At 38.4% G+C, this 70,675-nt stretch overlaps 8 protein-coding genes and 1 long non-coding RNA gene across 10 annotated transcripts in view; 3 read left to right on the top strand and 6 right to left on the bottom strand.

The window, feature by feature from the left end:
• Positions 1-4,720: 4,720 nt before the first annotated feature.
• On the bottom strand, positions 4,721-9,251 carry hagh (hydroxyacylglutathione hydrolase). Its single transcript, XM_062984795.1, has 9 exons — positions 9,170-9,251; positions 7,644-7,819; positions 7,498-7,562; positions 7,262-7,379; positions 6,974-7,082; positions 6,771-6,874; positions 6,530-6,631; positions 6,357-6,436; positions 4,721-5,725 (listed from the first exon to the last, which is right to left on the bottom strand). Exons 1-9 carry the CDS (start codon positions 9,237-9,239, stop codon positions 5,626-5,628), a joined length of 924 nt encoding a protein of 307 aa, XP_062840865.1. The 5' UTR covers positions 9,240-9,251; the 3' UTR covers positions 4,721-5,625.
• Positions 9,252-10,708: 1,457 nt separating this feature from the next.
• On the top strand, positions 10,709-11,761 carry fahd1 (fumarylacetoacetate hydrolase domain containing 1). Its single transcript, XM_062984797.1, has one exon. The coding sequence runs from the start codon at positions 10,957-10,959 to the stop codon at positions 11,626-11,628; it is 672 nt and encodes a 223-aa protein (XP_062840867.1). The 5' UTR covers positions 10,709-10,956; the 3' UTR covers positions 11,629-11,761.
• Positions 11,762-17,916: 6,155 nt separating this feature from the next.
• LOC134300130 (heparan sulfate glucosamine 3-O-sulfotransferase 6-like) lies at positions 17,917-32,476 on the bottom strand. Its single transcript, XM_062984794.1, has 2 exons — positions 31,989-32,476; positions 17,917-18,535 (listed from the first exon to the last, which is right to left on the bottom strand). The coding sequence occupies exons 1-2, from the start codon at positions 32,474-32,476 to the stop codon at positions 17,917-17,919; spliced, it is 1,107 nt and encodes a 368-aa protein (XP_062840864.1).
• A 12,818-nt stretch (positions 32,477-45,294) lies between these two features.
• Positions 45,295-48,134, bottom strand: msrb1a (methionine sulfoxide reductase B1a). 2 transcript variants are annotated; one of them, XM_062984799.1, is made up of 5 exons: positions 47,980-48,134; positions 46,834-46,976; positions 46,409-46,523; positions 45,839-45,898; positions 45,295-45,753 (listed from the first exon to the last, which is right to left on the bottom strand). In XM_062984799.1, the coding sequence occupies exons 1-4, from the start codon at positions 48,032-48,034 to the stop codon at positions 45,876-45,878; spliced, it is 336 nt and encodes a 111-aa protein (XP_062840869.1). In that variant the 5' UTR covers positions 48,035-48,134; the 3' UTR covers positions 45,295-45,753; positions 45,839-45,875. The 2 variants fall into 2 exon arrangements, with proteins under 2 accessions (XP_062840869.1, XP_062840870.1); XM_062984800.1 differs by having other exon boundaries at positions 45,833-45,898.
• Positions 48,135-51,009: 2,875 nt separating this feature from the next.
• Positions 51,010-57,923, top strand: LOC134300137 (testis-expressed protein 2-like). Its single transcript, XM_062984801.1, has 11 exons — positions 51,010-52,173; positions 52,752-52,952; positions 53,362-53,659; positions 54,009-54,214; positions 54,608-54,751; positions 54,908-55,007; positions 55,235-55,370; positions 55,542-55,679; positions 56,245-56,454; positions 56,836-56,956; positions 57,773-57,923. The coding sequence occupies exons 1-11, from the start codon at positions 51,010-51,012 to the stop codon at positions 57,902-57,904; spliced, it is 2,850 nt and encodes a 949-aa protein (XP_062840871.1). The 3' UTR covers positions 57,905-57,923.
• A 79-nt stretch (positions 57,924-58,002) lies between these two features.
• LOC134300129 (large ribosomal subunit protein uL3-like) lies at positions 58,003-62,755 on the bottom strand. The gene is made up of 10 exons (XM_062984793.1): positions 62,701-62,755; positions 62,031-62,223; positions 61,714-61,882; positions 61,443-61,578; positions 60,499-60,685; positions 59,910-60,070; positions 59,668-59,769; positions 59,434-59,529; positions 58,855-58,974; positions 58,003-58,124 (listed from the first exon to the last, which is right to left on the bottom strand). Exons 1-10 carry the CDS (start codon positions 62,701-62,703, stop codon positions 58,068-58,070), a joined length of 1,224 nt encoding a protein of 407 aa, XP_062840863.1. The 5' UTR covers positions 62,704-62,755; the 3' UTR covers positions 58,003-58,067.
• A 923-nt stretch (positions 62,756-63,678) lies between these two features.
• ndufb10 (NADH:ubiquinone oxidoreductase subunit B10) lies at positions 63,679-66,586 on the top strand. The gene is made up of 4 exons (XM_062984798.1): positions 63,679-63,900; positions 65,213-65,351; positions 65,789-65,928; positions 66,433-66,586. Exons 1-4 carry the CDS (start codon positions 63,753-63,755, stop codon positions 66,516-66,518), a joined length of 513 nt encoding a protein of 170 aa, XP_062840868.1. The 5' UTR covers positions 63,679-63,752; the 3' UTR covers positions 66,519-66,586.
• Positions 66,587-67,437: 851 nt separating this feature from the next.
• On the bottom strand, positions 67,438-69,512 carry rps2 (ribosomal protein S2). Its single transcript, XM_062984796.1, has 7 exons — positions 69,353-69,512; positions 68,679-68,768; positions 68,494-68,601; positions 68,220-68,393; positions 67,973-68,132; positions 67,642-67,733; positions 67,438-67,553 (listed from the first exon to the last, which is right to left on the bottom strand). The coding sequence occupies exons 1-7, from the start codon at positions 69,485-69,487 to the stop codon at positions 67,476-67,478; spliced, it is 837 nt and encodes a 278-aa protein (XP_062840866.1). The 5' UTR covers positions 69,488-69,512; the 3' UTR covers positions 67,438-67,475.
• Positions 69,513-69,954: 442 nt separating this feature from the next.
• Positions 69,955-70,675, bottom strand: part of LOC134336113 (uncharacterized) — a 1,428-nt gene continuing 707 nt past the window's right edge. Inside the window, exon 3 of the long non-coding RNA XR_010015685.1 lies at positions 69,955-70,058. This is a non-coding gene — a long non-coding RNA (uncharacterized LOC134336113). The remainder of the gene's footprint in view (positions 70,059-70,675) is intronic.

Here is a 70,675-nt window from a genome sequence, read left to right on the forward strand (position 1 = left end):
AATTGGCCGCATGTTTCCACCCTCTCATCACTGAAAAGAAAAGAAACTGCGCCCCCTACTGTCAATTCTTCTTTTCTGGGGAACAGAACTGCAGTTGCCATTCCTGTGGACAGACTCACAATTAATATACCTACAGGGGTTGGACAAAATAACTGAAACACCTGTCATTTTAGTGTGGGAGGTTTCATGGCTAAATTGGACCAGTCTGGTGGCCAATCTTCATTAATTGCACATTGCACCAGTAAGAGCAGAGTGTGAAGGTTCAATTAGCAGGGTAAGAGCACAGTTTTGCTCAAAATATTGCAATGCACACAACATTATGGGTGACATACCAGAGTTCAAAAGAGGATAAATTGTTGGTGCACGTCTTGCTGGCGCATCTGTGACCAAGACAGCAAGTCTTTGTGATGTATCAAGAGCCACGGTATCCAGGGTAATGTCAGCATACCACCAAGAAGGACAAACCACATCCAACAGGATTAACTGTGGACGCAAGAGGAAGCTGTCTGAAAGGGATGTTCGGGTGCTAACCCGGATTGTATCCAAAAAACATAAAACCACGGCTGCCCAAATCACGGCAGAATTAAATGTGCACCTCAACTCTCCTGTTTCCACCAGAACTGTCCGTCGGGAGCTCCACAGGGTCAATATACACGGCCGGGCTGCTATAGCCAAACCTTTGGTCACTCGTGCCAATGCCAAACGTCGGTTTCAATGGTGCAAGGAGCGCAAATCTTGGGCTGTGGACAATGTGAAACATGTATTGTTCTCTGATGAGTCCACCTTTACTGTTTTCCCCACAACCGGGAGAGTTACGGTGTGGAGAAGCCCCAAAGAAGCGTACCACCCAGACTGTTGCATGCCCAGAGTGAAGCATGGGGGTGCATCAGTGATGGTTTGGGCTGCCATATCATGGCATTCCCTTGGCCCAATACTTGTGCTAGATGGGCGCGTCACTGCCAAGGACTGCCGAACCATTCTGGAGGACCATGTGCATCCAATGGCGGTGCCGTGTATCAGGATGACAATGCACCAATACACACAGCAAGACTGGTGAAAGATTGGTTTGATGAACATGAAAGTGAAGTTGAACATCTCCCATGGCCTGCACAGTCACCAGATCTAAATATTATTGAGCCACTTTGGGGTGTTTTGGAGAAGCGAGTCAAAAAACGTTTTCCTCCACCAGCATCACGTAGTGACCTGGCCACTATCCTGCAAGAAGAATGGCTTAAAATCCCTCTGACCACTGTGCAGGACTTGTATATGTCATTTCCAAGACGAATTGACGCTGTATTGGCCGCAAAAGGAGGCCCTACACCATACTAATAAATTATTGTGGTCTAAAACCAGGTGTTTCAGTTATTTTGTCCAACCCCTGTACATGAATAATTCATTCATTTTCATGTTTTACCACCATTTAATCTTAGTCAGGGTCACAGTGGGAGCAGTAAAAAGGAATCTCTTTGACCATCTCTCCCAATAGACATGACCAATAGTCTGTGTAGGTGCCTGGCCTGTTAGCACTGCTGAGTATCGAACTTGGATCTCAGCGACGGCCAGCCTCTACATCAGACCAAAAAGAAATAATGCAAACCACATTTAATGTTAGTCCATGGTTTTGTGTCCTTGATGCCACTTAAAGCTAGCAAAAGCGTATATCAATCTCCCTGCTTAAACTTTCTCTTAGATCTAATTAATATTTCTTTTATTTTTCTTTCATTTCTGACAGAAGAGTGTAAGTTTTTGAAGACTTTGCATTGCAAATACATAAATGATAGTGTAAATTATACATAGGTAAAGTACAAACGCACCTTACGTACTTTGCGCACTTTACGCAAATTCACGAAACTTCCCCAGGACGCAGGTCAGTTTCGTGAATCGGAGCATGCGTAGTGAGGCTCTCATTCCGTGTTTTGGTGAATAAGAGCTCTTTGACTTTGTGCTTATAAATGTGAACAGAACAGCATCTATTTTGTATTTTAAATGAACAAGGACACATATATTCGGTCACTAATGTACATATTTATTCACCCGACAAGCACAACTACGTGGTATGAGTTAGCCGCTTGGTGGTAACGTTTTACCTCAGAAGTGACGAGAAAGTAAAGCACCAGAAACAAGAAATCAGGCCTCTTTAAACATCTGAATTTATCTACACCCCTTCTGAGAGCAGCTACTTACACAAATGTATGAAGTACAATATTACTTTGATAGAGAGTTATAAATACAGAGTGCTTATAGAAACAGAAATCAGTGCAGTTAGCATAACAGCTAAAACTAGCGACTAAGCTAACAAGTACCAGCGTTTACCTCGGATATTAACTCGTAGCTGTAATGTCTTCGTATAGTTAGTGTACTGCACAAGTCTTCATTGTATATTTATTTAATAATAAGAATGGTGTTTAAGTTATTTGGAGTTTAGTCAGTATCTCAGGTATGAACTAGTTCGCTAGGTTAGGTATTAACACTTTCACACGGCTGTTCTAACTTTTAAGGTGGGCTGGTGGTACAATCTTATATAAAGGAAGAAGTGGCTTATGCGCCCTATATAGTGCACTATAGTTTACTTATACCACCCAATTGGGATGTAACCGCCGAATGACGCCACACTGTGCTAGAATAGTGGTATCGCTAAACATATTTATTATTGTTACATATGTTATTGTTGTTGGGATAAATAAAGTATAATTAAAAAGTATTATTATTTACAAATACCAGTATATACGGTGTATATATATATATATATATATATATATATACACACATACATACATATATACATACATACAGACGTTATTAATGCTGCACAATCAATTCAACATAAACATTTTGAATCATTAATCTTTTAACATTGTTGATTCAAAAAGCCATATATTAAATTATTGTTAAGTGTTTGTGTGTTTCTATTTTGTACTGAGTTGTAAAAATTCTAATTTCTTAAACCTGTGTGATTTGGCCTAAAATTGCATAAACAAATATGGTGTCAGTTTAAAATAGTGATTTGTATTTATTTCAAGGATCAAGGAGGGTTTATTGTCATTCACATCACATGTGGTACATGAGGTGGAATGAAATTATGACCCAAGGTCCCAGTTACACCCAATAAAATATCTAATATATACAATACAAAAGAATAATCATAGTATGAAAAATATTTAAAGAACAATAATACATTTTATTTATATAGCGCTTTTCAAGATACTCAAAGACGCTTTACATAAGACAAATAATCAAAACAAATACGTACATACACCATACAAATCATAGTACAAAATCAAAATAGTACATCAACATCAAGAATAATTAAGATAAAAACAAAGAGAGCAGCATAAGACAGTTCATTAAAAATTAGCTAAATTATGAGAGAGAACAACAAATATAGAACAATTTCTTAAAATTAGACAGAAACAGGACAGATTTACATGCAATCAGGAAACTGAAAACTTTACAAGTTTTAGGATCTAGGACTTCACATTTCTGTCGTGATCTAAGTATAAAAACTATTAAAAAGAATAGCAAAAATAAAAGCATTTATTTTGTGTTGTTACAAGTTAAATGCCACTCTGAATAGATGAGTTTTGAGAAGTGACTTGAATTTGGACAGGTCAGGACAATCTCGTAGGTGTTTGGGGAGAGCATTCCATAAAGATGGAGCAGCTATGGAAAAGGCCCTGTCACCCCAGGTCCGGTGCTTGGTCCTAGAGGGTATGGACAGTAGGTTAGCCTCAGAAGAGCGAAGGCTACGGGAGGGAATGTGCTGATGGAGCAGGTCGGTGAGGTAGGATGGGGCCTGATTATGGAGAGCTTTGTGAGTGAATAGAAGAATTTTGAATTGAATGCGTTGAGCAACGGGAAGCCAATGAAGTTTTTGTAGAACAGGTGTAATATGATCACGGGAGCGAGTATGAGTAAGGAGGCGAGCAGCTGAATTCTGGATATACTGAAGTTTTTTTAGGATTTTGTTAGATGTACCATAAAGGATGCTATTGCAATAATCAATTCTGGATGTAATAAAAGCATGAATCAAGGTTTCGGCGGCAGAAAAGGAGAGTGATGGACGTAGACGTGCTATGTTTTTTAGATGAAAGAAAGCAGTTTTGGTGATGTGATTTACATGGCGGTCAAAAGAGAGGTTGCTATCAAAAATTACACCAAGATTTCAGATGTTAGAAGACGGAGACAAAGTGTCATTATCAATGGTAATTTGAAAATTTTTTGTGGTTTTTGCCAGGGTTGTAGGACCTACGATGATCATATCTGATTTTTCACAGTTTAATTTGAGGAAATTAGCTTTCATCCACAATTTCATTTCAGTGATGCAATTTGTCAGAGTGGAGTGAAGTTCAGTATTAATGGATTTGGAGGAGATGTAAAGCTGAATATCATCAGCATAGCAGTGGAAATGTAAACCATGCCGACGTATGATGTCACCAAGGGGGAGCATATAAAGAATAAACAAAAGGGGACCTAACACTGAGCCTTGGGGAACGCCTTGGGACAGTGGAGCAATGGCAGAACTACAATTGTTGATATTAACAAACTGTTGTCTGTTTATGAGATATGACCTTAACCACAAAAGGGCAGTACCAGTGATGTTGACAGAGGATTCAAGGCGGGACAGAAGAATGGAGTGATTAATGGTGTCACTTAATAACAATAGGGCACTTAATGCACACAAACAGCACAACGTATAGACTTAAACAAGTCTTAAGGCCTCTGATGTTCCCATGTGCTTTATTGAACACACAATGGAATACAATCCTTACATTGTTGTTTCAGATAACAGAAAGTGCAATGCTAGCTTAAATAACGATTAAAGCATGACAAAGGTTACATATAAACACCTCAGCATATAAGCACTGCTGAACCATCTTAAAACCTAATCATCACTAAATTACAAATAAAATGCACTTTTATAGAATCTGTGGGGTAATGGCTCATATATACATTTTCATATAAACACAAAGATTGTGACAATTTTATTCTAAAATACATCTCTTCAATTATAAAAATAAAACACTGCACAATGACTTGTGTTTAGGATATGCTCTCAAAATCACAACAGAAATGACAGAAGTGAGTGATTTCAGCAAACATATTTTCAATACCATCAGCAGATTATATGCTGTTAAAATAAACATCAGGCCAAAAAAATCATAGATTTTTAATCACACTGTTACTATACATACTGTATATTCTACAGGTGTCAGTACCTTCAACTATAACCTTAACTAGAAATGTAAGGGGTTTTTCTTTTTGCCAGATTTGCTGATTTGTATAAGTACAAATCCAAATTTAACTTCAGACTAACCCCCCAGCTGCAACACAAACAAATAAGCAAGCATAATTATTTTAAATAATTTATGTTAGATAGCAGATAAGTGGAGTCAGAACACTAGTCAGAGTGCAGTGCTAAAGCCACAGTTTGAATGTAGTTGTTTTTGCTAACTAAATCAGACATAAAAAACCCACAAACAAGCATAACCAACATACCATACCAACAAGCATACATTCATTTCTAACCCAATGCATGTTCAACACTTATGTCTGAAGTATGAAGTGCAGTAAGACACAATGGAGTAGTGGAAGATATTTTAAACACAGTGTAAACTGTACACATGCTCAATTCTTGGGTACTTTGAAGCCGTCCTTCTCTTTCCGAATGCTCCTCATGGTGTCTATGGGGTTGCTTGTCCCAGCATGCTTCTGTACCGATTTCTCTCTGCAGCAAAATCAAACGACAACATTATAATAAAACTACTAAACATAATGCCGAGGTGATCAACCACATTGGCACTTGCAAAAGGGGGACACTGGATACCAGAGTTTAAATAAAATTAATAAATAAATATAACATATATAAACATAAAACATAATAAATATAATTGTCGTTTTAGATCAGGAGTGCCTCCTTTCCCTTATTGGGCACATAACTAAATTTACAATCAAATGAAGACCAAGGCAAGAATTATCCCCTCCTCTTGTGTTTATTACAGCCTCCCCTGTTCTTGAATTGTCTTTAGGAATTCATGAACATTCAGTCAAAGGAACATTTGTGAAAAAAATTAACCCATCATGTCAGTGCAGTTGAGATCTCAGCAGTGCCGGGTTAGTGGTCTCATCATAGCCCTGACTATAACTTGAGGCTGGATGATGTTTCAGTGGATGCCTGGATTGGGATGGTGTTTCAATGGACACATTTGCCTCCAAGTCCAGACTGTCAACACTCATTGTTAACAAAAAACAAATGAATACAACTGTAGTATATTTAAGAGTAGATGTACTGATGTAACCTCAATAAATGATATAAAAGGCAGTCATCATTAAGAACTGTTGGTGTAAGATTTATTTACCTTACTCTCATGAATGGGTTGAATGTAAACTCATCTGCTATGGTGGAAGGAATCGTGGGTACTCCACTGTCATATTTCTCCTAATAAACAACATAAAATGTTTTTTTTTTTCATTACATATGACCATACTTGTTAAACATGACTCTAATAAAATGATCAACATAATGAAGTACCTTAGCCCATGCCAGTTTGGTCCTGATGGCCTGGTTGTCTGGTTCAACGTGACGTGCAAATTTTAAGTTGTTGATGGTGTACTCATGACCACAGTACACACGCTGGAGCACAACCAGAGCATGTCACTCAACCGCTTACAAAGAGTCCTCTATTATGTTTGATTCAAATATTTCAAGTTGTAAGGAGAAATACATGAACGCATTAAGAACTTTCCTAAAGTGCATTTAAAGAGATGGTTACCGTTTCTGGAGGAAGTCGCCCTAGAACGTCTATTAAAGCTTTGTACATCTCGTCAGCTGTTCCTTCAAAGAACTTTCCACAGCCTGCCACAAACAGGGTGTCACCTGCACACACACGGCAAGATATAACACATCAATGGTCACTAAAATCTAGTTATTATTATCAACATTAAAGGATGCCTGATTCTCGCAACTGTATCATACCTGTGAATAATGCTGGAGGTTCAGAGCTATCTTCTGTGGTCACAAAGTAGCAGATGTGTCCACTTGTGTGGCATGGTGTAAACAAGCACTTTACATTGAGTGAGCCAACCTGAACAGACAGCAAGAAAACACTCAAACTGATGGATATAGTTTGTATACAAACTTGTTTCAGTACAATCATCTATAACTGATGGAAAGGACAGTATGTGAAATGCAAATCAAAACAGAAAGCATTGATTTGTAAATCAGATTTGACCTGTTTTACCGGTTCAACTTCAGAGGGCTTACTTTAAAGGTATTGTAGTGTGTCACTTTTTGTGTCAAGGCTCCTATTCGGTCATCACCTCCATACACAGTCAGCCCTGGCACCAACTTCACCATCTTCTCATTGCCACCAGCATGGTCCCTGTCAACAAAGCCCAAAACATTCCACACAAGTGTAATAAAGACCTGGGAAAGTACAGCAGAGATTAAAGATTAACTGTAAACGTTGCAAGTCATGAGCGATTTATGAACAGTCTTACCAATGATGATGTGTAGTCAGGACAGACTTGAGCTTCACACCATGCTTCTTAACAGCTTCAACTACCTAACCCAAATGAATTATTAATTATTAAACACATTTAGGATGCATTACATATTAATACAGGAGGAAATGTCAAACTCTTACTTTTGCTGGTTCTACCGGGTCCACAATTGCTGCTTCTTTCGTGTCTTCATCAATGAGGAGGTACATGTAGTTGTCGGTCAGGGCGGGCAGCAGTTCTATCTTCATGTTGGACTGCTCCACGAGAGAGGACTTCCTAACCACTGAATGAAACAAGGCTGCCTGAATCTGACTGGGGGCTTGAAAGGAAACACAAAAGATTATTAAGTAAAGTTAACAAGCACGTTAACACGTTTGGCATTCAGCTGACGCATTTATCCAAAGCGACTTACATTACAGTTACAGTTTACAGTCTGAGCAATTGAGGGTTAAGGGCCTTGCTCAGGGGCCCAACAGCAGCAACCTGACCACGGTGGGGCTTGAACCAGCGACCTTCTGATTACTAGTCCAGTAGCTTAACCACTAGGCTGCGGCTTGCCCTAACGTAAAGTAAGCATAAAGTTCTGCAATCAGGTGTCATTAAGCCCTACTTCACTTACTTTTACAGGTACATTCCATACAAGCATCATGCAATCTGGGATCACATTGTGTAAACCAGCAAGCAAAATGGTACATATTGCGAAATGTTTACATTTATAAGCACCCAGCTGGTGAAATATTCAAAGGTAAAGGTACTTAGAGAGCTTTAATGTTTTGTAAGTAGGGCAACCTGACAACACATAAAAGTGGTTTTCATAAAGGGGTCATTACAAGGTTTAGTACATTTGTTCTTTAAAGAAATATAATAAAGCAATATAGGATAAATGGGACAGTTGTAGCTTAGTGGTTAAGGTACTGGACTAGTAATCAGAAGGTTGCCGGTTCAAGCCTCACCACTGCCAGGTTGCCACTGTTGGACCCTTGAGCAAGACCCTTAACCCTCAATTGCTCAGACTATATACGGTCACAGTACTGTAAGTCGCTTTGGATAAAAGCATCTGCTAAATGCCGTAAATGTAAATGATAAATGATAAATGACATGTCAGGAGAAAATACTCAGACGTCATCCTGATTGTGAGGTTTCATTTTCACCACACAAAGTAATATAAACTAATGTAATGTATGCCTAATAGGCCACCCAAGAAGGATGGGCCCTGCTGAGTCTGGTTCCTCTCAAGGTTTCTTCCTGTAATTTTCAGGGAGTTTTTCCTTGCCACAGTCGCCCTCGGCTTGCTCAACAGGGGTTTTTGTATCTGTTGGTCCTGGATTTTGTAAAGTTGCTTTGAGACAATGTCTATTGTAAAAAGCGCTATATAAATAAAGTTGACTTGACTATGTATGTCATGTAGTCCCTGTCAGTCTGACTACAACCAACAGCGCATACTTCGACTTCAGTACTAGACAGTGTATATAAGGAAGCGTATCGCACTATTTTGGCGTACTACGTAGTACATTAGTACGCATTTCTGACCAAACCTTGTTTCGGACAGTCCGAGTCCTATCAGACCAAAACACGCATGTCATGCTTATGAAAGACCACGCTGACTTTGTTAAGAGTATTCCGAGCGTGTTTAGGTAACAAATTAACCAGTAACGTAGTTAATACGTACCGAATTTATACGCCGCAGCTCCGAGTGCTCCGAGTGTGCAGGCACCCGCTAGCACAGACTTTAATAACATGGCAACACCTGATTAAACTGCAATTACGACACAACACGGAGGAAGTAGTAAAATAGACTCGCGGTTCAGTCCCGCCCACTTTTATACTCTGACCCCGGTTCAGCCAATTAGATGCACAGAAGTATCAAACGTGACCGCAAGTGTCATTTTCTACGTAAAGGCCGAATAACAAATGGTCTCTTTTTTGAATACATAGTGCACTTAGGTAGTGCAGAAGACACGTTTTATAATCATCATGTTTATCATGTTTAACAGCAGTTTGGATTTTACCCATGGGTTGAATTTTGAAGAGATGTCAATGTTGCCAGGTCCGCGCGTTTTACTCCTATTCTTTGGCCGAAATTTCTCGGCAATTTTTTTTTTCAAATGTAATGTTTTCGAATCAGGCAGTAGGGTGATATGTTTGTTTACTAGGATTTCAAGTCATGTTTTACACTTTTGGTTACATTCATGACAGGTACTTTACACAAGTTTATATCAAACACAGTCTTGGACAATTGAGTGTCTCCAAATCACCTCACTTGCATGTCTTTGGACTGTGGGAGGAAACCGGAGCACCCGGAGGAAACCCACGCAGACACGGGGAGAACATGCAAACTCCACACAGAAAGGACCCAGACCACCCCATCTGGGGATCGAACCCAGGACCTTCTTGCTGTGAGGCGACAGTGCTACCCACTTAGCCACTGTGCCGCCCGGGTGAGATGTCATAATATTTGGGGTTAGAAGTGCGTCCGTCTAAGATTGGGATTTCTAAACTGCCTAAATGTCATTTGACTTTATTTCAAAACAACATACTGGGTTAAGGGCCTTGCTCAGGGGCCCAACAGTCCCTGTTAACCCGGCGGTTGCCAAGCTTGAATCAGTGACCTGTTGATTATGAGCACTAGTTCAGAACCCACTGACCTGCCACTGCCTATATACTATGTGTTTACGTTTCTTGCGACTGCAAAATTTTATAACAAAGTTCATATGATGTTAAGCAATTATTGGGAATCCTACTGGGTCATTCGTTATTTTATTTATCTTAAGTTACTGCTTCGTACTGAATGTGGCGGTAGCGAAGAACTTCTGGCCCTCACGAAATCCTCCTACATGGCAACCCTGAATATGCATGGAAGAAGGTCGCTTGATTGGGCGTTGGGTTGCGTTTGTCACTCACACGGTGGTGGAGTTGGTGCAGATCTGGCAACCCTGTTGTAAACTTATGTCCTTTAAGAAATCCCCCTACATGGCAACCCTAACTACGTGGGGAGGAAAAGTCGGTGTCCCGCATTGTTGATTTTGATTGGGCTTTGGGTTGTGTGTGTCACTCACATGGTAGTGGACTTGGTGCAGATCTGGCAACCCTGTTGTAAACTTATACAAGTATGTCCCACAAGAAATCCCCCTACATGGCAACCCAAACTACGTGGGGAGGAAAGGTCCCTGTACCGCATTGTTGATTTTGATTGGGCTTTGGGTTGCTTTTGTCACTCACATGACAGTGGACTTCGTGCAGATTTGGCAACCCTGTTGTAAACTAACAATCTTCATTCATTAAAATGTCTTGTGTCAGCTGAAGAACAAGATAGTAAAAGTATCGCGGTACGATATATTTAGCTACCTATTCTTTTTTTAAATAATCTCTTTTAAGCGATCGATTACATTTCGTAGTTTGGCCGAACGATCCTCGATCAAAGGTCATCAGAATTTTACCAGCTCAGAAAGGTTCAACATGTCCACGCGAAACGTGGCTCGGTTTTGGGAGTGGGGTAAAAAAATAATCTGCGTGGGTAGAAATTACGCCGAGCATGCGAAAGAGCTGAATAACGCCCTGCCCACGGAACCTGTGCTGTTCCTGAAACCCCCGAGCGCGTATGTGAAGGAAGGCTCTCCGATCGTGGTTCCCCACTACAGCAGCAACCTGCACCATGAAGTGGAGCTCGGGGTGGTGGTGGGCAAGGCGGGCAGGGCGATCCACGAGTCCTCTGCCATGGAGCATGTGGCAGGATACGCGCTGTGCTTGGACATGACCGCCCGCGACGTGCAGGATCGATGCAAAGCTAAAGGACTGCCCTGGACCCTCGCTAAAGCCTTCGACACCTCCTGTCCCGTCAGCGACTTCATCCCGAAGGAGCGCATTCCGGACCCGTCAGGTGTGGAGCTCTGGCTCCGGGTGAACAGCGAGACCCGGCAGAGGGGCAGCACAGCGCACATGATCTTTTCCGTACCATATTTAATCAGCTACATCAGCAGGGTCATAACTTTGGAGGAGGGTGACCTGATACTCACCGGGACGCCGAAAGGAGTTGCGGCTGTTAGGGAGGACGACGAGCTTCAGGCTGGTATTGAGGGGATCATCACCATGAGCTTCAAAGTTGGAAGATCTGACTCCATGCAGAACTGAATCAATAAACCAATCATGTGATCTTTTATCATGTTGCTGTCTCAGGGCTACAAATCAGAATGCAAATGTGTGGATCTGGCAACAATGAGGGCCAGATAACTGTTATACCACAATAAATGGATTGTAAATCTAACAGTATTTGTCATCTATTCACTTCTGATTAATTATCTCATTTTACTGATTAGGGACGCAGTGGGTCTTTAACCACCCAGAAACTTTGGGCACAGAATAAACCCTGAACAGGGTAATAATCTATTCCAGGAGACCATAATTGATAATATGCAATGTGTGCCAGTGATAGCTCAGTGGTTAAGGTTCTGGACTAGGTTCTGGACTAGTAAACTAGTAGACTAGTAAACAGAAGGTTGCCGGTTCAAGCCCCGCCACCACCAAATTGCCACTGTTGGGTCCCTGAACAAGGCCCTAACCCTCAATTGCTCATCGTGTTCAGCTCATTGTGTAAGTCGCTTTGGATAAAAGCGTCTGCTAAATGCTGAAAATGTAAATGTATTGTACTGTAGTTAATTTTGGACAAACATTTTTTATTGTTGCATTTTCCTCCCAATCTAGTCATATCCAATTACCTGACTGCATTACGCTTCCTCTCTACTGATGCTGATCTCCACTCCTGAATGAGGAGACCCATGACCTGCATGAGGCGAGTTCATACGTGGATCAGCTTTGTGTACGGAGAGCCACACCCTGATCGATGCATTATTCATCGACTAATGCAGGCCCCATCAACCAGCCAGCAGAGGTCGTAATTGCATCAGTTAGGAGGAGTCCCTGCTCCGGCTCCCACCCTGTATGAACAACAAGCCAATCGTTGTTCATGTAGCCGCCCCGCCCAGCTGGATGGCAGAGCTGAGTTTTGAACGGACGAGTTCTGGTGTGCTAGTGTGTTTTACCACTGCGCCACCTGAGCGGCCAACAAACATTTTTTGTTGCCAAAATTCTGTATGATATATACTAGATGACTATAATATAGTCCATTAAACGCTTATAATTGAGTCTGTGTGGTAAAATATGCAATTGTGTATATAATATCTTACTGGGTGCTGCACAGCTTTTGGGTCCAAGTACCTGAATTTGATCTTTACTCCAGGCCATAATCTGTGGTGTTCTTCTTCTAAAAGTATGCAGAAGATGGATTGGCTATTGTGATTCGTGCCCAAGTGTGAGTTAGTAAACTGGTGCGTGTGTGCTTCCTTTAAAGGAATGCCACCCCAAAAGGGTGTTTGGGTATGCTCCGGACTCACTGTTACACTGTGACTGGATTTTCAGTTCCAGTATTATGTTTTGTTAAATACTGTAGTTTAAAAGCAGCACTGAGGTCTCTAAGAAAGCCACATGAGGGCAGTGCACAACAGTGTAAAACTTGCAAGTCTTTTTTTAAACCAAGACCTGCCAAAGAGGATCAATAGGCCAGGGCTTTATTTATTCAGTCTGTATTTATAACGCACTATTTATAAGTTGCTTTAATAACATTGTGTCTGGTGTGTATTTAGTTAATACCATTCTGTGTTCTCTGCTTTCCTCCCACAAGCCCAAAGACATGCAGTCATTGCCCTAAGTGGGAGTCAGTGTGTGTATGCCCTGTGATGGACTGGTGACCTGTCCAGGGTGTTTCCTGCCTTTCACCTAGTGAATCAGATCCTCAGTGACTCCTGAAAAGGATAAATCAGTGGTAAAAGGGTGCACTTTCTTTTTCCCATGACTGTAAACAGTTCTGTGAATCTCATTTCTTAAATACAAAAGCATGTAGAATGGCTGCACACATTAAAGACAAATGTTTGGCTTGTTAACAACCACAGTCAGAATTGGAACTGTCAATACAAATCAACTAATATAAAATAGCAAATTCAGCCAGATATACTTTTTGTCTGCTGTACTGATTCTCTCAAAGATTTTAAGTGGTTTGTGGTGGAAATGAAAACTGATCCGGAGTGTAATATTATAATATGACCTTCACCAGGATCTGTTTACAGAAGCACTATTGTATGAACATTCTTTTGGTTAGATTTTCCTTTTTGTGTGCTGCAAATATTTTTAAGAGTTTGGACTGCAGAGCTCTGTTTTTCTTTACAAATAAAGAAGTCTATTAAAGTTAACGAGTTTGGGCTCTTATACAAAAGTTATTTTCTTATTTATTTAAATTTAATCTGAGAGGTCACAAGTTGATCCATTCATGGTAAACTGTATGTTCTACAATGCTCACACTGTAACTAACGTCAGACTAAAATATACCATTAACCTTTAGTCAATTAATCTTTATATCCTTATCCTATATATCCTTATCCTATAACAGTACTCACAGGCTGTTTATAAACATTTAATAAAAATAAAATGCTTTTGTATTTGCTGGAGGTTCACACAGACACATTGCTACTGCAGTTTCTGCTCAAGAGGGGGTTGATTCACAGATATTACTTCATGCTTCTTTGTGAGACACCATTCCTGGCAGGTGAAAAGATGCAGTCAGTGACTGTTTGTGTGTTAGAGGTGGCTCTCCATGGTCAGTGTGAGGGTTTGCAATGGCAGAGGAAACAGTAATAATAATAATACACTGTAGAAAAATAAGATACGAGAAAAGTGGACCTGTGATGTTGTTGTGCCTGCAAAAAGCCGCTCCACAAACACACTCCATAAAGTGGGAAGACTTCCCAGTAGAGTGGAGGCTGTTGTAGCGGTAACGGATGGGGGATTGAAATTGGGATGTCTAATTGGCAAATTGCTATAATTGGTGTGATGCTGGTTGTCTTTTTAAGGAAGTTTTTAAGGAAGCACATGCTAGTCGTTACCCCCTGAGTTGGCAACTTTTTGATGATAGAAAAGAAATTGGTGGTAATTTGCAATGAAAAAATAGAGAACATTGGTAAAAATCCAAGACCTAAGGGGTTGAGTAATGCAACCAATAATAATGCATTCAAAGTAATCTATTAAGGCTGTTTAGACTGTAATTTGGGCTCACATTGTGCTAAAGTATTAGCAGATTTTGAGTGTTTATAAGGATCAATAATTTACTTTTGATATGTTCTAAACCAGTGTTACCTGAAGCCATGGAATTTTAGCAAACACGATGAGCTCTTTCTTTTGTCATCTAGTTTTGGCTGTATGTAAAAATAAACTCTTTAATATAGTAATCCCACAAATCAAGTCATCACTCCAGCAGATCTCTCAGTGCTCCTTCTACCTCCCTGTCTGTTTATGATTAGGACTTTATAAGACCGACTGATTCCAATCTCAGTCCATCAGTAGGTGTATTCCATATGAAACTGAGCACATCTCGGGACCATTTTAGAAGGGGAAAAATCCCACAATGAAAGAAAGTAGCAGCATACTTTAAATCCCACTTGCTGAAAGGAAAATTCTGATTGTTTTGTCTAATCAAGTCCTAAGTGCACCTACTATGATGATTGGTGTAGCGGTTTAATAGTGGACAGCACATATAAACAGTAAAATGTCCAGTGCTAAATCAATTAGCTGTGTTCGCTTGTCTGACTCATAGCATGTTAATTCCATTTAAATTACAATAAATGAGTTCAGCTACAATGAAATCATCCATGTACACTGCTGCTGCTGCTGTTAAAAAATTAATAATATTCAATTTATATTTAATTTTAATTTAATATGTTACATTTTGCAAAGTATTTGTATTATAAATATTAATAATTTGTATGAATTATTGTTAATATTAGTAATAATTATATTAAATAATAATAATTATATTATTAAATATTTATTAATAATATCATAAGGTATACACAATTTTAATATTCTGTGTAATAATATTATTATTAATATTATCATACTGTATTGATATTATTGTAAATGCTGTATGTTAGCAACATGCACACATTGTTTTAGTTTATTCATTGTTATCAGGAGTCTTTTATCCAGCAGTAACGTCATAAATGAATAACACTCATGATTAAAAGATGTTTCTAAAAACAGAACCCAGAGGGCTGTAATTTAAAGCATAATCACCCGCCCTCTTCCTCTTCCTTCCCATGTTGTCACCAGCCAGAGTCCTATTTTGCCTTCCCATTATTGATTGCATCATCTGTCACTGACTAATATATTGATAACAGGACTCACAACCAGACGTCCTTAATAATATGTGGTTAAATAACAACATGTATTCTGTCATTACGGCCCCATGCAGGAGAGAGGGAGGTATAACTGGCAATGCTGTGACTTCAAAGCATTCTTAATTAATGAGAAACAAACTGAAATGACTGGGGATGGTAAAAAGATCAAGTGTAGGATGCTGGATTCGAGTCTGCTGTATCGCCTCATCTGTTAAATTATCTTCAGTCCTGAAATGACTGTCCTACAGATGAAGATTTTCAGATAAAAGCTTTAGTATGAGTAAGTCTGTGGTTACATGTGAGGTACAGCGGTCCCGGTCGGGATGTGTTTCCACCCTGAGGTCAGATTAAGCAGATGAAAGATGAATGAATGAACGAATAAATTATTTTAGCTTGTCAGTGTCTTTCCACAGTCTGTGCACATTCCCCTTCAGTAAGTAAATATAAATTAATTAAGGGAAAGAAAGAGCTTAATTCATTGGCTTTAACTATTCAGTCTAAGGCTCTTTCTGGGATCCCCCTATCATCCATCATTCCACATGCCTTGCTTTGAAATGAGCTCAGATATATTATGAGGAATTATGTAGAATGATGTATACAGCTGTGTAAAGCCAAAGGTTTTTATATATGTGTATGTCTTGGCAGTCTTGAGATTTCTGAGGATTTATGGAACTGTTTTTTTTCATGACACAAACTTGTCTGTATAAGTTTATTGTGGGTACTGTGACTAATTCTGCTGAAGTGAAAATATACATTGTACATATACTGTATATCCATTTTACATTACATTTACATTTTCGGCAATCAGCAGACGTTTTTATCCAAAGCGACTTACAGTACTGTGACAGTATACTGTCTAAGCAATTGAAGGTTAAAAGCCTTGCTCAAGGGCCCAACAGTGACAACCTGGCAGTGGTGGGGCTTGAACCAGCAACCTTTTGATTACTAATCCAGTACTTTAACCATTAGGATATACAACTGCCCTATTCAGACATGCCTAAAGCGTCTTAATATAATAACAGAAACAGGGGTGTGAAACTTTCTGACATGGCCTCATAATTCCCTGTTCATGATTATGAATGTGAATCCAATGGCTTCTTGCTCTGATATGATTAGGGCTAGTTTACCTGAAGTAAAGGGTTTATTTAAAAATCACAACACTCCTGTACCTAATACACTCATGCCAGAACAACACACACTACCATGTCAGTACTATATTAGTGTCAATGCAGAGCTGAGAACAGTCCACCACCCAAACTTCATCTGGTCAATGGTACATGGGGTGACAAAGTGTACAGAGCAACAGATGGGCTACAGTCAGTAATTGTAAGCCCACAGCGTTTATTGTTATGGTGAGTGAAAATTATAAAATTATCAATAAATAATAAGAATGAATAAAAGGAGTTTACTATGAGTGTATGTAATAAAAGTGTATTTTTTTACATGACATTGTATAACTAAAGTATATACAATGTAATATTAGTATCTCTTAACAAAGGCTAACCATATTAACATATAAAAAATTAAATACATAATAAAAAGACCTTTCAGTTCCAAAATCCAAAATGCTTATAAAATCTTGCTTTTATTATTAATTCTTTACACAATATGCTGTGCATTGCATAGCATCATGATGAAATAGCTGGTATGTGCCACAAGTCTTACCATGTTGAGTACTTCAGTGCTCGCTTATACTGTTTATCGTTCATAAAATTAGACATCTTTTGTTAAATTCACCTATTTCACAAACATCTTGCATTATACTCTTTCTTTAAACAGTTCAGTGTTGGAGAGCCTCTGTATTCAGTTTATCATTCTAGCATTGTAATTCTTAAAGTGGAGGCTAGAAGATGCCATGGTCATACATGGCTGGGAGTCAAAGCATTCCCGTCATGTCTATTAATTTGTAGACACTTGCCCATTTCTGGTGTCTATAAGCTCAAATATATAAACAAGGGCAAAAGCAGCAACCTTCTAGCATATTAATGTGCTACAGATTGTGCCTGGCTTTACAAGTCTCACAAGAAGCACGTGCTAGCCCTCATTCACAGGTTGATAGCAAATGTGTGAAAAATTAACCTTATCTAGTGGATAAAAACTGCATTAGAAGAAAATTCATTACAAAATGCCCAACTTTCTCCATCAAAAGAAATGTTTTGCCATATTTAGATTCTAACACCACTGAACATGCATAACTTCAGTCCCAACCAAAGTCCTGGCCAGTCATTTGGTAGAACCTAAGGTTGAAGGGACGATAAAATTCCCTGAGTTTCTGGAGCACCTCTTTGGGAATGTTAGGATGAGTCCTGCCTTTAGATTTTCCCAAACAGCGTGGTCTACTGCTGCCCTCTGGCTTCTTCAGACACGGGAATCCTTTAGTCTGGTTGAAGTAGAAATGTTTGTCGCTGACGATGCGCTTGAGACCGAGGAAGTCCTGCACGCGTCCTACCTCACCAGCCGGGTCACTCACCAATCTTTCGCCGCTCACAAACAGGAAGTTGGAGAGTGGGAAATACTTCAGCCAGTTCTCCAGGTGCTGAGCGTACATACCGATGCGCACTGCACTCCACGAGGAGTCAATGTCTCCCAGGCTGAAGTTTTTAAACACCAAGGTTTGGAAGGAGTGTAGTCCAGGGCTCTTGGTGAGAGTCTGAGTGTAGTCAGACACGGCTCTGGTTACCGGGTCACGGACCACTATGATGAGCTTGGTGTCACAGTTCATAGCACACAAGCGGGAAGGCGTCTCTTTGGTGACGAAGTAGCTGGGTGTTTTCTCCATTGTGATCTGCCCATCGAGGGTCCTCGGCATCAGGTTTCTGCAAAATTAAGAGTTTCAAAGTATGAATCAGCAGCAAAATATGAAATCTAACATTCAAGGTGTGACTTGTGTAGCATAGGGATACACATTAACATGTTTAAAACAGTATTTATAGATTTCTAAGTGCTTAAACAGGTCAACTAAGTTCCATATATTTCATAGATCATATTTTTCCGACTATTAAACTATTGTTGAATATTACATTAATTATTAGGTGAATCACACAAAGGAATAGATGTATGAAGATAAGAAGATGCAGCACCCTGGTGTGCTATGATGGGGCAATATTCTGCATTCAAAATGCACCTGAAATGAAGCTCTGATTTACCAGGATGGTAACTAATCACACAAACTGTACCAGTCACCGCCTACTAATGGACTGTTGGGTTTGGTTTGGAGAAACTAAACTCAACCCCAGTACACATCCTTGCAATGAATTGGAATGACTGCAAGTCAGCAATAGTACCAAAATCTTGTGGATAGCTTAGAAGAGTATGGAGTAAGGTCATAAAGGGTATGGAGAGAGACCACAAAGGGTGTGAAGTGAGATGATGAGGGGTATGGAATGAATCATAAATGATATAGTGTGAAGTTTTAAAGGGTATGAAGTGAGGTCATAAAGGGTATGGAGTGAGATCACACAGGGTATGGAGTGAGATCATAAGTGGTATAGAGTGAGGTCATAAAGGGTACAAAGTGAGATCATGAGGATGGAGTGATAAACTGAAGCGTATGGAGTGAGGTCATAAACAGTACACTGCCGGTACCTTACGCACTCCAAACCACAATGACTTAAAGCTTTTGTTTGCAAACGTGAAGCAGATCACTCACTGATGGATGCTTTTGTGAGATCCAGCGCTCTGTGAGATCTAAAGCGGGGTGATTAAAGGGGCTTTATGGAGATCATGTGAAACCGAACTGTACTCAATAATGATCTGATCAGCAAAAACCACAGAGCCACAAGAACCACTTAACAGTAATTTCCTTAGACTTCCTCTGCCATGTTCCTGCTCTATCAAGCCCGTTCTGTGTGTGTGTGTAAGAGATGGGTTGCCTCAAGGTCAAGTCAGAAATCAAGCAGATTAAGCAGGTCTGTAGGACCTCTTTTAAACATCATAGAGCCCTGTTTCCCAAAGTGTACCCTAAATGTTTATGTAGGGTATCAAAAAAGTTATATCAAATTAAATAAAAACGTGTTAATATGCAATAAAGATATTTATATGTTAAATCTTTTAAAGAATTCTTTGTTTTCAAATTCTATAAAAAAAATTTACCAGAGGTGTCCAACATTTTGCAAAAGACTGTAAACCCAGAAACATTTGTGATGTGGGTAGTAAAAAAATTAAATGGCTACTAAATAAAAAAAAAACAATAAGCCACAGTAGCTACAAAGGTCTATATATAAAACATCAATCAGTGAAACCGTTCCATTTTTGTGGGTTCAGTAGTTTTAATGACCTTTTAAAATCTTGGGCTCTGTATCTTGTGCCTGGCGGTCAAGGAGCAGTAAGATTATGTGCAAATAACATACAGCATCTTGCTGCTTTGAGAATGCAAGTCTGCCCCCTACAAACAGCAATTCGCTCATGATTATAGTTTCTTTCCATAATGAGCATAGAAGTTGCCCAGCATGTATTTCATAGCATTGAGCCATTATCACATTTAAATTATCTCCTTCACCAAAGCCAGCAGTCTGTACCAGTACTTCCTAGTCAAATAAAATTTTTGTCCCTTTAAAGCATCAAACAAATAAAAAGCAATTGAAAGCAAGCTTGTAAAATGAACATAATACATAAAATTGGTATTATTTATGATGCTACCACATCCTCTGACATGGTGTTTGTGGATGTGTTTGCCCCCAAATGTGGTATGATGTCATTTACATTGTACTGCTTATTAGTGGATTATTGGCTGGCTGTGTGTAGGGACATATTGTAGCATTTACCAGCATTGTGTGTGGGTATGCAATGTCTGTTTTTAAACCAAAGTGTGGTAGAGTAGTCAAATATGTTACTTAAATATAAGTATTGTACTTAAAAAAATGTAAACTCAGAGGTAAACTCAAACTTATCTAGATTATAATAATACAGACATTGTAAAAAATGAATTCAACTCTTAATTACACATTATATAGAATCATATACTATTAAAGAGAAATTCAAGTAAATAAATAAATTATGTAATTTTTAATTTATGTAAGGGCAGAAATGATAAAGAACCTGCTCTTATGGCATATGTCGCACCTCACTAGCACCACCCTTTGTCACAGGGTTAGTAAATGGGGTTTGTTTGAGTCCATCCATCAGTTTATAAAACCATGGCTTTCTTTGACAAGGTCAGAAGAAAACTCAATCCATCACGTGCCGTGCTACGAGGAAATTTGTCAAGCTGATTTGACGTATTTAAAAACCACCAAAATTTTGGTGGCAGACACCAGGTCAATCAATATGTGTTGAAACACAGGTGACACTGTCCACAGTCTGGCAACCTTTATATTGCTGAAAAAAGTCACTGCCCCAAATTGGAAACTTAAAGTTCAAATGGGATTCATTTCTGACCACATAGATGATAAAACACTAATAACAGGAGCTTGTTTTATGCAAAGCAACCTTTCAGACTTGCTTAATTTATTTACCATCATAGTGCTCAGGACTGTTTTTAACAAACTGAATCACAAATGACTTATTATGCATGGACCATAGGTGTAAAATTATTCAATAAAGCATGTTACTACCCATCTCTGGCCAAAATCAATATAGACATAAACTATTGAAAAGTCAGAAATATTGTTTTAAAGTAGCATGAAATGAATCACTGTAAATGCATTTAAGTACATTTCAGCTGGCAGGGATTCAGTTTTAATGTAAGCATGATAACAACCTCATTAACAAATGTAAAAAATCTGGCATTATTTCACATCCCACTTTTACAGTCACATGACACTGCTCTTTAGGCCATAATGTCCTTCATGTATGAAGATACGAATCAAACTTGATTACATTTAGCCACTTTATTTCTTTTTTTCTCACAGACACAGAAACAACTAATCTTTAAACACATGCATTACAGTACATCCACACACAACCTAACTTTATGCAAACGAATGCATCTGCACCTCATTTAGCCATTCATGTACCTCCCTTTGGTGTCTGACATAAAAGCACTCGTTTACTTTTTGACATCTTGCCATTGTGATTCAAAATCAAGGTCAACTAGGCCTGATCAGCATTTTTATACTTGCCACAGAGCATAGTAGGATGTTAATTTATGCTAATATGAGCTGTCAGATACTTTCTTCAATGTTACCCATCTGTATGTCTAAAAATAGGTGGTTTTTACATTTTGGAAGGATGTTTCATGAATTTTATCTTCAAAACAAAAACTGATGTTTTGGACAGTTAAACCTAATGTGGTGCCAGTTTTCCACGGGCAGACATGTATGTACAGTGATCAACAAAGACAAGCATGGCTTTAGGATGGAGGCCTGTAACAAGAAGTAAATGCGATTAAACTGATCAACAGCATTCCAGACTTTCTTAAAAATGTTTCAGATTTCCTATGTCAAAAAAGAAGTCTCATAATCATAAGGGGAACAGTCAGTTTGGCTGTGTTTATACGCAGATAATTGTGCATAATAGAAGACAATTTTATTAAAAAATAAATCACATTAGAAAAATGATGCAATGATGATGATGGCATTTTGGAAGAACTCAAATGTAAAAATAGCAGCACAAACTAGGACATGCATTGTTTTCCAGCACAAAGACAGTTTGGTAAATGTAGTAAGTAATACCATGTAACATCAATAACTGAACAAAGCTTTCACTACATGATATTCCTGGCATGTCCAAAGTTGGGCCTGTGAGCCAAATGCGGCCTGCAGAGAAATTGTAACTGCTTGTAAGAATTGCAACTTTATGAGGGAACATCTACAAACCTGCTTATTTGTGTAATTATCCAATCAGCCAGTCATGTGGCAGCAGTAAAATCATGAAGATATGGGTCAGGGGCTTCAGTTCACAGCTAACATCGGGAAGAGTAAAAAATTTTATCTGAACGATGCATTTCTGCTCAGCATTAAATGACAGTTCAAGTTTTCTTCTGATCTTGTACCTTGCACTAGTAGCAAACAATGTCCTATACATTTGCACAAAAAAGTTACAATCTTTTATTAGGAAACCAGAAAGTTAAAGGCAGCATATCCATATTCTTTGGAAATCCTCCAATAACTTAACTTAATAGGCCCTAAGTAAAACGAATAAATAAATGAAATAATGAATAATAGGAGCTTTTTGCGTGATTGATTTACGTCATAATCAGCACAGAACCATGTCAACTCCTCAATTTGTTCCCAGAATAAATGTTCCATATTTAATTAAAGGAGCAGTACAGACCACACACAGCAATACACACTGGGGGCACAAATATAATGTATAGTACAGTTATTTATAAGTTTTCCAGATTTGACCATCATAAGATGATTCGATAGTATGAATGTCCCTTTCTAAACTCTATAGTTTGATAAAAACAAATCCTATAGCCACCATACCCCAACTGAATGTAGATGCATTCCATCTGGGTGCTTACGTTTTTGTGAGTATTATGCCAATTCAAAAAAAGGCTTGTGACTTTATCCCTAATCCTGGGAGGATCAGCTGCCAACGCCCATCTGGATCATTCAGAGACGTTAAGAGGAAATTCATGGTCGTGTTTTTGTGGTCAGAACCATCAGAGGTTTAGAGATGGGTGGCCACACCATAAAGTTCCTAGTACTGACGTCTTAAAATACCAAGAGGTTACTCCTTCAGCTTTTTCTTACACTTAGATTTAAGGGAAATAAAAACTATCAAGATGTGTCCTGTACTGATATTTAAACATCACTTTAAAATAATATCTTATGACATACTGTGTGGTACCTAAAATGTGGAACATACATTTTAAATTGCTTATTTTTTTGATATGACAAAGCAATTTTCCTACGCTATGTTGGTTTTACTGAACACTTTCCACAGCCTAGCACTATTCTTTGTGGGTAGTGCAGAGCAACCAAGCATGACATCTGACCATCATAGAGGTTTCATATTGGCAGGGCCTTCAGTGCTATTTCCCCTCATCAATGAGCTTCTGTTCCTGTGGGACGTATTACCACTGAACTGTTGCAGATCTTCATAACTGAGAACTTTTCAAAAATTTTACAGACTTTTAAAATATTTGAGGAACCGCAAAGCACCATGTGTGATGTTAATTCTGACCATATGTGTATGTGAATATGGGCTTTTGTGATGTCTTCCTTTGTATAGCCAACAGAAGCAAATCTTATAAAACATTTCCCTTTTTTGGCACATCCTATCTATTATCAGTATTTATTAAGTACAGATGATGCCAAAAGTCTGTATGTGAACAGTCAAAAAGAACATTTGTGTACTCTGGATTTATTAGGAAATTAGGTCATTAAAGATTACAGTTATGTAATGTAGATATAAAAAAGATGATATTTGTGTTATATAGATTTGTTTGTTATTTTTCTATATACTATATATATATATATATAAATATACTATATATATATATATTTTTTTTTTTTTCCTTCAATCAAAACAGTGTGGATTTATTTAATTTGAATGACTAGTTCAGCATTTAAGCTTAGTGCCTGCTGAGCTATTGTGAGATGAACAAGAACGCTACACTTCTATCACCAAAATGCTGAAAATCTTATGACAATATGCAACAGATACTGAACTGAATGAGCTGAAATAAAAAGTGTTTTTCAGTCATCAATTATTCAAACTACCAGGAAATAAATCATTACTGTTTTTCTTTTTTATCTGAATAATACTAAATGAAAAATGTAAATATAAACAGAAAGGCTTGATCATTGTCAAGAAAGGATGGGTCAAAGGCTTGGAGTATTTTACCTATAATCTAAATTTCTAGTTTTATAATTAAAATTACATCAATAGAGATGTAGATTAGTGTTTATTGGAATATGTGTATCCATACATGTTTATGTAAACATATTTTAAGGTTACTATTGTGTAAAGTTAAATATATCTATGCTAAATACTGCTACAACTATACGACTGTATTATTAAATTCCAGGGGCTTAACTGCAATAATTCAAAACATCAAGATTGGAATTCATCATCAATCTCACGTATACATTACGATCAAAGAGAGAAATTAATCTCGTCTGATCAATACTACAGCCATACATAATCAATGCAGGGGAAAAACATTCATGCTGTAGACTAGTCCCTGTGGACTTCCACTGAAAAATGTCTGGAGAGAAGAGAAATGGTTTGTTCTCATTTTCAGTGTGAGAATTGATTATATTGTATTGTGTTCTATATGAGTTATTAACCAATAATAAATAACGTTTTTAATTAATATTAAAACAGGTACACAATGTATTTTGTATCAGACAGAAAATATTGTATGTATTAATATTTATTTATTTGCTTTAAAAGTGATATAAATGCATTTACAAACAGAACAATCAGTTTTACCACTTACAAAGATTTACAGCTGCTAAAACATAGTAAAACTAATATTTGTAAATTTGTAATATTTGTAACTACACTGCATGCAAGGTTGTGAAATTATTTCATAAAATTTACACGCTCAAGAACTGGTTTTTACAATTTAAACACTGATTTTGAAAATTTGAAGCTATTTTGTTTTTAGCAATACAGAATTTAGTGATTTGTTTCAGAACAGGTTTAAATTCAAACTCATGATTAAAAACACAAGCTACACAACAAGCTAAATGAAGCCGGCTCCAAATGTAGTGAGTTTTATTGTGTCATCAGCTGCGACACCATGCCCTGAAAAGCAGTGGTTTTCCTGTTTGAGTGTGTTTTCCATGGTCTATAGAAAGGCTTTGTTCAAAAACCCTCCGAAACCAAATGAATCAACACTGAAAAACCATTAAGCTCTTTGTTTGGGTTTTGTTGGCGGAGTTGTTTTGGGGGGCGAGCTTAATGGGCACATGGTCTTCCAGCAAAGAACGTCACCAGAAAACGAATAAACAGAAATTGTTGGCAGCAGCATAAATGGCAAATGTTAGGATGTGCATTATGAGTTTTCAGAAAATATAATATTTTATATAAAATGTACTGCTTGGTAATATATACAATCAAATTACATTATATATTTAGTGTAAGAGGTTTTATAATGTAATTTAACATTGTAGAATGGCCTTTTAAAGCCTTGTTAGCGGTTATGATTTAATACAGCTGGTGACTTTTCTGTGACCGTGTTAACAGAGCTAGTTTTTGACCCATTACCAAATAAATATAAAAGTCATTTTTCTGCCAGGGTTGAACAGAAACCCCAAACTTCATCCTTGACACTGTATGCTGAGAGGAAAATTGTCCAGATAGACAGTTATTATCCAAATCCACAAAATCAGGTCTGCCGTAAATTTAAAGCTGGTGGAACATGGGTGAAGCTGTCCACAGTCAGTAAAGCCTTTTATCGCTATGAGCTCAGAGGCTGCTGTGCAAGAAAGAAGCTCCTGTTCTTAATCAGCAACTTAAAGCTGGACTGAACTTTACATCTGATCACATCATATGGAAAAAAGAATATAAGGAGCATGAGCTTTAAAATTCATTTAAATCTTAGCATCGGGTGACGGTTTTGGTTTTTATTCTCATCTTTGCAAAGGACCACTGTTCTTTTTAATGGATCCAGTCAAACTAGCCCTGTTCATACAGGCTACAAAGAAAATTGACAACTCATACTGAATATTTAATGACATTACAGAACTTTCTACACCAATATATGCTGGTATATATTTTGGACTCTTTAAAACTTCATTCATTTCTCCAGGAAACACTGGGCTCAAGGAAGGAATAACCTGGACACGTAGCCAATCCATTGTGAGGCTCCAACATAAATGTATTTTTAAAAGTATGTAAGCGAATGAATCTCTAAAATCTTAAGGCTTACACTACATGTCCCTTACATGGGTATGTAAACCTTTTACCTCCGCTTTTATGGTAGTGTGGTGGGTGTATCTTATAAAATAATCAATGAATGTAAAACCACACAGGTGTACCTAATAAAGTGCTAAAGTGCCTTAGATATTTGCTTTAGATATTTTACTATCACAAAGGTCTCCTGTTACACTATGACAGACTTTCTCTGAGAAGGTGTTTATGGCCTCAAAAGGAAAAGTGTAAAATGTCATGAAATGTATAGTGGTTTAAACTTATTGGGAGTGACGGCGCAAGATCAGAGAAGCAACTGAGACTAATGATCTGAAGGATCAGAGAGAAAGTATTGTAAGCTTAGAACATTGTGTCAAAATCCAAGCTGGTATTGAGTCAGAGGTTTTTAACCTGGGGGTTAAAAGGGGCATGATAATAATCACTGGAAGGTCATGACTAGTGCTGTGAGTTTATTTTCATACAACACAGGCACGTACTTACAATTTCATGATGATGATGATGTGTGTGTGTTTGTGTGTGTGTACATAGCTGCTTCATTCAAGAAAAAAATGGCAGTGGGTTACCAATGCAGTCAACAGTGTTGCTTTTCAGAAATGTAAAGAAAGAAAACATAAAAGACAGCAAAAGAACATAAAAAAGGTGTTTTGATCTTAACAAGGGAGGCCAAAAGTAAATCCCAGAGCCAATGATTAATCGCCAGCGGTTCAAGTCATCTAACAGTGCCAGTACAAACTCCTATGCAGACAAAACATGAAAAGTCTTTTTTATTTAACTGATTTGTTCACTGAACAATATTGTGATTTATCTCGATTTACTCTGCTTGTAATGATTTAAAAGTCATGTTTATGTTTAACACGCCCTAATGTCTGATTTACACCCACCAAGATGAATCCTGTTGTTGTTCAATATCATGACTACGTATAATGAATACACTTTACCCTATTACCCTAAGTCAGAAATCAACTTGATACCTTTTTATTTAAAGCATCTTCTTGTTTGAAACATAAGTTTCAGTTTTTAAGAGGAAGTAAGTTACCCCTTAAAACTTTTCAGTCCGATAACAAAAGGTGCCTCTAACAAACATCACTCACTGTGCTTTATTCAAACCGTTTGAATGCAACACTCACGCACACTAAACCTTGTCTAGCATTTAGCTGGCCTGGGTTCATTTCTTATGCCATCCTGAGTTATGTCTGGCTAGCAGGGGTGCTTTCATCAAAGCTGTGAGTGGGACTATTTCACTTCATCTCCATGCTCACACCTGCCACTTTGCACTAGTGTGAAGTACACATTCTTCGTCATTTTGATGGCTGCGAGTAAAGAAAAGAGGTTCAAAATGAAGTTTTAGAAAGACGGTCTTGTCAGACACCACCGTGAAATGAACGGTTGGTATGGTTGCCTTGGTCACATCTGTATGCAATAAGCTTGCATGTTAGGAGGGTGGCTTTTAAGGCCACGGCTCTCTGGCATTCCCAGTACTGTAGCTTGGCTTCCTCCAAACAATTAAAACTCATAAAGTGATGTGCTCTTGCTTCTGGATGCAAGGTCTACCACAGGAATTTGCACAAAACACTTCCTCTCCTTCTACAGTGCATGACTATGAGCAGGCCTGGTGTGTGGGGAAGAAAATGAATGGGGCACCAAAATTATTAGAAACAAAATGTTACCATGTGTACTGATGTTTTTTAATCTGCTAAAAGTATGAGGATGCATCGTGAGAACATATTGCTGATTTTGATTGTTGACTTTGTCAGTCTTCCTCTTCTTGCTTGTCTTTTCTAGCCCTCTCACCACTGCTCCTCTTTGACTAGACAGATACGCCTTTAGAGAAATGAGAATCCTCTTTTGAGCTGAAGGATTCTCAGATCCTACTGACATCTGGAGACGATCAAGAGCGGTTCTATTCACTGCTCTTGGCAGACGGGAAGAACTATGATAAAATTATAGCTCTGGTCATTCCGGTCATCTTTTCCATTAGGATTTATCACTTACACAGTAGTTATGACTCTTTAGAGTGGGATTTTAAGTTACATGTTTTCCCAATACTCAGTTATATAATACTCCTGGCAGCAAACACAGCATGAAATCAAACCGATTTGGTTCGTCTGCCTTATCCAGCGCTCATCCATGTAACAGCAAGCCTGAATAACATCAAACTGTCAGTAAGATGATACTTCAAATGTAGCTATTCCACAATTACCTCCATTTTTTATTAATTCTCAGTGTTTTTCTCACCCACCATGCTGGGTGGTCGAGGGCTAGCATGTGTTTTCTTTGAGACACATAGCCAGCCACCGCAGTTGGCGGAGGCTGATTCCTGCCCTCATACAAGCTCACAGACATTTGGACTTGGATAGGGTACAAGTGAAAAAAATGAGGAAAAAACAACCCACCATAAATTATCATATGTTAAAAGTATCTCTGCAAATATACAGATCTCAAAAATCTCAAATAATAATCAAAGATCTCAGATAACAGATCTTACTTGTTAAATGTACTTAAGATAATCTGTAGAATCAGTTGTCAATTACAACAAACAATAAAAATCCAAGACATCTGAAGGAGTCTTGGGTTATCTGGTACCAGGACATACCAACAGATACTACAACTTCTGTACATTATAAGGTGGATCGTCCTACAATTCCTGGTGCCATATCCTTTGCAGTATACTATTCACACATGCCCAGCCACACACATGATCTTGAAGAAAACAGAATTCATTGGACCAGTTGATCTTTTTCTATTGCTCAGATGTCTAGTTCCAATGCCTGCATGCCTGTTTTAGGCACTTTGACTGATCTGTGACTACACGGGCCCAAACAGAAGTATTCAGTGATCTATGCGTTGTCAGTCAACAGGACAACATGATTGACTACAGGCACCTACCATCATCTCTACATTAATATATCCTGACATATATTTTAATATGTACACACTTTGTGGGAAAGGGGGTGTTGGGGTGTGGATGTTTTGGCTCATCATTGTATGGTTCAATCTTTTAGTCATAGAATAAACAACTGCAGAAATAACTGAAATCTCCACACTACCATGACGTGCATGTCTCTTACAACTTTTAACTTTACTGATTTAAAGGGTTGTTAAAAATACACAAAATGAAAGGACTTATGGAGGCAAAGGATTACAGTTTATGTAATGCAAATACAGTCAGAAAGCAGTGATTAGTAAACTATCTTTCACAGAGATTTAATTGATAACAGCTCAAAGAAAATATACCTAACGCTTTATTAATTAAAAATTTTTGATTTTTGCAAATATACTGTATATCAGTTCCTGATTTAATGCCTGCAACAGGTGCAATGGAAGGTTTGTGGAATGATTAAAAAACACCAGTCCTGGAACCTTCCACAAGTGATTCTTTTATAAAAAGAAATATGAACAAAAAGCTCAGTCATTTACAAACAGGTTTGCAAGGTTCGCCACTTAAAAATGCTGTGTGAAGTAACAGTCCAACAGTTTAAGAACAACAGTTTTAACTGTCTACATAGAATTATTATAAGATTTAGAGAATCCAGTAAAATCTCTGAGCATAAAGGTCAAGGGCTAATATTAAATGCCAGTGACATTTTATTTCTCTGAGGACACCTTATTAAAGCTGGACATTTCCAGTCCAAACCACACCTCAAACCCCTATTTTTTATGAGTTCGACATGTTCTCCCCACAGCTGCACAGGTTTCCTTTGCCTATCTACAGGGGTTGGACAAAATAACTGAAACACCTGTCATTGTAGTGTGGAAGGCTGCTATAGCCAAACCTTTGGTCACTCGTGCCAATGCCAAACGTCGGTTTCAATGGTGCAAGGAGCGCAAATCTTGGGCTGTGGACAATGTGAAACATGTATTGTTCTCTGATGAGTCCACCTTTACTGTTTTCCCCACATCCGGGAGAGTTACGGTGTGGAGAAGCCCCAAAGAAGCGTACCACCCAGACTGTTGCATGCCCAGAGTGAAGCATGGGGGTGGATCAGTGATGGTTTGGGCTGCCATATCATGGCATTCCCTTGGCCCAATACTTGTGCTAGATGGGCGCGTCACTGCCAAGGACTACCGAACCATTCTGGAGGACCATGTGCATCCAATGGCGGTGCCGTGTATCAGGATGACAATGCACCAATACACACAGCAAGACTGGTGAAAGATTGGTTTGATGAACATGAAAGTGAAGTTGAACATCTCCCATGGCCTGCACAGTCACCAGATCTAAATATTATTGAGCCACTTTGGGGTGTTTTGGAGAAGCGAGTCAGGAAACGTTTTCCTCCACCAGCATCACGTAGTGACCTGGCCACTATCCTGCAAGAAGAATGGCTTAAAATCCCTCTGACCACTGTGCAGGACTTGTATATGTCATTTCCAAGACGAATTGACGCTGTATTGGCTGCAAAAGGAGGCCCTACACCATACTAATAAATTATTGTGGTCTAAAACCAGGTGTTTCAGTTATTTTGTCCAACCCCTGTACTTTGTTTGCTTACCACTTCTCAAACACATGCTGTAGGAGGTGGATTGGCTGGACTAAATTTCCCCCATGTGTAAATAAGTGACTAAGTGAAATGGGTGAGTTTGTGCTGCTGGGAGGTCACTTTCAAATGTTCGAACCTATTTAATTTCATTTTAATCAAAACTTGTCTACAGTACAACTGTATTGTATTCATGTTGCTTATAATTGAGGGCAGCACAGTGGCACAACTTGTATGGATGCCATGCAACAATGTGAGTCCTGGGGACATGATTTTAATCTTTGCTTCGATTACTGTATTTGAGAAGTTTTACACACTTTTTCCCACCTCCCAAAAACATGCAGTTGGTATGTCGGGTGCTGTAAATTGCCCTTAAATGTGAGTAAACAGGTGGTTGTGTGGTGCCTTTAATTAATATTGAATATTGCAAAAAACATAAGTAAATGTGTGTTGGGGTTGCTCATATCTAAATGTATAGTTAATAGTATGATTAAATAATAATTTTAAGTATAAAATTGTTAGAATCACAGTAACATTTTGGTTTTAATTACAAATTTGGTCCTTTCTGTCTGCATGGGTTTCCTCCCACAGTCCAAAAACATGCAAGTGAGGTGAATTGGAGATACAAAATTGTCCATGACTGTGTTTGACATTAAACTTGTGAACTGATGAATCTTGTGTAACGAGTAACTACCTGTCCTGTCATGAATGTAACCAAAGTGAGTAAAACATGACGTTAAAATCCTAATAAATAAATAAATAATTACACATTTAAATTGGTATGTATTCTATTTTTGGAAAAAGTGCATTAACATTTTTACTGTAATGCCCAACATTTGCATTTTGAAATAAACTCTTCAAATGTACATCACACTAAGATTTCCAACAAGCCAAAAAGTGTCCACATATTTTTTGACCATAGTAATGCTGTTGCTGTAAATTCCACTGGCATTTTAAATTAGTACTAAAGGTATGCAAACCTTTGCACCTTACTGTACAGTGATGGAACATGGCATCTTACCTGTACCATTCGAGTCCTTTATGGTAAAACCTGTCGAAGAAGTGCGGCTCGGATCCCACAGCGCGCACATCAGGATGGACGCGCAAAAACTCCAGAAGTGCCCGGGTTCCCCCTTTCTTGACTCCAATAATAATGGCTTGTGGAAATTTCTTAGTTCCGTACGAGTTGGACAGTGGGATTGTGTTTTCTCCGGGGCTGTACTGGGAAAGTGCGGGTTGTGAGTGCGCACTGAGCGCACGGGTGGATCCAGTCCTGTTCCCCGGCTGTTCTGTGCGCTCTGGCTGTGTAAACGAGCCGCTAAAGAGCGCTTTTCCTGCGGTATGATGCTCTGACAGAGGTTGTTGATCAGTCATTTTCGGTGCCGAGTCACAAAATCCGTTCAGGCAGTGAAAAAGGTAAAGAAAAAGTAAAAGCATTGTAACAGGCAACGGCACTCTGGACAGCGCTCTGCCCGAGTTCAGCCGAGTCCTGCATACACCGCATCCCATGGGTCAGCACCTGGCAACATAATGCTTCACTTTCTATCCTGACAGAAGCTTCTAGAATATCATTTTATATGCATGAACTATTTATGCCCTGATATTTTTTATTCCTCGGCATGGTAAGTGTCAGCGTTGCTTGCTTGGAGTTCAGGACTAACTTCAGATTCATCTCACAGGTTGTGTCTCGTTTTCCACGCCCTGTGGATAATGATGATGATGATGTCATGTCACCACACACTACACTTTACAATGAAATATAATGATTAAAATCTTGTGCCCAGTTAGTTGGAAGAAACAAAAGTCCTGTTCCCTGTTATAATAATGATTCTTAAAGTGGTTGAGGTCTGGGGTCTTTCCAAGGCCACTACATTTTACATTACATTTACATTTTCGGCATTTGGCAGACGCTTTTATCCACAGCGACTTACAGTACAGTGACAGTATGCTGTCTAAGCAATTGAGGGTTAAGGGCCTTGCTTAAGGGCCCAACAGTGGCAACCAGGTAGTGGTAGGGCTTGAACCAGCGACCTTTCGATTACTAGTCCAGTATCTTATCCAGTAGGCTACAACTGCCCTAGAGTCAAAATCAGTCATGATGGAACAGGAGAAGGCCTTCCCCAGTCTGTTGCCATAAAGTTTGAAGCATATCACTAATTTTATGGAATATATTTTATACAACTGATGTCCACATACTTTTGGCCATAGACTGTATTTTCACAAAACATGACATATCACATTACACACACACCTTTTCATCTGAGGTTGAGCTTCTTTGAACTTCACAGTCTCCAGTATGAATATAAGAATGGCCGAGCTAGGCATGACATAAAGCTGTGCCTGAGGCGAGCGTAGTCAGAGCACCTGGACTGAATATCCAGCACCAGCACCTGGCATTAAAGCAGAAAAATAAGCTAGCCATTACAGATACTAACGGTCGTGGTTTTGTTGTTTAAGGGTCTGACATGGTCATCAGAAAATTCAGCCACAGGTCCACAGTAATTTCCATGAGCAAAGCCATTAAATGTGTGTTTGGATTGTTTCCTGGTTCAATTATACATCCACATTCTTATTTAGTAATTTCCGTAACAGACAAGATCCTGCTCATTACAATGGCTGGAAGATTCCCAACAGATACAATCTATTACAAGGGACTCATGACCACCACCCATGAGGACACAAAAATGCTCTGTGAATCCCCAAAGCTGTATTCAACCACTGTAACCAAACCAAAATGCATCACATTTGCTAGCCTAGCGTGCCCGGACGCTCAGTGTTGGGCTGATCTGCTTACGTTAACCCCTGTAACAGAAACCAACCAAAGCTGTGTGATTCAGGACATGTGATAGAATCTTGTAGTACCTGTGGCCTAATTGTCAGAGAGGATCAAACAGGGGAACGAATCAGACAGAAAGCAGATCAGTGAAGCTTTTGTTCACCACATATGCCCTGTTACCTTTTTATTTTGAAACCACATGAAAAGTCCAGGTCAATGGGAACAATATATTGAAAGATGTTGGGAACATTTGGTGGATGTGCATGCATTGTTTGTCTTTTTGAATGAATTGTATCTTTAATTTCTGACAGCATCAGAAGTAAAGTAAGAATAGCGGGTGTATCTGTGTTGTTTTGATTTTTAAACACCTTAATGTCAGCTCTCTAACCAAAATATAAAACACAAAAGACTAGAGGCAGATTAACCCACATTGTGCTTTAAGGGAAAATACATCGTCTTTATCTGTACACCAACAACAAGTGCTAATAAAGTATATGTTCATGATAAGAACCCTATTAAGTTTAAACAGTGTTTTAAAAATACCAGTGACACTGCTGCATCTGAGTTTAAGCCACCTGAAACACCTGAATTAGGAGGTGTGTCCACATTTTGTTTATTGACCTAAAATATTTTATTGTAAAACGATATGGAATAACAATAGCTGTGGATTTGTAATTTGTGTTACACGTTCACCTATTATGCCTTTATTGATTGAATCCAACCTCTGATCTTTTATACAATGGTTTTCAGTTTGACAATCTTTGTAGGTGGAATTAAATCCACTAAAGAAACTTGGCTCAGGAACTCAGATGTATTTATTTTATGTGCGTAACATAGAAAGGACTATTTGACAAGAACTGACTAGTGTGCGAGTGTATTGATTGTGGCCTGCAGCATATGGGTAGGCCTTCCAACCTCAAATGACATGATGTATAAAGCAAAAAGCCAACAGAATCAGTGACATATTTGCTGTGTCAATAGCATATGAAATATGATTCAGAATGCATTAAGATCTGCACTGTCAACACATTAAACCTGCTTCAATAAAGCTGTTGTATCTGCTTGGGGTTCCAGACAAAAGGTCTTCAGATGGGAGGCTAAAACAAAAGGCCTTCGGACGCTTTTAGATCAGGAAAAACCTGCAAGGGCAAGTTTGTGAACATAAATGAATTGTATAAAGTACAATATGAATGAAGAGGGTTTAATGGAATCTACACTACATGGCAATGTACAGTGTATCACAAAAGTGAGTACACCCCTCACATTTCTGCAAATATTTCATTATATCTTTTCATGGGACAACACTATAGACATGAAACTTGGATATAACTTAGAGTAGTCAGTGTACAGCTTGTATAGCAGTGTAGATTTACTGTCTTCTGAAAATAACTCAACACACAGCCATTAATGTCTAAATAGCTGGCAACATAAGTGAGTACACCCCACAGTGAACATGTCCAAATTGTGCCCAAATGTGTCGTTGTCCCTCCCTGGTGTCATGTGTCAAGGTCCCAGGTGTAAATGGGGAGCAGGGCTGTTAAATCTGGTGTTTTGGGTACAAATCTCTCATAATGGCCACTGGATATTCAACATGGCACCTCATGGCAAAGAACTCTCTGAGGATGTGAGAAATAGAATTGTTGCTCTCCACAAAGATGGCCTAGGCTATAAGAAGATTGCTAACACCCTGAAACTGAGCTACAGCATGGTGGCCAAGGTCATACAGCGGTTTTCCAGGACAGGTTCCACTCGGAACAGGCTTCGCCAGGGTCAACCAAAGAAGTTGAGTCCACGTGTTCGGCGTCATATCCAGAGGTTGGCTTTAAAAAATAGACACATGAGTGCTGCCAGCATTGCTGCAGAGGTTGAAGACATGGGAGGTCAGCCTGTCAGTGCTCAGACCATACGCCGCACACTGCATCAACTCGGTCTGCATGGTCGTCATCCCAGAAGGAAGCTGACGCACAAGAAAGCCCGCAAACAGTTTGCTGAAGACAAGCAGTCCAAGAACATGGATTACTGGAATGCCCTGTGGTCTGACGAGACCAAGATAAACTTGTTTGGCTCAGATGGTCTCCAGCATGTGTGGCGGAGCCCTGGTGAGAAGTACCAAGACAACTGTATCTTGCCTACAGTCAAGCATGGTGGTGGTAGCATCATGGTCTTGGGCTGCATGAGTGTTGCTGGCACTGGGTAGCTGCAGTTCATTGAGGGAAACATGAATTGCAACATGTACTGTGACATTCTGAAACAGAGCATGATCCCCTCCCTTCGAAAACTGGGCCTCTGGGCCTATTTCCAACAGGATAACGACCCCAAACACAACCTCCAAGATGACAACTGCCTTGCTGAGGAAGCTGAAGGTAAAGGTGATGGACTAAACACAATTGAGCACCTGTGGCGCATCCTCAAGTGGAAGGTGGAGGAGTTCAAGGTGTCTAACATCCACCAGCTCCGTGATGTCATCATGGAGGAGTGGAAGAGGATTCCAGTAGCAACCTGTGCAGCTCTGGTGAATTCCATGCCCAGGAGGGTTAAGGCAGTGCTGGATAATAATGGTGGTCACACAAAATATTGACACTTTGGGCACAATTTGGACATGTTCACTGTGGGGTGTACTCACTTATGTTGCCAGCCATTTAGACATTAATGGCTGTGTGTTGAGTTATTTTCAGAAGACAGTAAATCTACACTGCTATACAAGTTGTACACTGACTACTCGAAGTTATATCCAAGTTTCATGTCTATAGTGTTGTCCCATGAAAAGATATAATGAAATATTTGCAGAAATGTGAGGGGTGTACTCACTTTTGTGATACACTGTATGTGAACTCAATAATTATTTATTGAATTTAGCAGATGCTAAAAATGTATATATAATGTATGATAACCAACATCAGTGCCTACCAAGACAAATGCTCTTTCAAATTCATGGCCATAATTTCCCATAGACACTTGTGAAATGCCTTGTTGAAAGTGTGGAGGCTGTTGTTGCAGAATAGTGGGGCCAATTTCATTTTAGTGCCCACACTTTTAAAATGGGACGTCCAACAATCTCACATACTTTTACCTTTACTTCATATAGTACATTAGAGTCAATAAATGCAACTCAAGATGAAGTCGAGCTTAAATGTGTTTTAGATGTCTTTTAGAATATGCTAAGACAGAACTGTTCGGAAGTCTGATAGTGTGATAGTGTGGGAGAGACAGATATCTGTAAGAGATACCGGGGTGTTCATGAAAACAGAACAAGAGAAGACAAGAAAGGGACAGAGAAGAGATGCCATCGTAATAGGTTCAGGCTAAGGTTTCATGCCTGCCGGCTCACATGTGGATTAGGGCGGACTTGTGGCTACTAAGCTGACAGCAGTAGAAGGTGATGTGTGCTGTACTGTGTGTACACTTGTAAAAAAGAGAAGCCTTTTGGATCTACTTGGATTAGTACATTAATTATTTGTATAATAACACAAGCATTTGTTTCATGTCATGCATTTCTAAGCATAAAAAAAAAAAAAAAATATTAAATCATTATATAAAAATTTACACATGTAAAGGTTATATAAACTTATAGTCTTCTATAATAAAAAATAGTACTGTTCTTGTGCAAATTGCAATTTCATTACAAAAGATATTGACACTGATTTAAACCAGTCAGTAACATGCACTGACCACCTTAATAAATCCATAGCAAACACCCTAAACACCCCTGTCAATACTACTGATACATAATCAGCAACCAGTCATTTAATAAATCTTTAAAATCTTACACAGAGGTGTGCCCTTTTTTAACAGATTCTCCAATGTGAGCTCAATCTAATATAAAAAAGGTCAAATAGAATCCAGTAGTCATTTGAAAAGAGTTCCAGCATAAATCATATACAACTGGTACACCAGTTATACAGTCAACAATAAGCAATTAATCGCAACACAATCATCTTTATTTCTCTGCTAAAAAAGAAAAGAAAATGGGACGTAAATCGTAACAACGGGACAAAAAATAGATCTCTCCTGCAATAATTCAGTCATGTTTGGAAAAAACCTGTTGTGCAGATTGTATTTCAGAATCAGTAAAACTGTGGGAACATCATGATATGACGCTGCTCAGTGGTTAGGGTACAGGACTAGTAATCAGAGGGTCACTGGTTCAAGCCCCACATCTGCCAGCTTGCCACTGTTGGGCAAGGCCCTCAACCATCAATTGCTTGCATTGTATACTGTCTCAATTGTAAGTTGCTTTGGCCAAAGGCATCTGCTAAATACTGAAAATATAAATGTAAATGCTTCAAAAAAAAATTGAAAAAAAAATCACATGAATGTATGGATGTACCGGGACATATTAGAGGATAATTTAATGATATTGACAAAAAATGAAATCTGGATACTTCAACAAGGCAACAAACCCAAAAGCCAAAATGCTCAAGACTAGTGTAAACAATGGTTAAAGTGCTTGAACAGCCTCTTAAATCCCCTGACTTAAACATCTCTAATTAAATATTTTTGGGACCCTTGTAACCATGAGGAATTTAAAACAGTTTGCTTAGAGAAATGAGCCAAAATTTTACCACAATGCTGCAAAAGTCTAATCAGTTCAATTATTAAAGCTGTAATTATCACCAACAGTGCAACAAAGAATTCACTATTATCTCTATCAAGTTATTTTTTTATGTAGAATATGTTTTCAAGAACTAATCAGATCATATTTTACAAGTAATTTAAGTAAAAATTCAGGAAATGTAGGTTTTTGTTGCAGTATGTATGATGGTGTGTAGGAATATATAAAGTTTTCATTCGTGGTAACATGCACATGGGCCATGACGGGCTGTGCCAGAAGAGACACTGAAGGGAAAAGCTGTGGTTTTGCTCATTCATGCCTTTTAGTCTTAAACTTAATTGCCCTGACGTCAAAGCAAAACCACAACCACCTCTTCTATAAATTATTTTTATGATGCAGATGATGAAGTCTTTTAATTTCCATTCTATCATAGCTGTTACACTAAAGACAACTACGTACATTTTTCCACTGTTCAGAACCCAATAAAAAATGTATAGCTTAACTGATGTTTGAAGCACTTTTCTATTAAAACTAGTCACTTCCACTTTCCTGTAATAATTCCTCTGCTGCTTGCACCACCCCCACGCTGGCCTAGGAAATGTGTACACTAGCACACACACCCTCCGACACGTGCACTTGCTGGCTGTTTTTTTCATCTGCCAGTGGTGGATTCACACAGAGATTTAATGCAGTGAAATAAACTTAAACCTAAATTATGCCAAGTCATGCCAAGTTATATGACATTTTAGAACTTTCTAAACCAAAATGAATTAACAATGAATTCTAATTAAAAAATCCCTTTATAAATAATATTTTAATAATGTATATAAATGTTTTATACTTTAAAACAATCTATAATTAACTAATAAAAGCTAAAATTGTAAAGTTTTTTTTTTGACAACAGTGTGTTTTAATTATTCAACACCAAAAAATGAAACAGTTGTGGGAACACACTGATTTGAAGACCATAATGGGACGTCCCTTACAGGTGTGTGTACTGTTCAGTTTAAATTTAAGATCCCTAGAGAACATATCCCAGCTTGTTGCTGTATGTTTGAGACCTGTGAGATGAGCAAACTAGAAGGCTTTGCACACAAAGTTTGCATTCATAAAAGTTATAAGACCAAGAGATTACAGATTTTCATCTGTAATAAATTAGAGCTGTAAACCAACTGGATAAAACCAGTGTGTGTGTCACATCTTCATGATAGTACAACTGTAGTAAGTAATCCTCTATTGTTTCCAAATAAAATGGACTGCCACTTTTGTGTGCTGTATATTAAAGTTCAACCACAGATCCACAGATTAAGTGGTCTTCCAAGCCCCATCACAACCTTTGAAGAACCACATCCTCCACACACACCAACACACTCCTCTTACACCGAGAGCTCTGTCCTGTGCAGCCTAGATGAGTGTGGCCGCCTGTGCTTTGTACGAGCAGGAGAGAGACATTACGCTGCGGTCAACCCATAGCGCTTTGAGTATTTTAGACTATACCCTAAGGAACAGCAGATGTGTGCAGCGTCTCTGTCTCTTTCTCTTTCACTTGATCTTCAATGGTTAGCCTTGTGGTCAGTTCTCTAGAAGATCTAAAGTGGTTTGCACTGAGCCTGGAGTTGGCAACACAAAAATACATCCATTCTGTGAGAATCTGCTCATACGTAGTAACCCTATCTTCCTACGCTAGTCTCTATTGCCCCCAGCAAGCACTTGGACTCTCTTTAAAAGGTTTGCCGCTTCTATCAATATCAAATATCAAAGAGGAAAGTGCAGGCAAACGTTTACATCGGTGTGATAAAATGTTTGGAACACATACACTATAAGGTCAAAAGTATGTGGACGCGTCTTAATAATTAAGTGATGTGTTTTAACCACACTTACTGCTGACAGTTGAATAAAATCAGTTATATGCTTCCAACCTTATGGCAACAGTTTGGGGAATGTCCTTTCCTGTTTTGGCATTACTATGCCCATGTGCACAAAGTCCATAAAGGCATGAAGGGGCAGCGATAGCACAGCGGTTAAGGTACTGGACTAGTAATCAGAAAGTCTCACCACTGCCAGATTGCCACTGTTGGGCCCCTGAGTGAGGCCCTTAATCCTCAATTGCTCAAACTGTATTCAGTCAAAATTGTAAGTCTTGTAATTGTAAGACTTTGTAGAAAGGTGAAGTCACCTTAATATTAAAACCAATGGTTTTACAATGGGACGTCTAAAGAGCTCTCGATTAGGTGTCCACATGCTTTTGGTTATATAGTAAAATAAACTTTTATGTCTCCAGTTATACTGAAAAAATATTAAAATATGCTATTTAAAATTAATTAGTTTATGAAGTACTTAAGAACTAAAGCATAAAATTATTATTAGTAATAATAAATATTAGTAATAATTATGCACTGAATTAAAAACAAATTTGTTTCCACTTTTTTTGGTGGGAATTCTGGGGAAAAAAGCTGTCATGATGCTTGTGAGTGCTGTGGGGCTTAAACCTGTAGAGGATGAAAAGGTAGAATTTCCCCTTTCCCAGGGGATGAAAGAGTGTAGGGAATGTAGAGAAGCTCCTCATATCGCTTTGCCTCAAGGTCATATCATCTGTGCTGTCTGCTGCCACAAGAAGCACTGCTGCCCTGTTCACTGATCTGGCATCAGCTTTGGAGCTGCTTACATAATTCTTTATCATAATTGTAGGGATTGATTTTTCTTCAAACTATCCAGTTGTGATAGCATCACGCTCATGCTGGTTGGGCACGGCCACCCTCGCTGGCACATGTCTTTCTGTGGATCCTCACAGATGGACGTATCACATACAGAGAGTCACACTATGCACATCTACACTACTTATGCTGGCACCTTAACCAGACAGCAGAGGCTGGTATTCCAGCATCAATAAATGAAAACCCTGTTCCACCTTTCCTTCAACAGACATGACCACTTGTCTGTTGAGCGCTAAGCCAAGCTGGTAGTACCACTGATATTCATATTCAAGAGCTACAACTCCCTGCTGTGGTGGACTGGCATATTTTCAATTTATTTACATTTTGGCTTCCTATCCACACATGCTGCACAAAAAATTGCTCATATTTATGTGGACATGTAAAATGTACCTTTTTAAAAAGCTGACGTCACAGCGTATGTCCATTGCTGTTTTGTACTAAGAATGTCAGACAATCAGGTTACAGTTATAAGATCACTAAAACTGGGTTATTTGTTTTACAGTTCATGTTTTTTTATGTTTTAACTTATTGTAACTACATGTGTACAAAGTTGTATGAAGGCCTGGAGGCACCACTAGGTGTTGCACCCACTACTACTCAATCCACCAATGTTCTCCCTCAGGTCATGTGCATTAAATATGATGCTGTATCAATACCATCTTTGCCAACTCTTGTCATCGAATTCACAGCATTCCTGAAAAACAGCACACTCTTAAAAAACCTACACCTACATAGTTAGGAAGCTGTGTGTTAGCCACTGGTCACTGGTCCTCCACCAGGGCAATGACCTATCACTTTTCTTGAAAACACCCAAGAATGGATAAGTAGAAACCACTGGAGAATTCAGAAGTATCAGAATCATTGGGTCATTGTCCTGCTGGAAGACTAGTGACCCGTTTTGTTTACTAAACTGATTCACATTATGTTAAATGTAAAAAGAGTCAAAACCCCAGTTAACTTGAGAAGGGTAGGTCAGATCTCATTCTTAGCTATAAAACATTATGTATTGCATTATTTCTGTGCCATAAATGATTATAATGGGGCCAATAACTAGGTACTAAGTCTGCAACAATTAACACACCATTGTTTCACCATTTTTACCTGTTAATTTTTGGAACTGTACTGTTACTCAAGTTTTTTTAAGTACAACTATTCATACTTAAGTAACGCACCCACTTAAAAGGACACTTGCTAAGTTTTGTAACTTTCCCACATTCCACCTTAAATAAAACAGTGGACGTCACAAGGTGACCCGACAACAACATAAAGACTTCTCCGACTTTCTTCTCTTCAGTCAGCCTGTTATCTCGGCCTCAGGTCTGAGCTTCAAAGAACACAAAAAACCCACCTTACTAGATCAAGGCTGCTCTACCAGTAGAACTCTTCAGTACACACAATGCAGACTGGCTTTGAATACATCATCAGCACAGACCTGCTGGTGCCTCGGACTCAAAAGAACCCACACCCTCTGAGAAGCTGTCCTCTTCAAAAACCAGAACCCTCTATTCAGCTGAACAAAACATTACAGAAACAATGACTAACAGATTCTCTATTGTCTACATGTCATATCATAGAGAACACAAAGACTAAATTTGAGTTACGTCACTAGAAAGTATTTTTAAATTCTTCTTCACATTCTCATGTTTTGTTTGTTCAGGATGAGCTGTCATTCTTGGTGATTTATGGAACTTCTTAACACCTGCAAAGGGGTTTAAATCTCCATTCTTTGACTTGGGAATTGTAATGAAGAGGGAAGTATTGTCGAAGTTGACTTACATCCTGTAGGTCTGGTATGTTGTTTGCAGGTTGCGACCTGCTGCTTTTTGAAATTCAACCACTGCAGTGAATGAATCATAGAAAAAATTAGCAGGCTAATTGTCTGAGATATTAAAAAGGTATCAGATATGAAGGAAAAGTATCATTTTAGTATCATTTTAGTATCATTTGTCCCAAAACCCTACATATATGCATGTACATTTTTGACATTTTGTTAACGTTTATGTGCAGAGTAACTCACAGTTTACAGTGCTGGATTTTTTTTACTTAGAACAAAATTTCTAATGCTAGAGCAGATTAACAGAGTTTAAAAATAAAATATTGTCACGTGATGTAGAATGTTCTGTAATGTCGTTTAACTTTCTGGCATAGCCTCTGCCCATCTCATCAGCGATTATAACTGACTTAAGCTGGTGACTGTACCCAACCTGTCACCTTATGTTAAGAGCAAATGTGTCTGGATTTACAGGTACTGGAACAGAGATGACATTGTTGAAGGACCTAGACATTGCCAAGAGCTTAATTGCAGGAAAAAATCCTGTGCTCCTGCTTTTTCTTTGTCCACATAATTAGTAATAAACTTCAGTTGAGGTTTAAGTGTCAAGGTAGGCTTCAAGCCTATAGTGATATAAAGTTAACTTTACTGTGGGCAGTGACACCTACGATCTAGCAGCTTATAATTCATGGCATTTTTGATGGTCTACAGGACCATCTGGATAAATTCTCTCCCATCATAAGATGGCAGTTTGGGTTTTCTTTCCAACACTGGCATAAAAAGCAAAAAAAAAGTGGTATCTGGAGCTTCGTGAATTTGGGTTTTCATGGCTGTACTGCAACACACAAGCCTAAAATCAGCATACACAATGCTGTACATTGACAGGATTTGAAAAGCACACCACAATTAAATTCTGGACAGGTGAAAGAAAGCTTTCTGGGTGATGAGTCCTCCATCATTAACTAGCAATCTCATGGGCAAATCTGTTTTGGAACATGCCAGGTAAATATTAAATTCACAGTGGTACCTTGAAACTTGACATCAATTGGATTTGGGAGTGGCGTGGAGATTAAAATACATTAAGTTTCAAGGTATTTTTTCCCATTAGGATGTATGGAAAACCTGATAATGCGTCCTTGCAATCACATGTTAATATTTACTGGAAAGCCTTTCTATAATAGTGAAGGATAGACCCACTGCTAATTACTACTCATGGCTTCAGAAGAAATCTTGGGTGCCCCCCAACATTTAGATTTTTTGTGACCAGTGCTTATATGGATATTTAATAAACAGTGTAGTATTGAATGATGAGATACTGTTTCTTTTGTTGGCTTTTGTTGCAAGCCACACTCAGTCATGCAGGTTTCTAAATTAAAAGAAGGCCCTCAGGTTCTTGTTATGACTCCACTGATAGCATCATAAAAAGTCACAGACGTCTAAGTCAAACACTTTTATCTGGAGTGACTTACAATAGTGAGTAAATGATGATGGCAATTTGGTGGTGGTGGGGCTGGAACCAGTAACCTTCTGCTCAACACTTCAGACCCTTAACCATCAAGGTACCCTGATGAAGTGCATTTTATTCCTCCTCAAATTCAGACTTTTAGAGTCCTTAGTACAAAGAACTTAGGGCATCGTGATGATCATTTCATTATTGAGCGCTTACATACTTTGGACCATGTTGCATAATTTCTAAAGAAACAGCATTTGGCAATAACAGCATTTAGCAATTAAAGCAGGTAATAAAAAGGTCTTCCGTTTAACTAATTTAATCCAAACTCTGTCAATCAGTGTCTCGATCACGATCATGCAGAAAGCCACAGTAATATCAGTGGAGGTCAACAATCACTGACTGGAATATTTTCAGTCTGGAACAGCTTCAAGCCCCAGTCTGTAACAGCTTCAAGCCCCAGTCTGTAAAAACACTTAAACTCAAAGTCACCCCTGAACTGCCACTCATCCTTGTATCCATGATTGTTTCATTTGAAAACTTAAATGTACTTGTCATGTAAATTTTGTTTTCCTAAATCTCAAAATAGCTCAGGAAGCAGTAAGCAGTTAAGACAGGAACTGTTATAAACAGACCATTGTGCTGTTTTATAATTTTTTGACCCAAAGTTTATACAGTTATAGCCAAAAGTTTAAATTAACACCTCAGGTTACATTTGTTGATTTTCTAATTGTAATAAATTAGAAATTTGGAACTTTGGAAAGGCACACCACTGGGCCCAAAAATTACAGGTCAAAAACCAAGTCATGATGTCCAAGAAACTGTCTGTGTATCTCTGTGATCAAACTGGCAGTAGCTCAGGGCAAAAGGATATAAACAATATCGAAGGACTACAAACCTCAAGACCTTCGAACAAAAAATAAATCGAGACCTTTACCACAAAGTCAACAAATATTTCTTCTTATATATTAAGACATTAATTATTTGTCTTGAATTTTGTAACACATCACTGTTTTGTGCTCAACATAATATGATTTTAGAAGTGAAGAATCTATATAAAATAATGACAATTTTTAAAAGGCTTTATTGCCTGGTGATAATGCCTAAAAAGAAACATTTTTAATAAGACTTGTGCTTGTGAATCACTGTGGTCATGAACATCAGAGTTCTGAATGTCCACATTGGGCTTTATAAAGAACACTTCATATAATGTCCACAGCATCCACAGAACAGAACAGAGTCCATGTATAGATTCACCCCCAATCACACTGACTAGATTATAGAATTGTGTTTTTGCTTGTCAGGTGTCCACCTACGTTTGGCCATACTGTGTATTGTAAATACAACTGTATAATGTGTAATCCTTTCATGTCAGTATTAATGTTGTATAAAAGGAATTTAATTTTCTTACGTGTTCAACAAATCAAAAACATATCCGATTTAGGTCTCTTGGTTTCTTGATGTGATGCGGTTGTAATTCTTACATGACTCATCCAGTGTGAATTCAGGGGAATCAATAAAGTCTACAAACCAAAACAAAATGTACATTTTCATTGTTGTAAAGATTCCACAGCCACAATGGGATAATAAAGTCAGTGTTACCCCTGCCTCGTTCAATCTTTATTTGTCCATTCATCAGCTCACTTTATTGTCCATTCATATTTGAATCTGAAAAGTACAGAATGAGCAGATTATTATAATTAATAATTAAACATTAGCCTTGCCTACTCCACTCAATACATAAATAGCTGATGATGATAATACAAGGAATGTATATCAGGATTTAAGAACAACATCTATACATTATAGTAAACTCATCACTTCCCTAAGGGTTTAAAAAAAAAAAAATGAGAGTCAGTATTAAGCTAAATCTGTGTAGACAACTCAAGTTTAAATAGTTTGACAGAATTTATCCAAGGACTGACTTTTTCCTGAGCAGTGGGCATGACGCCCCCAATTCACTTCTGGATGGCTTATGTACTGTAGAATCAGTAAGCAATGCCTCCTACAGTCTTAGCCAATCGCAAATAAGCTTTTCCCCTGGCTTTTCAAATCGAACCAATAACAATTAACCCAACCACATTAACTTTTAGGGGTCACAAATGACTTTTTTAGCTTTTTGTTCACAAAGCAACAATGCCAGTTTACATTAGAGATTACACACAAAGATGACGATACCTTTTGGGACAAACTTCAGTGAGTTGCTGAATATTCAAAATCGAGAAAGTCCACGTTTGGGCCCGTCGTTCACAAACTCATGACCCAGGCCATTACCACACTTCCCACAACAAACCTGAAACATACAGTAATATTGTAAAATACACTTGATCACTTAAATAGGCAGCTACAATCAAGAAAGAGTTATTATCATTTTTAACTTATTATACTGTATAACTTATGACAATATAGCCATGGCAAAATTCTGGCTATATTGTCATATTGTCATTGTCAAGTTATATAATGAGTTACATTTAACTGCCTCCTAAAGTAAAACAAATGCTGTGATAGTTCTTTATTTACTCATGTTCATCAACAGTTGTCTTGGCTACATCTCTGAATCATGTTTGTTAAAAAAAATCCTTTTTACTTTAATGTCTGTTTACCTTGTATGCACCCCATTTCTCCTCCTGTTTGGAGACGCTGTCCTCATGAATGGTCTCGGTAAAGGCAGGCCAAGGAGAGGAGTGCTCATATTTAGACTTGCTGGAGAAAAGCTCATAGCCACACTTTACACAAACATAGATACCTAAAGAGAAGAACACTCCTGCTGAAAGATCCAGCTCAGATATGCTTATCATGGTAGCAGGCAGTGGTTTATAGTAGATTTTAGATGTTATTATGTTGATCAAAGCTGTTATGATAGACGTCTAGGTGAAGCTAGTCATGCTGGCCAAAGAGCTTGATTAAGTGGTCATACCGGGTTGGTTATGCTTGTCTGCCAGGTGGGTCAAAGTGGTTATGCTGGTCAGCCTCCAAAGTAAACATAGTTCACCACATTGGTTAAGCTGGTCAACTGTTTTGTTAATTTGGTTATTCTGGTCAGCCCCCAAGAAAAAGTCTGTTATGCTAGCTTACCAGCTACACCTTCAACATAAACCAGCTAAAATAACCAGCAAAGCTATATAATTTTAAAACCATGAGCAATAATATGGAGCTGTAGGAATTGGTGCCCATTATGTGAGGTCAGGCAGTGATACTGGTCAAAAAGGCCTGGCTCACAATAAAACTTAGAATCGAAAAGGTGTTCGTTTAGGCTGAGGTCATTGCCTGTGATTGATCTGCCAATGCCAATGGTGGTCCTCCACACCAAACTTGCCAAACCATGTCTTTATGAGCATTGGTTTGTGCACAGGGACACAATGATGCTCCACAACTGTTAAAACAAAGCTGAAAAATTACTTTTTTTTATATATTTTGCATTTATTTACACACCTGTTAGCAAAAGTTGTTGTTAAAACACCTAAACTTTATATTTACTTCACATGCTGACTATATAGCCCAGAGTACCCAGAGTAAACCCAAGTAAACATGGGAACAACTAAAAATAGAACTAAAACTTGGGTAAAACTCAATGATACAAAAACATTGATACTAGATAAGGACTGAGCTTTTTTGTAAGCACAATTTGTCATATAATCTAAGATTTTGTTTGGATTGGTCCAAAAACAGTGTAGTTTTGATTAGTTTGATATTTGTGTTGGTTCAGGCAGCTTCTGTCTAAAGTTTGCGAAGCGATTTTGGTAACTTACCCACGTCAAAGTGATCTTTATAAATTTCTCCTCGCGAAAAGGAACAAAAAGACATTTCTGCAAAGCGCTATGTGTCTTAAATGCGTATAAATATAAAGTTTATGGACACTAAACTTCGGTTTAGTCTCATTTGAGGGGTTATGTACATGCGCCCACGTGATCACTGAGGTGCAACCCTTCAACAGGCATGAATATTAGTGCAGTCACAAGATGGCAGCATTGAATACATTCTAATATTAAACTCTGTATTCATTCTGTTCTACTGGTGGAATTTCAAAGTAGCCAATCCACCGTCTGCGTGGTTTTGGTTCGTGCAATTGTATGCATTTCACCCTTTACGTACAAAATAACAACAAAATAATAACATCATTATTACTTCGTTACATTACACCACTGCCTGTTTACAGTTTTTATATAACCCACCTCAATTTAGTTCTGATTAAACACACCTCTTTCTTAGGTATGTATGTAACCCACCTCTATTCGTAACACACCTGTTTTCATAACTTACCTGTATTCATAACCCACTTCTATTCATAACCCACCTCTATTCCAAACCCACCTGTATTAGCAACCCACCTGTTTTTATAACCCACCTCTATTCCCAACCCACCTGTTTTTTAACCCACCTCTATTCGTAACCCGCCTGTATTCATAACCCACCTCTATTCATAACCCACTTTTAATTCATAACCCACCTTTATTCAGTCTAGCGCTAACCCACCAACATTAGTGGTGGACAGAATCAAGTACAGTAACATAAAATTTGTACTTTATTTGTACTTTATTTTGCACAAATATGTGCTGTATTTAGTTGTTTGTCTGTTTTTACGTACAAGTGCAAGCAAAGTACAGATATTTAAATTTTACTTTACTGTACTTGATTAAATATGTGCACCACTAATGTGCACATATTGTAAAAAAATAGTCTGTCCTCTTAAATAAATAAAAAATAAAACCTCACATACGCAGTGAACATAGTTTTAAAACTTTAATGACCAAATTGCTTTAAGTTTTGGGACAGAGAGCGTTTCTCTGGGCTAATCCTAGTGCTAAATGTGGATTCAGCAGGGGAACTGTAAGCTTAGCATTGCGGTGCTGAGGTAGATTATACAGTACAGAGAATTGGACTCGTTTAGCTACTGCAGTGACAGGGATTGAGAGTAATGAAAATGCACTGCTGAATAAATCATTTCATCCTAATTTTGTATCCAAAAATTACCGCTGATATCACTAATGTTCTTGAACATGGCGTTTAAAGCCGGATACCTGACGTTTGCTGCACACAACATCCACGGTAAGGTTCTGCAGTGCAGTGCAGTCTGTGGAAGGCTGATGGAACGTGGTGTTTTTCTATGTCACAGTAAAAGTCAAATGTTTAATGTAATTCTACAAGTCCAAATAGGTTTATAACGAACACAAGTGAGTCATAAAATAGCACTTCAGGTGTTTGTTATTAGAGGAAATGATGTTATTATTCGCTCTCGGTGTGAATGCTCTGTAAACGCTGCTGGTGTTTAGGATTGTAATCTAATGTAACGGTATTCCGTGCAGGCTCAGATCTTTATCGTGGGATTATAGATTCATTACATGGAGATGAGCAAAACTTGCAGGGGGGTTTCCTTATTTCCTATTGCTTACCTTACACTGACTACTTTTGAGTAAAATGATGAAGGCACGGTAAAATAAACAGCACCAGGGGAAGAGTTTATGACATTGTATGGACTACTGTTAACATCACCAGTGTTTCATACACATCTTAGCACATCTGCTAGAGTTTATTTTTAAAAAAAAAAAACACTGGTCAAAAACAGGTAAAAAATAAAAATAAAATAAAGGTTTACATTGCAGACAGGGCTGTACATACTTATTTTATAATGATTGCATTAATGTTTAAATAAATTAATAAATAACAGCTCATCAGATCCCTGCATGACTCCTGTAGTCTTTTTAAACCTGTGCAAGTGAAGCCATAGCCCTTAACTAGGGATTACTGCTGGTGACAGATACTGAGTGTGTTGGATTTAACCTTAAATGATGTCCTATTTCCTATAATAGTATTAAGGTCACTCTGGGTACTCGGGGACGCACACAAGTCCTAGTTATAGATATTTGTAAATATGTGTGTTATCACTGTTTTTATATATTTTTTACTGTTAAAATTGGTACAACACATTTACTTGTTATAGTATGTAACAGTGGGGAACAGTATTCTACTCCATTCTTCCAATTAAGAGCACAGTATATAAAATAAGAACAAATACAAACACAGTCATGCTTTAACCAATCTCCAATCTGTTGCCACAAAGTTGGAATCATATAACTTGTTTATTTAGTTGATTTTGTACGTCTGTTTTGTACATTGTGTGGCTGAAACACCTAGGAAGGTTGTCTACCTACTTTTGGCCATGTAGTGTGTTTTTGTGTACAATGTGTGTTAATCCTCCTTTAGACTTTCTTTGGTGGACAAATCCCAACAACACTGCTGCACCAGATACACTCTCACCAGTACAACCAGTACAAAGCTCCAAACTACTGAATGTATTTAGACAGGCAAAACTAATAAATAATACTGATTATATTGTTATATCACCCAGCCCTATACCATTGCACTTTAGACTGGTGTTTCCTAAGAATCTTTCAGCCACTTTCTCTTGATGTCTAGCTTTATTTACAACATTTGATTTGGTTAATTAAGTCAAACTTCAAAGTCAGCCTATAATATATATTTCTGTCCACTTTGAAAAAGGTTCTATAAGGCTAAAGCCATTTGTCAGATCACTACTAAATAGTCTATATAGAAGCATGGGTCTAGGTGCAGACAACATGGTTTGCCAAAAATGCAATTTTACTGTCATCACATGCATAAATTAATGCTGGATTTTGTTCTCTGTTTCTTGTTAGCTGGGCAGAGAGAATGTCTTTGTGTTATATTACAAATCCAGGCCTTTGGACCATTGCCCAACATAAGCCCAAAAGACATTGAAACCCTAAAAGTCTGTGTCTAGGTCGGCTTCACGGCTTTCAGCCATGGATGACAGCAAGTTCCTTCTTTCCCTGGACTGTGATGACAAGGGCCCAACTGTCTCCTTTTCCAAAGAGAGACCCCTCAGTAGAGCAAACAGTCGGCCAGCACTCCACTCTTCTGCCTTTCACTTTCCGCTCTCCTTTTCCACCCCTAACTCCCTTGGTGAGCTCTCAGCCTCAAGTCTTGGCACCCCTGCAGTTCCCTCCTCCCCAAGCGGTATTGTCAAATCCTGCTCTGCTTTTTCTAAAGAGTCAGCTTTGCTTACACACAACTCCACACTCAACCTTGTTGAATCCCACATCACCAAGGTATCACACAGAGAACCTGAATTCTCTCTCTCTAACTCTGACTCCAAGCTTCACCTGCAACCCTGGAAAGAAGTAATCCAAATGGCAAAGGTCCAGGATTTTGATCCTCTGCCCAAGTCGGCACCCTCATCACCCACTGATCCCTGCCCAAATCTGATGGGCTCAGGCAGCTTGTTTATGGCTGAACTGGAGGACACACGTCGCAAGCTATCCGAGGCCATGCAGGAGCCGTTCAGTAGGCTCAGCAAAATGATGGGCGAGGACTCTGGCAGTCCTAAAACTCAGAAAGGTGATTTGTCAGCTTTCCAGGGTGGTTCCTTGGGAGACATGCTGATTCAGAGTGAAGATGGAGTGGCAGGGCAGTGGCAGGAACAGGGAAGCCCACTGTATGAAACACCACAACAGAAGATAAAGAAAGGGCCACCACCAAGCTTCACTTCTGAAGTACGTCAAAAGCTTGGCACAGAAACCAGCCGCTATGAGGTCTGTACCTATGGAGATGTAATGCAGGTGCTAGAAATTCAAGAACATCCCAACAAATCACAGCTTCGAGAACCAGATCAGAAGTTCGTCAGAGTGACACCAGCGAATTCTACTTTGGGATCTTCAGACCCAAGCAAATGGCTTATATGTGTGGGTTTACTGGCCTACAGTTTCTTTGTTCTGCCGCTTTCTCCCTACATGACAGGACTGTCTGTTGGACTGGCGTGCGGGTTCATGCTGGGCCTGGCAGTAGTGATGATGCTGGCTCCAAAGCGACCTGCATCTGCACAGAAATCAATCTCCTCACTCGATGACAGCCTGCTGATGGAGTCAATTGGCACTGAGCCAAGAGAAAAGCCGCAGAGAGTGCTTCAGGTATTTATTGAGTAATTTCTACATTTTTATTTGTTTTAGCTTCTAAAAGTTTGAAAATTAATCAGAGGTGATTTAATTGTTGTTGCATTGCTTTTAGTCTATTATCTTGTTACAGTTGATTCTAATAAGTGGTTAAAGACCCAGTTTACACAAGCTTATTTCCTGCATCTTGAGAATTGTATCCAGATAAGGATAGGCCACATAATAATGACTATGTGAAAATGCATTTTGATTGCCCTGTATCCACATATTTAACAAAAGTAAATGCAACAGTCTCTCCAAGATACATTTTTTGTCAGAGTGCACATGATCCATGACAGCATCCCTGCATGGACGACTGTTAAAGCATTAAACCTAATAAAATGATTAAACATAAACTTTCGTGCAGAATTAAGACTTCAAAATAAATACTAGTTGTAATAGCTTTAATAGTCTGCACCAGGTAGTACACAAGGAAGTGAGTTATTCTTAGTTGTTTTTTGTCTTTACTAAGAAAATGATTCAAGAGTTGTTTTCTTGGTTAGTTGACATGTTAAATACGATTCTACATCTCAGCAACTGTGTTTTCTGGGCTGCAGGGCTGGATGAACGAGATGTACACCTATGACCCGGAAACATACCATCCCTCTCTGTGCCACTCTGTCTATGTCATGCTGGAGGACTGCCACCTGCGCCTGGCATACCCACGTGCCAACATTCCCCACCAGGCCACTTTCAACGAGCCTCCTTATGACACCACATTTGTGCATTCAAGATGTTTTCGGCTAAACAATAGCAAGGTGAGATTTAAATGATTATCCTGCACTGGAAAGGTACAGTATACAAACAAAATGAGGATCAGTGGGCAGTTCTTACTAACTTTACTTCCAGGGGTAGTTTGGAACTGCTTAATTGCTGATCTGTTGTTGCTTTTAGATCACTGGTATCCAATTTGAATTGTAAAATGTCAACATGACTGCAGGTTTTATATATAAGATGACATTGATCCTGGTCTTTCAACTACAAATCTGTTGTATCAGGAGTAGCTCCTGTCAGGTTAACATAAAAATCTGGAGCTATTGGCTAGTGGTGGACAGCCCTTTTTTTACCCTCTTCAATTTCACAATATAAAAAGTAGTGCAAAAATCTGACACACCTACTGTTGAAGATGTGGCATTGGATGACAATTATATGTTTTTCATTTCATAGGTGTCTTTGCTGCCAACTGTCTTGGCAAAAAAGAGGGTCTGGAATAAGAAATACCCCATCTGCATTATGTTTGCGGAAGAAGTGGAGTGTGAGGAGGAAGAGCAAGCCAGCAAGGTAGCCGAAACAGCAAGTGAAAGTGCAGACGAAGTTCAGCAGGTGGAAAAGGAATCCAGCCAGACCACCACTCTGTACCTGTTTGGGCGGACAGGGAGAGAGAAAGAGGAGTGGTACCAGCACTTCCTGTTAGCGCTAAAGTCCAAGATCCACAACAGGCTCAGCCGAGACGAGTCAAAAATAGGTGCAGCGCTTATGTTGATGTGATATGGATATTTTGACTCTAAAATAAGATGATTGTGCTATCAAATGGAGACAGCAATTCATCGCAGAACTTTATACATTGCCTCCCCTCGGACAGCCAATCATATCTGTGTGTAGATGGACAATAGCACCACTAAGGATTCAAACACTGGATCCCAGAGAAAGTGGTCTAGCGTAGTTGCGCCACCCAACCCCCCACAATAAACTTATTTTTAAAAAATGAAAAGGAATATATTTTATTAGCAATTTAATATCTAAAGCTACATTACAACTACTAAGACGTACAATATTACTACTTTTTGCTTAACGTTTATGTTTGTTTTCTCTAGATGTTTGTAGTGCTGGAGGCTCCAGTCAGGGCAGCACTGATGATCTGGCTTCTATGCTGGGTCTAAGGGAGCTGGCTGGTTCAGTAAGAGAGAAGATTTTGCTGGACTATAGCTCCTACATGGCTCACTTCATCACGTCTGAGAGCTGCAGCCTTACGCCCAGCCCCTGCCACTCCGAGCCTGGCAGTCCCGCTGATATACGCAGGGTGAGAGACCCTGAACTTTATCCCTTATCTGGTCAATATTGTGCATTTGCATTCAAAAGGTTTGACAAAAGTCAACAAAAGTGTTTTTATTGATACAGAATGCCCTAATACAGAATTAATGGTCCTATCACATGGCATAACAAGCAGTTGAAATGATACAACAATTCAAACTGTCATGTTCAAAACAAGCAACAACAATGACTCGTGATGCAGACTGCCAACTCTCTGTCGTAGATTTAGGATCTGATTTGGTGCCCTAAGATTTTAAACTGACTGAAATCTCACCCATAACCATGCAGCTGACCTTCAAGCCAAATCAGCCTCTCTGACATGTTTGCATCCTTTTTCTTCTTGTGATCACACTCCTGTGTTCATCTGTTCTGTTGACTGCAGTTCTCCAGTGAGCCAGTGGCAGGGTGCAGAGATTCAGCCTGGATTAATGCCCTTATTGGAAGGATTTTTTGGGATTTCCTGCGAGAGAAGTACTGGGCAGACCAGGTGGCTCACAAAGTACAGAAGAAGCTGAGCAAGATTAGGGTAAGACAGCAAAGTTAGAGGTGGTATTTAATAAGCCTAATAATAAGCTAATTCAGAGGTTTAGTTTGTTTCTAAAGGTTTTTGAAATGTGCTTATCTGCAGTCATATTGTAACTTTTATTGCTGTATAGATTTACTTTTTTTTGTCATGTGGCAGCTGCCATACTTTATGAATGAGCTGACGCTGACTGAGCTGGACATGGGCACGTGCATACCGCAAGTGTTGAGCATCTCCAAACCTTCAGTGGATAACAGAGGTGACACAAACACACAAGGAACACACAAACTAAATACACATCTGATTATTATTATTTATTAGGATTTTATTGTCATGTTTTACACACTTTGGTTACATTCTTTTTAATGTCATACATGGGCAATTGTGTTTCTATATAATATATAATTTTAAAAACAAGCTGAAGAGCTAGAACAATGTGCCAAAGACGATGACAATGAAAAGGTCTGTATGTGTGTGTGTGTGTAGGTCTGTGGCTGGAGCTGGAGGTTGTCTATACCGGCTCTCTGCACATGACTTTGGAGACGAAGATGAATCTGTGTAAGCTTGGCAGAGAGAACCAGTCTGAAACGTACAGTGTTACTGAGCCCAGCAGAATAGTGGGGTATGAAGTCCAATAAACTGTCTGTGGACCTCTTCAATTAACCTTTGACATGCACATTCTTAATAAACTGAAACAGTATACATTCCAAAATAGTATCAACTTCTAGTTATTAGGGTGCTGGATAACCTGACTCCATGTGTTGTTTGTATGTATGTGTGGGTGTGTTGTCAGCTCCAGGCCCAGGCTTAGTATCATTGCAGACAGTGATGAGGAGTCCTCCAGTGCAGGTTCATCTGATGAAGACGAACCAGTGCTCTCTGAGCCCCGGGCCAGTCCGGTTGAAAAGAACATACAGCCTGGGGCTGATGGGTAATACTCCTGTCAAATCCTTGGTACTAGGATTACTTGGTTACTAGTCTAAGCGAAGTAAAATTTAACCCCTCCTTTAAACCACATCTGATCACATATTGAAGAAAAACACATATCTGATCACATATTGATTTTTTTTACCTTTCCATATAGTACTTCAGACATATCAAAGTTCCAGATGTTTGACTTTGATCATAAAATTGTATGTTAGTTAAATCAGAGCTTGGATGGCACGGCAGTCTAATTCACTTGCCCACCAGTCCAAGCCTCTGGTGGGTGGAAAAAAACGACCGGCGACTGAACGTGTGTTGAAGGGGGCACATGATAGTCTTTGGCTCTTCTTAGGGCAGGGGTGGTGCAAGCAGCAGAATTACAATTAGGGAATTGGAAACGAGATTGGGAGAAAAATAAAAATAAGAAAAACTAATCTAACATTTATCACTTAAAAACATCTAGTCTGGAGCCTGTATTGCTTGAATGGTTATTCCATCAGTGTATATCAGGACTGACTCTTTTATTTAATAACATTTAGCCTTGAAACAGTCAGTCACATTCTTATCTCTAGGCATGGTGGAGGCAGCACAAGCAGGAAAATTCTGCGCTTTGTGGACAAGATTGCCAAGTCCAAATATTTTCAGAAAGCCACAGAGAATGAGTACATCAAGAAGAAAATAGCAGAGGTATCCAACATGCCCCTTCTGCTCACGGTCGAGGTGCTGGAACTCTCTGGAAGTCTAGCTGTCAACATTCCTCCGCCCCCTACCGACCGAATATGGTAATGACACGTCTTCATTTTAACATGAATTGTCTTTGTGTCAGCAAACAAACATAAAATAATTACTTAGTTCTTGTGTTTATGTATGTAGCAATTTGCTTACCAGCTTTTTGCAACTTGCATCTAATCTAAGATTATTGTCAGATAAATACCTGAGAATTTATTAATATACATCAGGAATATGGTACAAAAATTACTCTTATTTTTACTTATGACATACATGTTAAACTGACCGACTGCTAGCTGCCAGCCTATGTGCTTAATATGTCTAATAAATCGCAATGATTATGGTATATTCTAAAACATTGCTATAATTAATGCATACTAATTATGTGGACTTAAAAAGTATTGAAGTGTGTGTGTGTGTGTGTGTGTGTGTAGGTACAGTTTCCGTGTGCCACCAAGGCTGGATCTACAAGTAAAGCCCATGCTGGGTGAAAGAGAGGTCACTTTTACTCACGTCACTGAGTGGATTGAGAGGACACTGCAGTGTGAGTTTCAGGTGAGTATGTACAACACACACACACACACACACACTGGCTTATTAAGGCAAGTGTTTCTATAATGCAGCCCTTGATGCCCACACTATTGCTTTACCTTATAAAATAGGTAGTTCCACTTATTGGAGTAAAACTGTTCTAATATTGTTAATAATACATACTAAAATAATAATAATAGGTATTATGATAATAGTCATAGGTATTATGTAGGTTGACAGGCTCACATTACTCAGTATAATAAAATAAATATCTAACCAATATTATACTATAACATGAGTGTCAGTTATAAACTAAGTACAGGCTTACATTTATTGAAATATAATCTAATATAATCTGAAATACAATAGGCTCTTGTTACCCGTCTCTCTGTGCAGCATTGTGAATCCACTCCAGTCTGTAAATTAGCCAGGCCTTGGGAGGACAGCTGGTCAACACATTTTATCCTCACAGTAAATCTAATCAGCTTGAACATTTGGTTTAGGTTATAATAAAAAAAAATATTGAATCGATTTCTTGAAATAAAAATATGAAGGGAAGGACATATTTTTTTAGCTTAGCACCAAAGGCAATGCTGTGTAAAATAGTTACAAGACTTTAATTCAATCTGTTTAACACTTTAATAAGCAATCGCAACACCTTCCCTGGCCGTCAGCTAATCAATAAATACCCAATGAGTCAAACAAAATCCTAAGTATTATATCCAATTAGTAATATAATAAATAATAATAAAAAAACATGCTGTATTTAACTTGATCTTATACTGTTTGAACAAACTAAATTTAAGGTTTAATAAACAGTTTTCTACATTTGTCATGCAGAAATTCTTTGTGATGCCCAACATGGATGACCTATACCTGCCTCTTATGTCCTCTGGGATGGACAATCCCACCATATCTCAGAATTCCTCAGGAGAATGTCATGACAGGAAGGAATGTAGAGACTCTCAGTAGGATAATAGTGAGATGGGAAATGAACTGGATGGTGAGCAGTAATACACATCGCATGTAGTGTTTGATACCTGCATGTGATAATGTGCACGGAGTCAAAATCTCTGAGTCTAAAAGCTATTTTATTTTAAACATGTGCATTTTCATAAGGAGAACACACTACACCTCACAGAGTCTCCTCAGCAGGCTCAGCTTTCTTTAACAGGTGTTTCTTCTGAGGGCCCTACAGGACAAAAAAGAGAACAGGATCGTCAAATTGATCTCTGCACTAAGACCTAGCAATAACTATGAATATAATTTCTACTGTATAAACTGTATAGACTTATTCCAACAGATTAAGGTTGATGGCAGATTGATAATACGTGTGTCAAGTGTTTTTATTGATTTAAATTTGAGATGTGATGTCTTGACATCAAGTTTTGTAGCACAATGTACTTTTAATGTATTTGAATGACTTGTATTAGCGATGATTTGACCTAAACAAATTAAACTATTACAAATCCCTTTCATGAAAGGATTAAAAAAAATAAAGATACCTGTCAATACTGTGTTATAATAGTTTTTTTTTTTTTTTAAACATAATCCTCTGAACTTACAATTTCGATTATATAAAGAGGTTTTGCTCACTGTAAAGGTGAAAAGGTAATATTTGGTTATAAGCATGAAAAATTAAGCATGAGCAGCATTAAAAAGGGAAGAGATGGATGTACTAATCTTTCTCATCACCTAAGAAACAAAATCTCAATGTTACATCAAGACAACAATCCCAAACGTGAAGTCAACATATTTTAAAATAAGAGTCTATCAATAGGACCCTTAAACCTTGATAAACTGATGACAGTTTGAAATAGAAATTGAACCACAGGAGTGTAAAAAGCTATGTAAAAGATGTAATAGTTATTGATAATTAGTCATAATTATTCAGCCACTTCACCTTACTTGTTATGACTTACCATAAAGGCAAACTTCTCCTGAGCTGTCTGGAAGCGGCCATGTCCAAACTTGGAGGTGGTGTCAATGAATTTAAGCTCAATTTTTTCTCTGGTCTTGCGTGAGGTTTGCACAAGCAGGGACTAAAACATCGACAAGCCAATTTAGTTATCATGCTAACTTTAGATATCATACACATGTAATTATTTGACATAAAGAGAACATAATGTAGCTGATGTACACCAAGAATTTATTAAAAGAAAGTTAAGATAATCCTTTATTAAATATACTGTGAAATATATTAGTCAACTTCAGAATTATTGCCACAGATTGTAAAGATGGGTAGAAAATATTATTAAAAATATGGGTAAATCAAGCACTCAGTTACTTTTTTAGTTAATAACACTATTCAAAACACTCATCAATCAATAGTTATATTCTGTAAAACCTATTTTGTTGGTTTCCAATGTTCCAGTGGTTTATAGAAAAAAATTTCAAAATAACATTTTATCTATTTTTACCATTGGTGCAAATAATTCTAAAGCTGTATATACATTAAATGTCTTTATATTAAAGATTTTGTATGAAGTAAAAGAATATACCTTTCTAAGAGTAAGAACTCTTTTCTTTGTCCCAATTACACAGCCCTTGACCATCACAAAGTCATTGTTCACCTCACCGTACTGAGGGAAGCCTCCCTGTGAAAGGAAATCATGCTTATGGTCTAATTTTATTAGACATATTAAATGACAACTGACAGGCTGACAAAATAAATCATTTTATTTGAACCAATTATTTAGTAAATTGTAGTAAACTGTAAATTGTGCTCTTCGTACCAGTGGAGTGATGGACTTCTGAGTTGTATCATAACTAGTGGAGGCATTGTTGCAAACTACTTTTCCTTCTTGGACATGAACCCCTTTCCCAATACGGTAGATCTGTGGAACATATAGCGGAAATAAATCAGTGTTTAATAAATGTATTAATAAATTAGGTGTTTTTTTAATTAAGAGGTTTTTACTAACAGAAAAAAAACAGTTGGGAAAAACCAAATTGTATGTTTATTCAAACAGCAGACCTTTTTGTTAAGCTCTGTCCGGTGGTTGTATCCCTTCTGGCCAGCACGGGCCACAGTAAAGCCCACACGGGCTGGATGCCAGGCTCCGATGCAGGCCACCTTCCTCAGGCCTTTATGAGTTTTTCTTGGCAGCTTCTTGGTGTGCCAGCGACTTGTCACACCTGAAGGACACAGAAGAAACCTGCAGTGACCCTGAATGCAGTCTAATATTACACCAGAGCCCAACACGGTTAAATGGTTTTCTGTTTTTCAAAACATATTAGAAGTCTTCAGTTCTGTATTTATTAATATGTTTATTTATTTACTTACTCATTTTCAGGACATAGTATACCACAAATTAAAATAGTGTGCTGTAAATCTTATTCCAATGAACACCATCCACACTGTAAAATACTGTGGTGGTAGTTTTATGTTAGGGAGATGTTATTTAGTAGCAGGGACTAGCAGTCTGCTCAGGATTAAGAAGGTACATAAAGATCTTCAACTGAGGATGACACCACCACTTTCTACTACCCTAACTTTGTATCACAATATCTTGTGATAGATTTCATTTGGTGGAAAATTAATAACTTCCAGTCATGCATCTTACCCCTCATGCCATGGCCCTTGGTGACCCCAATGACATCAATCATCTCATCCTGGTAGAAGACAGAAGAAACAGGTACAGGCTGCTCTAGCTTCTCCCTCACCCAGTCTACCTTCTCAGCCACAGTGCCTCCGTTTAGCTGCACTTCCATGATGTGAGCTTTCTTCTGGCGCAGGGTTAACAAGCGCATCTATAAAAACAGACACCCAAATATCAATAAAACATTTTCTGGACCAAATATGGCATTAGGTACCCAAATGGGAAAGAAGTGGCGAAACTGAAAGCAGAAACATTTAGTCAATTGTAATGTGGAGGATACTGGCAGAAATGGCCACCAAACATTTAAGGTTTTTACACTTTGGGCTAAAAGTTCTGTTCTGTTTCATGCATGATCAAACCATCTGTTGTACAATATTAAATAAATCCATAACAATATAACAAAGTCAGCCAAGTCTACAATACTAAAATCCAAATACTGTCTAAAATCCCAGTGGTGTCTAATTGTGATTACTCCACACAGCAATCAAAATCTGCCATTTAAACCACTACATTCCAAAGAAACAAAGATATAAAAAAAGAGTGTAACTAGTTCTCAAGGCTTTGTATTAATGTGCTACTCAGTGGTTTATTTTTAAATTGCTATTTGAAACTGCTGTATCATGCTTACACTCACATGGGGGAACATTTATTAACAGAAGTGTAATGGTTTTTTAATTCACTGCATCAAGGTTGTCCTATGACTTCTTTGAATTATGTACTATAGTAGTTAAAGTACTAATTACTAATAAGTATACTATTGAAATATTTTTGAATATCTCCAAAATTGTAAAATAAGAATGTTCATTTTTTTCTTCACTGTACTTTCAGCAATATAGTGTATTGGGTGCAATATAGTAATTAAAAGGGGTTAGGTGCTAATTTCTGAACATTTGTTGAAGTTTATGTACCTGAGAATGAACGATAACACGAATCACAGAGCAGTACTTCTTCATCAGAGAAAAGTCCTTCTCCAGCTGCTTCTTGCCTGGTTCATCCTGCCACTTCTTGCTGTACTTGGTGAAGGCCTTTTTCTTGCACTTATACCTGAAAGTCATTTTATGAATCAAAAAGAGTCATTTTAGAAATCAAATGTAAAAACATGAGCCAGTTTAATGTAAAAACAAGGTAGGAATCATTAGTAATGTCACATTACTGTCTAGCTTGTACAAAAATACAAACCAGTTTTTGTAGAATCGACGTTTGCACTCATCACTAATGTGCTCAGCAAAGATGGTCTTGAATGAGCGGAGACCTTTCACAGTGCTGATGTACCCTACTACACCCACCACAATGACAGGCGGAGTCTCAATAATAGTCACAGCCTCCACCTCTTCTCGCTTTGATATCTCTGGGTAAGAAAAACATAGTTTTCATAAAGGACCACTGACCACTGCATAAATTCAAGTACCATTTACTCACAGCTCAATTCAAAATCTTACATACACTTTAATCATATATTAATATCACATATATTAATATCATAGATAATGACTTACTCATGCCAGTGCGCTGCACCTCTCTCAGCGTATGGGTCATACCAGCCTTGTATCCCAGGAAAGCTGTGAGGTGGACTGGCTGTTTTGGATCATCTTTGGGCCAACTTCTGATCTTGCCACGATGTCTCTTACTTCGCTTGTGGGGCAGAAAGCCCATGTGCCCATGGCGAGGGGCTTGGAATTTGCGGTGAGACTATAAAGAGGAACCATCTATACAGTCAAATAAACCTGAAGCAGTTATAAAGGGATAACGTTTTTGTTAAATTTGTGATTGACAAGATGTGGTCAGAGATTTTGGGTTAAGATTTTTGCTTAGGGTTGATTTTTAAAGCTCTAAACAAATACAGCCCCTTCTTTCAGTGCCACATTCTTAAAATGTGTGCGGCATAGTGAATAACCAACCAGTTTCTTAGTAGTTATTGTGATTGATCACAGCTAAATTTAGAGCAGTAAGCAAGCAAGGCAAAAAGTCTTTTCGCTACACTGACCACTTGCTAAATGACACTGACAACATTCTACATTTCCACATACAAATAATATCCCAAGGGATTCTGTTTAACAAGCCGTACTGAAGTACAAATTGTCAAGTTAAGGTTAAGGGTCATCACAAAAATAAAATAGTCACTGAAAGCTAACAATAATGTTACAAAATAGATGTGAGATCACTGACCATGGCTGTTTACCCAGTGGAGACTCGAGGCAGAGAGAGACAGGGCAGAGAGCTGTTCCAAGACTCATTCTAAAGATGACCCAAAGTTTAAGGACTCTAAACCAGTGGTTGGCTCAATTATAGGGAGGTATTGCTTTTCACATTACCCTGATGCTGCCAAGTGGTGACACTGAGAGGACTCTTAGATCTGATGTGGTTTGGTAACAGTGGAATCAACAAACATTAATTTAAAGATGGTGGAAGGGGTTGCGTAAGATCTGACAAACTGTTCATGTTGAGTTAAACTGATAATATGTAGATACAACGGACTACATTTTTAAACAGTTTTACCTCACTATATTTTTAAGTTCTTAGGCTGTTAATTTAATTTCAGCTATGTGATACGCACCCTGACTGACACACAAGGGCTTAGCAGATGTGGAATGGAAATGCAATGCAATGAAGCATAAGTTTGCCAAGTATTATACAGACAAAATGTTTTTTTAATTAAAAAAAATATAAGTAGGCCTGGTTTTGTTTACATAGTTCAAGATTTGTTCACTTCTTTGGGTCACTACAAAAATCCACACAGCTTATTTTATACTCTTGGACTATTCAGCATTATTTTAAAATCTACAAAAAAATAATAAAATCTTAAAATGACAACTTTCTTCTGTCCAGACAGACACAGTGACATTACTGGTCTTCTTTTTGGGCATTTTTTATTCCCCATATGGGCAATTAAAGCTATTTGTATTTAGGCTAACAATGACATCTACTGGCTAAGAGATTTTAAAACCTTGTGTTCCCATGACCCTTTACCTTTGAACTGTAAACAGTGAAATAAACACAAAAATTATGTGTAAATTTTGTGTAAACGTGTTTAAATGATAAAAGTATTTTATATATCTGTATAACAGTGACGGTTTGCACTTTGTGTTGATTAGCCGTGTTTTTTGTGTGACCTTCCCTCCATGTTATTTGAAGCGCGCATGCGCATTGTGCAAAGTAGCCACTAGCCAGGGTTTGAGGTCGAACAGAAGGGGTGTTTATAGTAAATTTGGGAAATAAAAATGCCGGACGATTATAATAAAGATGCGTACCCCGAACCCCCGCGTCGTACCCCCATCGTGGATAAGCAAACAACTCTTCCAAATCCGGCTTTAATCGCTTCCAAGCTCTTCTATTATTCTGTGGATCTGCCAGTGACCGCTTTCAGAAGTGAGTGTAACTTCAGCTTGATACTATATCTGTATATATGTTGTATATTTATTTATACATAACACTATACCTATTATATATTCGCATTTTACAGCTAAAGTGGTTTTTAATACAGTTTCCAGAATAAACACATGTAAAAAGGGACCGTACACTGCTGCCCTTGCACTAGCCCACTAACACAGGCCACAGCTCAAACCTACAGCTATTATGACGACTAATCGTTTTTTTAATCGTGAATTCGATTTTTTTTTACTGTAATATTTTGTACCAACATGTCAAGTTTTATTGATTTGATGCATTACATCCCAAGCTTTAATTCCATTCTGCATTAACACACATCGTGTTTACATGTTCATGCATTAGGACAGTTGATGTTGCACAGTAGTGTCAGTCCATCTCAGGGTACCACACACTTACACTTACCCAGGTACTCACCCACGCCTAGGAGAAATTAAAACCAGCCAGTCTAACTTCTGAACGTTTTTGGGAGGTAAATAAAGTACCTGGAGGAAACTATACCTCAAAGCGAGAAGTAAACATGGGTCCCCAGGAACCTGGTGCTGTTCTACTGGTGTTGGCCTTTTAATTTCAGTAAAATAAAAGTTAATTTTACAGCAGGGCGGCACGGTGGCTAAGTGGGTAGCACTGTCGCCTCACAGCAAGAAGGTCCTGGGTTCAATGCCCAGGTGGGGCGGTTCGGGTCTTTTCGGTGTGGAGTTTGCATGTTCTCCCCGTGTCTGTGTGGGTTTTCTCCCACAGTCCAAAGACATGCAAGTGAGGTAAATTGGAGACACCGAAATGTCCAAGTCTGTGTTCGATATAACCTTGTGAACTGATTAACCTTGTGTGATGAGTAACTACCATTCCTGTCATATACTATACTATAGTACTGTACTATAATGATAATTTAAAAAGTTGTCTGCTTTTAACTCTGCGACAGAACTGAGCATGTTGTTTGTCTTGTGCACAAAGTAAGAAACTTGCTAAATTTTCTGTGAAAGATCTTGACTGACCTCAGCCTGATTTGCCACCTTTGAGATGAATTGAAATGCTGACTGCGTTGCATACCTCATTATTCAGCATTGGTGCCTGATCTCACTAATGCTCTGAACACCTATTTTTGAATCTGTTTGTGATTTTGATTTATACTTGTAAACAAATACAGGTTTCTTATTTCAATTGCTAAATAAAAGGCTATTTGGTTTGATTTGAAGTAGTCATGTGCAAAGCTATTTGCATATGAAACTTTTCTAATAGCTATGATTACTGTATTGGTGACAATCATTTTCATCTTTTGTTTTGTTGTCCACAGATGCTATTGACGGCCTCAAGACCAAGAATAAGATCTACTACTACCATCAGCAGTTTCGCCGTGTGCCAGAGCTGACCGAGTGCCAGGAAGGCGACTATGCGTGCTATTATGAAGCTGAGATGCAGTGGAGGAGAGATCAGTAAGTATAGACTACAACACCACAGTAGCACACAGACACAAAGCTCAGAAATGATAACTGACAGTTGTTATCTAAAAATGGCAGCATTTGCACAAGCCAACAACTACTGTATTAAATACTGTGTCAGGTAAGTGCACTACATATGGTATGGTTATATGTGCAGCAAGAAATGTGTAAACAATGTCCACACTTCAGCTGAGAGTCAGGATTGATGTCTCTTAGCCTAGCCAGTTAGCTTAGAGGTTTAAATAATTCTCAGCAATTGGAAAATCAAAGATTTTGGGTTTAGATTTTAATCCCGGGTATTCTTAAATGAAATAGGATTTTAATACAACCAAGTATCAAATCTGTAGTTTTTTAATGGTAGCTGCTTATATGCTTGTATTCCTCGTATCTCTAGATCTTTACTAATCACAAATTTACATTGTTTTTTGTAGTAAGGTGGACCAGGAGGTTGTGAAAATCATTGAGCAGCGTGCCCGTGCCTGCCAGCAGCGTGAGGGGCCCAGCCACAAGCAAAACTGTGCCAAGGAGCTTCAGCAGCTAAAGGAAGTGGCCAGAGGTTATCAGTCACGCTGTGAGTACCCTCACTCATCTATCATGCAACACCAGATTCATACACATTCAAGTGCACAGGTCAACATTTAAATGCTCGTACTTCTGCTAATAATGTAAAAACATCTGGCAAACATACAAAATTGTTGATGAAATTTGAAGCAATTCCATCAAGTGACTAAAAACAATATAAGAATGTGTCAGGCTGTTTACATTTCTTCACTCCACTAGTCTGTTCTGATTACAGTAAAAAAAAAAAACCTTGATATATAATTAGCATCCAGCCCATGGTCCTTTATATCGTAATATCAGACTCGGGCTAGTCATATAATGTTCGTATTTCTTTAGCTTACTTGCCATACAACTTTGTTTTCCATAAAAGCTGATGGACTACAGGACAAATCTTTCAAAACATTGCTCATGTTTAAAGTGTAAAAAGACTGTGATACCAGACCTTTGAAATAAACCCCATAGTCAGTACAGCTAAATATCAGGTTATGTGCTAACAAATTGTTTTTTGTTGCAGATGGGGATCTTGGTGCATATGCCAGTGCAAGGAAATGCTTAATGAAGCAGAAAGAGAGAATGATGGCACAGGCTGAAACGTCATAAACTGTTCATGTCATTTGGCTTTGTCCTTGTGTGTATTAATGTGTAAAATAAATACATTTATTGGAAAATCAGTGTTTTATGTTTACATTTAAGCATACTGGGCATGGGCACAGGTCACTTAAAGCCACGTTAGTATTTGCATTATAATACCGTGTGGGTGCCTCAGTGCTTAACCATAGGTATTAAGGTTTATGATCATGAATATGGTGCAAGCCAACATTCATTCATAGAAAGTTCACTGGTGCTATCAGAATAAGATACAGTATTTGGCCCCGATTGTGGCATTAATTAGAACCTTTCCATCAAACTAAAATATTTATTCCAATACTTGAATTCTACATTATTTTATACTGTTGAAATGACTTGTTTACCATGTTTGGTGCTTCAAGACATTCCAGTTCCTTCCCAATTTTCAGGTAGTGCCAATACAATGCCGAATCTGCTTTTACCAATTGCATCTCTTAAGAACTTTTATTGTAATTAATATGAATATATACTAACCAACACTGCTAACAACCAAGACCCCCCCCCCCCCTCCTCAAAAAATAAAGAGACAAAACTCCATTTTGCAGTAAACCAAGTCATGCCTATTCAGTTCCCCAGATTGAATTAATGTGCTTTTAGAATAAGCATACCACCAGTAGGTTCAGTTTAAACCTCAAAGTTAAATACTTAAAACTATAAAACAGCTACCCAAAAATACCACAGTGGAGTAAATCCTAAAGTGGCAGCACAGTGTATACGGCACTGAAGTAGAACTACATAATAGACCCACTCTACTAGATAAGCATCAAAATGCCAGCACTGTTGTAAGCCACTGGTGTTTGGTCATCTTTGCACTAATAGGATCATGTGACCTTAATGAAATTCTATCCTCATTCCACACAGACACAAGAAAAAAAGGCAAACAAGCATGTAGTCATTTTAAGGATTTTATTTTAATCCCTTGTACAAAATTTAAGTGGCCTGAACAGCAGCCTGGCTCCTCTGCATGGAGACCCTGGTGTGAGTTTTGGCCAGGTGATCAGTGAATTCCTGAAAGGAAAAAGAAAAAGCATCAGGGTCAGAACTCAACCAATGAGAAATGTGTATGTACAAATGCTTACAGTGGTGGGTAAATTACCTGGTATGGAGACTTTGTAAACACAGTCTCCTTCCAGAGATCAGGGGTCAGGTAGCTGTAGGTCTTGGAGATGGCATCAAATGTAGCCTTGGCTGTGAAAAGTAAAAGAGGTTAAAATCCTGAGCGCTACAGAAACTTGAACAATGGCTGATAAAAGTAAGCTGTCGAGCATAATCAAGGAACAGAAATATAACTGAGTACATACTCCTGCCGTGCATTAGAATACTCATTCCTCTTCTCCCATAAAAAGTGTTGGATGCACCACTGACTAGATGCATTCAACCAGAGCAGGGAGAACATGTAATATGTGAACTTCTTAAAGCTTCCTTACCAAAGTTGCCCAAGGTGGCTGTGCAGCCTCTAGCTGAGGTGTAGCAGTCATCAATACCAGCCATCATGAGCAGCTTCTTGGGAACGGGAGCAGACACAATGCCAGTACCACGGGGAGCAGGGATCAGACGCACCAGTACAGAGCCGCAACGACCAGTCACCTAAAAACAATTCAAAACATCTAAGCAAAACTGCCTAAACTAAATTCATTTAAAAATAAAAAAGCAAACCATTCGCATTTTCCTCACCTTGCAAGGGACAGTGTGGGGTTTACCAATCTTGTTACCCCAGTAGCCTCTCCTGACTGGAATGATGGACAGCTTGGCCAGAATGATGGCACCCCGGATGGCAGTGGCTACCTCTTTAGAGCACTTCACTCCCAGACCGACATGTCCGTTGTAGTCACCAATGGCAACAAAAGCCTAATGACATTTTTCATCATCATTATTATTATTTATTTTTCAAATTATGCTCATACAGGCAAACAAATTAAAACAATAATAAAATAAAAGAAAAAATTACCTTGAATCTGGTTCTCTGACCAGCTCTAGTCTGTTTCTGGACAGGCATGATCTTCAGCACCTCATCCTTCAGGGCTGAGCCCAGGAAGAAATCAATGATCTCAGACTCCTGAAAAACAAGATATGTTAAGTCATGCTGAAATTATGATCCTAAAAACATAAAGTTGCAAGTGAAGCTGCACACACTTTGATGGGTAGAGAATACAAGTAGATCTCCTCCAGGGACTTGACCTTCATGTCCTTCACCAGACGACCAAGCTTGGTCACAGGCACCCACTGAAAAAAAGCAGGCCAAATAGTTAACATCGTAAAAACACTTTTTAAAAGTGTATACAAACTTTACATAAAAATTTTTCACAGTTTTTAAATATTGGGATGGAAACCTAGCACAAGTGGATTTTTAACCCAAAAGTAGTGACACCCATACACTATGCAACAGGCACTAGATGACTGATGCTCATACAAATACTTTAATAAGACTTCAAACTTAATCATTGATTAGGGGGAAAACATGATTACATTTAAGTTAAATTTCAAAAAGAGTAACAGAAAGATAGTTATAATATAAAGATTTGATAAAAGCATGACTAAAACATGTGCTTTGACAGACCTGGAATTGCATGCACTGTTCAGACACACCTACTGTCTGAACTGTCTACAATCAAGCTTGCTGTATATATTTACTAAAATATTAAGAGTAAGTAAGTTTTATCCTTTTCCCGGCTTTTCCTTTTAAAATCTGAATAAATGGGAGGTTGAAATGTTGACATATGCATTTACAAAACACAATTACTGTAACTCAACAACGTAATGGCCAACTGTAACTTAAATCTGACTCCAGGCTGTTAGAATAAATGTACCTCCTTATCCTCGGCTTTGCCTCCACGGGCTCCGCGACCACGTCCACGGCCTCTGCCGCGTCCACGACCGCGGCCCCGGCCTCCAGCGCCGAAGCCTCCGCGAAAACCTCCTCTACCACCGGCGTCGTCCGCCATTTGCTAAAAAGGTAACAAAGCAAAACTTCGTGTTTATTTAATGTACGTTTTAATAACAGAAAAAACATGTTATGCACATTGTCTCTTACTGTTAGCATACTGGCCAACTGCTACAACCAGAACAATATTTAACAGGTAAACGTGAACCAAAAGGTTTAAAGTGGCACAGTTTAACACTTATTACAGGGAACTAAATACAGTAAATACACAACAGCAGAAATATGTAAATATGGTTTTTAGTAGGTATGTTTTCTAGATGTCCGCCATTTCTATACCTATGCTACTTCAACTAAGAAATGACAAGTAATTATTTTTATTAAATCTATAATTAATAATGTGACCATGCAATAACGTTAAATTATTAGAATTTTATTTAGACATAAACGCTGCTCTACGATAAAGGATGGCGCTGATAATAAGGGATTGATTCTGGTATTAGAAATCCAGCCATGTCCACTTACGTGATGTGTATTCAGGAAGAAGAAGGCTTGACGAGAGTTCCGCTGAGCTTTTATTCAGACCCAAATCTCGCGATATGTCCGTTTTAGCTGCTCGCGCCCTCTAGCGGCCTCTAACGTAACAACATGATTTTGTTGAGATGGTGGGAAAATGCACAAAAATGTCCAAAGTTCTCGCAATCTCCAGTAAGAATCAGTGGTGTGTGATACTGGAATATTTACAGATACCCATACTTTTTACTTGCAGTAAAATGCAGTTTATTAAATTTTTTTGCGTAAATTGCGTAAGGTGAATGAATTCTTTTTCTGACAATAATTAGGACTACATATTGTATGTATTTACAGGCTATCCATCCATCCATCCATCCATCCAGGAAGGGCCGGAGTGGGCCCCTTTTTCAGCCCAGGAGTTTCATGCCCAAACCCGGCCCACTTTTTCCATGCAAGAGGAATTTAAATAAATGAAACAGCAGCTAGCTCTTACAATGCCTTTTTATTGGGTATAAGTTCAGGTATATGTTGGCAAGTTAACAGAAAACACTTCACTTCAAACATGTTTAATTCAAATTTAAATCAGATAAAGATTTAAAAGGTAAAAACATTTGATAAAGATGAAAACTTATTTACATTTGTACAGGAGCAATAAGTTGAAATAAAAATTATTTGAAATTAAAACTGCATTTGTCTTCCCAACAGAGAGGTGCTCTATTGTTAGGTTTACACTAAGCTT

This window comes from Trichomycterus rosablanca, chromosome 22 (assembly GCF_030014385.1).
Source record: "Trichomycterus rosablanca isolate fTriRos1 chromosome 22, fTriRos1.hap1, whole genome shotgun sequence".
NCBI lineage: Eukaryota > Metazoa > Chordata > Actinopteri > Siluriformes > Trichomycteridae > Trichomycterus > Trichomycterus rosablanca.

Bases quoted from the DNA above. Each gene is read 5' to 3' on its own strand.
- hagh (XM_062984795.1), bottom strand. From the start codon at position 9,239: ATGTTATTAAAGTCTGTGCTAGCGGGTGCCTGCACACTCGGAGCACTC. The intron at 7,563-7,643 runs GTAAGAGTTTGA...CATTTGGGTTAG, and splicing joins ACCCGGTAGAACCAGCAAAA to GTAGTTGAAGCTGTTAAGAA. The intron at 6,632-6,770 runs GTAACCATCTCT...GTTGTGCTCCAG, and splicing joins GGCGACTTCCTCCAGAAACG to CGTGTGTACTGTGGTCATGA.
- LOC134300130 (XM_062984794.1), bottom strand. From the start codon at position 32,476: ATGGGATGCGGTGTATGCAGGACTCGGCTGAACTCGGGCAGAGCGCTG. The intron at 18,536-31,988 runs GTAAGATGCCAT...TTAATTTTGCAG, and splicing joins AAAGGACTCGAATGGTACAG to AAACCTGATGCCGAGGACCC.
- ndufb10 (XM_062984798.1), top strand. From the start codon at position 63,753: ATGCCGGACGATTATAATAAAGATGCGTACCCCGAACCCCCGCGTCGT. The intron at 65,352-65,788 runs GTAAGTATAGAC...TGTTTTTTGTAG, and splicing joins ATGCAGTGGAGGAGAGATCA to TAAGGTGGACCAGGAGGTTG. The intron at 65,929-66,432 runs GTGAGTACCCTC...TTTTTGTTGCAG, and splicing joins CAGAGGTTATCAGTCACGCT to ATGGGGATCTTGGTGCATAT.
- LOC134300137 (XM_062984801.1), top strand. From the start codon at position 51,010: ATGGATGACAGCAAGTTCCTTCTTTCCCTGGACTGTGATGACAAGGGC. The intron at 52,174-52,751 runs GTATTTATTGAG...TCTGGGCTGCAG, and splicing joins AGCCGCAGAGAGTGCTTCAG to GGCTGGATGAACGAGATGTA. The intron at 55,680-56,244 runs GTAATACTCCTG...TCTTATCTCTAG, and splicing joins ATACAGCCTGGGGCTGATGG to GCATGGTGGAGGCAGCACAA.
- LOC134300129 (XM_062984793.1), bottom strand. The intron at 58,975-59,433 runs GTATATTCTTTT...TCGATGTTTTAG, and splicing joins GAGTTCTTACTCTTAGAAAG to TCCCTGCTTGTGCAAACCTC. The intron at 58,125-58,854 runs GTAAGTCATAAC...TTTGTCCTGTAG, and splicing joins AGGAGAAGTTTGCCTTTATG to GGCCCTCAGAAGAAACACCT.
- rps2 (XM_062984796.1), bottom strand. From the start codon at position 69,487: ATGGCGGACGACGCCGGTGGTAGAGGAGGTTTTCGCGGAGGCTTCGGC. The intron at 68,602-68,678 runs GTGTGTGCAGCT...CTTGTTTTTCAG, and splicing joins TGTATTCTCTACCCATCAAA to GAGTCTGAGATCATTGATTT. The intron at 68,394-68,493 runs GTAATTTTTTCT...AAATGTCATTAG, and splicing joins GTCAGAGAACCAGATTCAAG to GCTTTTGTTGCCATTGGTGA.
- fahd1 (XM_062984797.1), top strand. From the start codon at position 10,957: ATGTCCACGCGAAACGTGGCTCGGTTTTGGGAGTGGGGTAAAAAAATA.